This window comes from Arachis hypogaea, chromosome 17 (assembly GCF_003086295.3).
Source record: "Arachis hypogaea cultivar Tifrunner chromosome 17, arahy.Tifrunner.gnm2.J5K5, whole genome shotgun sequence".
Lineage (NCBI taxonomy): Eukaryota > Viridiplantae > Streptophyta > Magnoliopsida > Fabales > Fabaceae > Arachis > Arachis hypogaea.
Genome location: NC_092052.1, coordinates 13,706,763 through 13,778,851, shown reverse-complemented (window position 1 = coordinate 13,778,851; position 72,089 = coordinate 13,706,763). Strand labels below are relative to the sequence as shown.

Genomic DNA, 72,089 nt, shown 5'->3' with positions numbered 1-72,089 from the left:
TGTAACTTCTATATCACATTGCACATTTTCTTTGACGTTAATGTGATTCGATTTTCCAAATGTCTTATTCACATACACAGTTTAGTTCCACCAACTATATGCCCCCTTGGTACATAGAAACAGTGTGTGTGTGTGTGTGTTTTTTTTTTCTTTTTTTCTAAATGAGTATGCATGATGAGATGAGATGAGATGAGAACACAAAAAACTAACATAAAAGATGGAGGATTAAAGGCTGCACGATAATAACGTGATCCACAAGACCACAAGGTTGGATCAAGGATGTGGAGACAAATGAAGCAACATCATCGCATTTTATGAATAATAATAATAATAATAATAATAATAATAATAATAATAAATAAATAAATAAATAAAATCAAATAAATTATCTATGTATATTTATTTAATAGTTTATTTTAAAAAATTTATAATATAATAACTAATTTTTTATAACTAAGAAATTTATAATTTACTTTTTATTATTCTTATCTCACTAGCATAAAAAATTATAAGATTTTAGCACAGGTAACAAGTAATCTATGCCATTTTTTTTAAATGATATATCACACTTTCTAAGGTAAGAAATTGAGTGTATGTATGTCTTAATTAGCTGAAGCCAAACAAATTTAATTAAGCTTTTAAAATTAAATTTAATACATTTTGTTTTGTTTAAATACCTTAGTTTATAGTACTTTTTTAAAAAATAAAAAATAAAAAACTTAAAGATTAAGAACCATAAGATTTCAATTTTGAAGTTAGGATAAACTACAAATTGAATTAGTGTTACCTGCATATGATTTATTGACAAAAGATCACCGACAAAATTAGGTTAAACAAAGATATATAATAGTATATGAGTAATAAGCTAAGTACCATTTAATTCAATTAAGCTAACTTCATTATTGCGATTGTATTAAAATAGTTTATTCTTATTACCTGGCTAGGAGAAAAATTCCCCTACCCTCCCCGATCTTTTTTCTTTCTTGCTTTTCATGTTTACAAGTTGTCCATATATGAATTAAGGTTGTTTGGTTAGTGTCTTTTATATATATATATATATATATATATATATATATAAACACAAAAGTATATAAATTTTTTAATGTATTTAATGATAACATATAAAATATACATATATAAAATAAATATCAATTTTATTTTTTTAATATACTTTATCAGTATTATAATCACCATTATTTTCTACCATTTATTATTACGAAAATTTTAACATTAACCTAAATTACTACCAGAAACTCAACAAAAAATTTTTATCAATAATTAACTCAATAATTTTTATTTAAAAGAAATTAATTGAACCAAACATAAACAAAAGAGAAAAAAGAAAGGTGAAAAGAAAGGGGAGCATCCTAATGGAGGTGGAGAGGCGAAGCGGAGTTGAGGCGGCATTAATTGGGAACGTTAAGCAATGCTCAACGCCTGATATCTCAATGGCTCGTTGATGGCTCTGTGATCACCTTCGGTGCATCTCTCTCTCTCTCTCTCTCTCTCTCTGTGTGTTTTTGGATATTGGTTAATTTGATCTGCAGATGTGGGAGTGCAAATCTAGATGAAGAGAAAAGAGAATCTGGAGAGTGAAATAGGGAAGACGAAGAGAAGAGGGCGCGGGGATGGTAGCAACGGCAGTGGAGGAAGCAAGAGAGAAGATCATCGGTAGAAGAGAGAAGAGGGAAAAGGAAAAAAGGAGGAGGGAGAACAAAGAGTGAAAGAGTAAACAGGTCAAATTTTGTGTCATATCCATTGTGTCTCAGAGTCTTAGTTTTAAGGAAGAACACAAAATACATGTATTTTATGTGTATTTATGTACCACCGTGTCCATAAAAATTCGTGTCTCACCAAACAAACGGTTGACATATACCACCATGTCTATGTATTTGTGTTCATGTCTTAACAAACAAACACAACCTAAGATAAAGAGTCCAAATAGTTGTATTCATGTAAAGATATTTAAAAATCGTTGGATGATGATTTAATCAAATTATCTAACAGTTTTTAAATATAAACTTCACATAAAGACACTGCATTTGAGTTTTCACCATGAATTAAAGAATGATTACTTAAAGAAAATAATCACATACCCTATATATATTATTAATAACAGAAAGCTTAGTCAAATTGATGCATGAGCATCTTTAGTTATTTTTAGTTATTATTTCTTTGAATAAAATTAGTGATCTCTTATTTTTATTAAGATTTTCATGTTTTTAATCAATGTTTCTTGGATTTTTTTAACAAAGTTAGTGATTTTCTTATTTTAATTGAGATTTTTGTGCTTTAATCAATGTTTCTTGGGATATATTTAGAAAATTGTTCAAAGATTTTAGGCAAGAACAAAGAAAGAGATGGACAATCAAATAAGCCTTTAGGAGAAGCAAGGAAGGTGGCATGCAAGAGGAAACAACCTTCCAGGGAAGCAAGAGTTGAAAACAAGCCCAGGGAAGTTCAAAGAGAATTTGCAACCCTGACCTCATTATACTCCAACAAGAATAACTTGAACTATAGGGATCCAAATGAAGTGGTTTCAGTGGCATTAGAAAGCTAACATTCAAAGCTTTCCAATAATATATAATAATCTATAGTAGACGTTCAGTTTAAACCACAAACGATCCTCATCTTCTAGCACATAAAAACAGAGCCCAACCTTAGCGTGCCACATGCCTGCGACCCTGTTTCTTCGCCAAAGTGCACCTCCCAAGAACCATTGGTATGTCACACGCTAGCTCCACTCCCAGGTACAAAAAGTGGCATTCCACACGCCAGAAAGTGGCGCCCTAAACGCCCAGCAATAGCCAACTCCAAGGACTTCAACTTTGGCCTTTTAAGTGGCATGCAACATGATAAACTCCAATTTTGTGGTTTATCTTGTGCTTATTTTAGGGAATTTTATCACTTTTTCCCACATTTATTCAATGAAATAGCATGGTTTTGCAATTCTCCCTTGATTTGTGCTTAAGTGTAAAAACATGCTTTTTAGGCCCTAAAATTGGTGATTTTAATTCACTTTAATTCCATTCGATGCCTTGATGTGTTTGTTGAGTGATTTCAGGTTCATAAGGGAAGTATTGGATGGAAGGAATGAAGAAAAAGCATGCAAAGTGGGAGAACTCATGAAAAAATGAAGGAACCGTAAAGCTGTCAAGCCTGACCTCTTCGCACTCAATCGACCATAACTTGAGCTATAGAGGTTCAAATGAGGCGGTTCCATTTGCGTTGGAAAGCTAACATCCGGGGCTTCGAAATAATATAAAATTTGTCATATGTTGCTTCGCATATAGGGGCGCGCACGCGCCATGTACGTGTGCGCGCCGATGCTGCTCGTGGCCCACTAAAGTGGAATCGCCCCCAACGATTTCTGAAGCACTTTGGGCCCAACCCAATTCATTTCTAATGTTATTTCATGCAGAATTCAAGCTTGGGCAAAGGGGGGAGCAATTGTTTGAAGTTTTAGCATCATGTAGTTTAGTTTCTAGAGAGAGAAGCTTCATCTTCTCTCTAGAATTAGGATTAGAATTTCTTAGGTCTAGGTTTAATTCATGTTTTGATTTACTTTTCCTTTACAATTTCTTGTTCCTCTACTCTTCCTCTCTCTAATTTTGTATTTCATTCTTGTAATTGCTTACTTTGTTGTTGATGCACTCTTTCTTCTTCTATTTTCCTTTAATGCAATTTATGATTCATGTTCTTTTATTATTGATTTGCTTTATTGTTGTTTAATTCCTTGCAATTGAGTAGTGTAGATTTACATTCCTTGCAATTTACTATGCTTTCCTTTTATGCCTTCCAAGTGTTTGACAAAATGCTTGGTTGGGCTTTAGAGTAGATTTTGAGTATTCATGACTCAAGATTGCCTAATTACTCTTTCTAAGCCAAGAATGCTCAAAATCTACTCTAAAGTCTTGATATATAATTTAGGTAAATTTTTTATAATTAGTATAAAAAATTTGTATATAATTTAGGTAAATTTTTGTTGTTTAGTTTATAATTAGTCTTGATATTTTAAGAAATTTTACTGTTGGGTAAGAATATCAATTATATATATGTGTGGTTTATAAAATAAAGAAAGCAGATTGGACAGAATAATTTCTATTAAGAAAAAGTATAAATAAACAACTCCTAAACAACCAATTTTAAACAACTGCAATTAATAATCATTAATTTTATATTTTTAAAAAATAAAATTTAAATAATCACTAATTAATGACAATTAATTAATATAGAGTGCATTTCAAAAATGCTTATTGACTTATTGTTAGCTAGATCCTTATTAATAACCTAACAAAAATATATTACATAACAAAAATATTTTTAAAAAATATATTTATTGTATATTTATTAAAATAAAATTTTGACAACTTTTAACCATTAATAATGATTTAACATGTGTTCTAATAAGCTTTTTTTTTTTTTTATCTTTTTATGGTACCACTTCACAGTTTAAAAATGTTTAATAATAAAAAGTATTAATTAAATAATAAATATTTTAAGTAATAAAATAAATTTTGATTTTTTTTCACTAATATAACCGTATTCAACCATTCTTAATACTTATTTAAGCGAATTAATAAACTAATTAATACACCAACCTAATTTAATTACATGTGCTTTAAGCTAAACTCATATTATATATAATTCAAAACTTTGAACTTACTCTTTGCCGAGAGATAAAGTACTAATGTACCATGACTTATCACTTATATAGAGATCAAAAATAACATTGATGTTATGAATTTTAGTTATTAAGATGACAAAAATGATTATTTAATAAGATTACAAATATTCTCCACATACAAATTATTTTGACATATAAATTTATACAAGTTTCTCTAATCTAATTTACCTCACGCGCTTCTTCTTCTTTTTCTTTGCCACCCCTGACACTTCGTTATCGCCGTCACCAACACCATCATCTCCTCCTCCTCCTCCTCCTCCTCCTCCTCCTCCTCCTCCTCCTCCTCCTCCTCCTCCTCCTCCTCCTCGTCTTTTCATTGGAATTTTTTCTTCTCCTTCTTTTTCCTCCTTCTCCTCTATCATCTTCATTCTCATTTGTTTTCCTCCTTCTCTTCCATCATCTTCATCATTATGATCATCATCGTTATAGTCATCGTCATCTTCTACTTATACGTATTGTCGCTATCGTTGTCGTCGTTATTATTATCGTTATCGTAAAATTTTTGTCATATTGATGACGTTGATTGATCCAAAATTGATTTGGATGTGTTTTGTTGATAATTCAGTCATTTTTGTGTGTTATTTTTAAACTGAGTTTGTGTGTCGCAATCAATAAAAGAAATTCGGTGTTGGAGTTATGAATTTGAATTATTATTGTGATGAATCAGTTTCATTCTCGTTTCAGTGTATTTTAGAAAACTTTCGGTGTATTTTGGAAACCTTTCAGTGTATTGTAGAAGTTTTTTGGTGTATTTTTATTCTGATATGTTCTGCATAATTCAAAACTCTTTCTCTTCCTCCTCCTCATCTTCTACTGTTGCTTCTTCTTCTTCTTCACCACCATCATCATCATCTTTTTTTTTATTCATCTTTTTCTTCTTATTTTATATTCTCAAGTTTTTTCTTATTTTATTCTCTTAACAAAAATCAAACAAAGAAGAAGAAACACATAATGCTACAAAATTACTTAAAAGATGATGAATCCACATTCATTCAACTAAAAGAAAGAAAGAAATAAGGAAAAAAAGAAGAAAAAATGCATTAAAAGAAATATTTTTGTGCATTTGTAGCAAAATTTCGGTGTAGGAGTTCTGAATCTAAATTATTATTGTGAGGAATCTGTTCCATTTTCGTTTCGTGTATTTTTGAAAATATTTCGGTGTACTGTGAAAATTTTTCCGTGTATTTTTATTCTGATAAATTCTGCATAATTCAAAACTCTTCATCTTCCTCCTCCATCTCATCTCCTACTGCTACTTCTTTTTCATTATCATTATCATCATCATCATCATCATCTTCTTCTTCTTCTTCTTCTTCTTTATCTTTTCTTTCTTATTTTACCTTCTCAAGTTTCTTCTTATTTTACTTGAAACATATAATGCTGCAAAATTACTTGAAAAGGATGAACTTAATTACATTCATTCAACTAAAAGAAAAAAAAAAAAGAAAAAAATGCATTAAAAGAAATATTTTTGTGCATTTGTAGCAAAATTTCGATGTAAGAGTTCTGAATCTAAATTATTATTGTGATGAATCTGTTCCATTCTCCTTTCGGTGTATTTTTGAACATATTTCGGTGTATTTTGAAAATCTTTCGGTGTACTATAAAATTTTTTTGGTGCATTTCTATTCTGATAAATTCTGCATAATTCAAAACTCTTCCTCTTTCTCCTCCCCATCTTTTACTGCTGCTTCTTCTTGTTTTTCACCATCATCATCATCTTCTTTTTTTTATTCACCTTTTTCTTCTTATTTTATTTTCCCAAGTTTCTTCTTGTTTTCCTCTCTTAATAAGAATAAAAAAAAATCAAACAAAGAATATGAAGAAACACATAATGCTACAATATTACTTGGAAGAGGATGAACCTACATTCATTCAACTAAAATAAAGAAAGAAATAAGAAAAAAAAATGCAGCACTAAAGAAAATATTTATTTGTATTTGTAGCAAGATTTCGGTGTAAAAACTAAAAAATTTTTGTGTATTGTTAAAAAATTTTGGTGTATTTTTATTCTGATAAGTTCTGCATAATTCAAAACTCTTCCTCTTCCTCCTCCTTATCTTCTGCTGCTTTTTCTTCTTCATTTTCTTATTTCGTTTTCTTATAATTTTTCTTGGGAGAAAAAATTAAATAAAAAAAATACATAATGTTGCAAAATCAATAGAAAGAGGAGGAGAAAAAATGCAACAACAACAACAATAAAAAGCATGATGATGAGAAGAAGAAGAAGAAGAAACGCGAAGAAAAAGGAGGAGAAATGCAAAGAAGAAGGAGAAAACGAAGAAGTAGGAAGAACGCGGGATATAAACATTGGAAAAGATCTGTTTCTCATTTTGTGCTATTCAATATGTTAAGGAAGCGCGTGTTTACACGCTCTCTAAATTGAGGGTTATTTTTGTTGAATTTGAGCCAACTTGTATAGACTTATATGCTAGGAAGCACCGATACGACACGCGATACGGATACGACACGACACGGATACGCCGACACGTTCTTTTTATAAAAAATTGGATACGACACGTTTAGGATACGTTGTGAATTAAAATTTAAATAATATATCAAATTAATAAAATATCATATTGTAAATATAAGAGGAAATATAGTTGCATAAAAAAGACTAAAAATTATGCAATTATTAAAAAAATAAAAAATTTTAATCTACTCTTATCATCTCGCTAACAGAAAATGTATCAATTTCTTTTCCTCCAAGTCCATCATCCACAAATACCACAGCTTCTATGTTTGGTTCATCTAAAGATAAATACGAAACCTCACTCAGATTTGGACTGTTGTCATCAACTCTGCTTCTATTAATTATTTTATTTTTAAATTTAAATTTTGATTTGTTTTGATTTTAAAATATTTAAAAATTAAAAAAATCGGTTAATTGGGCCATAAAATCACAAAATTGGGTCGGACTCGTTCGGATTCGTGACAGTTTCACCAAAATTTTGCACCGTAAGAAGACACGCCACCGATACGCTCGTTTGAAGTATCCGTCGAGTGTTGGTGTCGGATTCGTGTCTGACACGATACGCTGGCACCATAGAAGAATCCGTGCTTCATAGCTTATATGCTAAAAAGACATGTATGTATACCAAATCTATAAAATTATTGTTGTAAGTTATGAATAAACCTACCATTAAAATCCAATATTAATTCATCATAATTAAAACAGTCGATTTATAACACACCTCAAATAATTTATTAAGTGGAGTTATAACTCACCTTAAGCAACACGTCACCCTAATATTACTAATTTTCTTAAAAAGATTCTTTAAATATTTTGAATGAATCCTTGTAATACAATATCATGAAGTACAAAGTATATGAGCATTGTAATACTACAGTAAGAACTAATTACTCCTATTTTGTGCTCCAAAAAATAAAAGACTAAATTTGCTTAGTGATAGTACATGTAATCAACCAAGTAACTAAAAAACGAAATAAATATTTGGAATTTGGGTACGCAGCGAGTCTCTAGACTTGAAGGTCTAAATGTGCATTCAAGCTTAAATAATAATTAGGATCATATCGACGCTAGTCGCCTCTGCTTACTTCCTTCTTCGATTGGGCACCATGCCAACATGTGTTAAACTGCGAGCTGCACCAAAACAACAATTCGAGTCTCCCATCCTCCTTAAAAAAGAAATAGTATAATAAGATGAATATTTCAACAAAAATTTTATAATTATTTTCCTATAAAAATATTTTATTTTAATTATTAGATAATAAATTATAAAATTTAATTTTAATATATTATAAAAATATTATTTTTATTTTTAATATGACTAAACAAATAATTATATTTTAAAATAAAAAATATTTATAAAAAAATATTTTTAACGTCAATAAGTGTTATATAAATAATATATTACAACAACTTCTAACTTTTGTACCAAAATTTGGCGCGTCTCCATATAATTCCCACAGGAGAAATTCAGGTAAAGCTAACTACTATCGTTATTTTTACATGAACATGTATGAAACAGTCCAAAAAAATCGATTTGTTTTAATAATTTTGAAGAGAAACTTATTGAATTCATTCAGCTCGCGTGGAATTTTCTTCAGTTGGTTCGTGGCGATTTCGGAAGATATAGAAAAGAGAGAGAAACTCAATGAATTCAACAATGCTACATGTATCCAAAGATGCACCCGGTCAATTCCACAACCGCGTTAGTGCCTTCTTCTACAATTCTATTGTATATATAAACTCATCATTTCTCATCTATCTCCCTCATCATCATCACAACAATTCAATAATCACATCTATTTCTATCTCTTAATTAATTAAGCATGGCTGATAATAAGCAACCAAACTTGAACGGAGCCTACTACGGACCAGCCATTCCACCGGCTGAGCCGCCACGGCGCTACCGCCCTGACCGAAGCAGAAGAAGCTGCTTCTGCTGCCTATTCAGCGTCTTCTGGAAGATTCTTCTTGCGCTCATCGTGCTGGTGGTGATAGCAGGAGTGATATTCTACCTGGTGGTTCAACCTCGCATATTCAAGTTCTACGTCAACGAAGCAGAGATAACGAAATTCGATTACAACAGCAACACCACCCAACTCCGCTACAACATGGTGCTCAACTTCACCGCCCACAACCCAAACAAGAAGCTCAGCATCTACTACGACAAGGTTTTAGCCGAAGCCTTCTTCATGGACACGCAATTCGCCACTTCCGACGTCATCACTTTCATGAACTCCTTTAGGCAATACAAGAAGCAAACCAACGCCATGACCGGTGTTTTCTCCGGAGAACAGAACACTTTTCTTGATTATAGCCGCTACTCACAGATCAGCGATGACAAGAACAGTAGGTCTTTTGATATCTACGTGAAGCTCTACTTCAGGATGAGGTTTAGGCTTGGTGATGTTATTACTCGCACTTACAGGCCCAAAGTGAAGTGTGATCTCAAGGTTCCATTCGTCAATGGCACCAATGCTTTCACCTTCTTTACGCCCACCAAGTGCGATATTGATTTCTGATTCTTACGTTTAGGGGTGGCAATGCGTAATTTAGACAATCCTATTCGACCAAATATTTTATTCATTCTTTATTTGACTTGGTAATTAATTGTTAGATATTTTATAAAATTAATAATTTACGTACTTTCAGCTATTGTTAATAAATTTTTTTATTTAATTTAAAATTTTCAATTCTTAAATCACATAATTGGATAAAATTAAAATGTGTTTTTTGTTGTTTTTTATCAGAATTGAGAATTCAAATTTTGTATTCTTTTCATAAAAAATAGATCAACTATTAATATAATAAGTAATGCTAGGGAAACAAAAAAAAATCAGTCAGAATTTGTCTTATTTAACATTTATTAATTGTCGCAACAATTAATGAATACTAGATAAGACAAGTTATAGCTGTTTTTAGCTAATTTTTTTTTGTTACCAAACATTTTCGTAATATAATTAATGAATAATTACAACACCATCTAAATTAATTTTTATATTAACAAATTGGACTACCATTACAATAAAAATTTTAACACAAATAATAAAGTATGCTTTCATATTGCAAAACTCCAAATCGATCGCTTAAATCTGTGTCTTCTTTTATTCTTTTCTTTGTGGGTTTGAGGGTTTATCTGTTAATTTAAATGAATATGAATTGTGTTGTATACTTGTGAAAGCTATGTGGTATTTTTCGAATGTTTATAATATGCGTAAGAAAAGTAAAGGTAAATGATTTTTGATCAATCAATTTTAAACTACTATAATTAATAATTAATAATAATTAACTAATATAAAATACAATTTAAAAATAATTGTTAATTTGTTATTAGTTAAATTTTTGTTAGTTACTAAGTAAGATTATTTTATTCATTATTATATTCTATAAAAAAAATATAGGTAGACAATATAAATTAGTTAATTTTTTAAATAATTTCAATTAATAATTATTAATTTCAAATTATTTTTTAAATTTAAAATTTGATTAATTAATATTAATAGTATTTTTGAATCAAAATTTATCCTAATTTATTTTTACTTCCATTCACCATTCACCACACAAAATCACAAATCTTAATCCCTCTCCCCAATGCCTCACACTACCGTGGTTTCGTCGTGTTGCCGCTGCACCGTCCTCGTGCGCCATCGTCGGTCGTTCTTGCATCCTTCTCCACCACCTCATTTGCTGTTTGCGCAGAAAAGACAACCACCATCATACTGTTGCTTCCCCCTCCTCGCATCCCATCATGAATCGTCCATGCAGCACTCTCACATCATCGCCACTCTTCCGTTGCACTGCCGTCTAATCTGCACCACTCGCACCCACGCTGCTCGCCCGACGCATCCTCGTCACTCGCGACTCTCATCCCATCGCTCGCATCCTCTGCTTTTTGCAGTTCTATCACGCTCGAGCTATCCATGCTCGCACCGGCCCCCTCCTTCCTTGCCGATTACAAGGGCTCCGTAGACAAGGTAATATCGCTTGTGTTACTCTTTTTTGGTACAACTTATTTCTTTTCTGCTTAGCATTCTCTATGCCTTCTTTATTAGGCTTTAATAATCAGGATTCAATTTAGGATATTCACTCTTCTAAATTTGACTAATTATTATGAATTGTGAATGAAGGTGGATGCTGGAGAGTTGAAAATCAAAGAATTTTGAAGGTGATAATTACAAATGTGTTGTCTTCTTCCATGAGTGTTTGGTTTAAGGTTATAAATCTAACGCTTTATTATTTGTTTTTCATGTAAGGCTTCTGAGATTCCTAATACAGAACATGTATCAAGGCTATGCCGAAGAAAGAAGATCTAAGCTTGGTTAATAGAAATAAAAGAATGTTGGGACAGCTTTTGGGAACTCTGAAGGTGTGTTAAGACTAGTTACTTTGTTTTGCTTTTAGAAGCAATGAAAATAGAATGTTATAATCTACAAAGACTGGATTTACTGAATACATTTAAACTTTCTATTATTGATAGTACTTACTTGATTTTTATTGCTAGTACTTACAAAGTCTGAATTTATTGAATACATTTAACCTTTAATTTCATAACTATTGCTAATGCTTATTTGGTTTCTATATTTTTTTATAATCTCTGGGATGTTTCTGCTATTAAATTCTTTTGGAAATTTTTGTCTTCAATATTAATTTATCTTATTAAACAAATAGGGCTGAATTGAATTTTTTACATAAATTTTCAAACTCATGGATGAGGTTGAGAATGAGAACCTTATATTTATTTTGGAGAGAGTTATTACCAAATTTGGATAAGAAATGGCACTATATGCATTGGGCTGCTTTTATAAACATTTACTAGATTTAGACAGCTAGATTATTATAGGTTGAGTAATAATTGTGTTTTTTATTTTTAAAAGTAGATGTTTCTTTCTATATGATTGTGGATGTTTCTTTGTTTTTATAATTATTATTAGATGTTTGTTTTTTTGTTTTTAGATAGATATTTATTTGCTTATGGTTGTGTATGTGTCTTTGCTTATAGTTGCAGATAGATTGTTGCAAAAAGTCTATTTTAAAATGATTGAAGAGGAATTTGAAACAGTTGATGAATCGGATGAAGTGAAAAAGACGTGATCCAAGTGTAGCAACTATAAAGTTCACTACAAGAAAATGAAACATTTGTAACAAAAATTAGTGATTGTTACATAATAATAATATTTTGTAACAACAATATAATTTGTTACAAAATATCTTATTATTTTGTAACGACTTGATTTTTTTGTTACAAATTATATTGGCTTTTGTAACAAACCAGTGTTTTGTTGCAAAATTTTATAATATTTTGTAATAAAAGATGAAGTTGTTACAAAAGTTCAAAATATTTTGTAACAAAATCTCTATTTGTTTCAAAAACTCTAATTATTTTGTAATAAAAATTAATTTATTACAAAATTCAATATTCCTTGTAACAAGTTATTTGTTGGTCACAAAATACAAGAATTTTTGTCACTAAAAAAATTATTTTAAAATGCTAAAATCTATAAGATAATTTTATTTTATTTTAAAAATTTAATTTTTTAAAATATTATTTGTATTATTAATTAATTAATTTTTATAAAAAATTCAAGATTAAATGATTAATTTTTAAAAATGGTATATATTATTTTATATTTTTTATAAATTAATATATAATTTTTATTAATAATCAAGTCTTAAATGTTGAATAAAAATTAATTTTTTAATTAAAAGAATTAATTGTTAAACATAAATAAAAATAGTTAAAATTTAAAAATAAAAACAAATGTAAAAAGTAAAAATCCTAATTCTAATCCTCACTTTCACTCTTTATTCTGCTATTCGCCGCTCTCGTCCACTCTCATTGTCTCCACCACTCCATCTCTTACACTCAAGATCACCGTCTCATTGCAGAAGGCAAAATCGTCGTCGCTGCTTCGCTGGTCACCCTCCTTCTTTTATTTAAAATAAATTTATAACAAATATTTTTTTGTTTCATTATCCTTCGCTGGTCACCCTCTGTTTTGCCGTGCATCCGCCTCTATTTTGCCGTGCTTCTGCCACTTCTTTAACCAAGGCCAGAAATGGTTCCTGTAATAACATCCCAAGATTTTGGATAATTAAATTTTGGATAATTGGAGTTTAAATTAATTAAAATTTTTATATAATTTTATTGGATATTTGGTATAATTAAAATTATAATTTTGATAATTGAAAGATAAAAAAAATTATATAATTTAATTTAAATAAATTCTATTACGAATAATTTATAATTTAATTTGAGTTCCTTATTTTTAGAAAATAATCTGTTAAGAATGATTAAATTAATTTTATAAATAGTGAGTTTAAGTTAATTAACATTCTTGTGTAATTTTGTTATAATTGGTTATTTTATAATTTGAAAGTAATGGAAGAATTACACAATCTAAGTAAATTCTATTATGAATGAATTATGTTATTAATTTTAACTGTTAGAAATTAATTTATTAGAAATGATTAGATTGATTTTTATAAATATTCTAAGTTTAAGTCAATTAATATTTATATATAATTTTTATTATAATTAGTTTTTTTATAAATTAAAATTAAAGTTTCGGTAATAAAAAAATAATGAAAAGTTATATCATTTAATTTGAATAATTAATATTGAGTTTAAACTATATTTTATAAAAATGTGATTAATATATTATTTTATAATTTAAATTAAAAATAATTAATTGAACTTAGCAATATGTTGATGAATAATATTCTTAAATATTTTTAATGGAGTATATTTGATTTTAAAATTACTCTACCCTTTAATTTTATCAAAATATCTATTCATATTTATCCTTATTCCTTTATAAAATCTTTAATTTCTAACCCTAAATCTCAAAATTTCCAAATGAAAGAAAAAGAAACTCTAATTTTACCCTAATTCACAATTTCTCCAATTCAAATGCAGACACACACACAGGAGAGGAGAGCGTCTGAGAGAGCTGAGAAGGAAGATAGGGAGCCGCGCCCTACTGCCGATCTGCCACCGAACTGCCGCACGCGGGGAGCCATTGCCATCGCGGAGAGAGAAGTGTCGCTGATAAGAAAATAATACACGAGGATAGATAAAGGCGGTTTTCCTACTATACCTCTAAGAAACCTGTTCTTAGCAACCTAGGTCACCGGAAAGGATTCCCTACTAGACCTTCAAAGAACTTGTCCTTGACAACCTAGATCAGAGGGATGAAAATTGAATCACTCAATTTTCTCTATGCAACAAGCGAAGCAAATCACTCACCTCACTTAATCACACTAAAAAACGTGCATAAAGCACTAAGGAATTTTTATTCATCAAAAGTTATCTAAATTGTCTTACCAGAAGGTGTTTAAATAGATACCTAACAAACTAACTAAAAGATAAGATAAGATAACTCAGATTTGATCTTATTGAATTAGATCAGATCTGATTTAAATTTTAAAATCCTAAAGATATGATAACTAATTTAAATCAGATTTGATCTTATTGGATTATATCAGATTTGATTTAAATTTTAAAATCCTAAAAATACTACTAAGCAAATTATAACTAAATAAAATCTTCTAACAAACTCTAACAGAAAAATAAATTAAAATAAAAGCCTAATAAATTCGAAATAAATAATAAATTATGCCTCCCATTGAATTTGAAAAGCATTATTGGGCTTCTTACTGTCCTGACTTAGCCTATTGGGCCTTATGAGTTGTCGCCCTTTCAGCACCACTGTTTTTGAGACGAACTCTTGGTCTTCTAGATGTCTAAGACCGGCATGGTATGATTCTTCTAGTATTCAGATCTTTGAATGTGACGAGATTACAATTCTGTCCCTTAACTCTAAGATGACAAAAATGCCCTTTTGACCACGTATCATTCTCTCCCTCTTCAAAAAGATTCGTCCTCGAATCTTGCATGAGATGCTCTTCGTCCCTCCAAGAAATCCAAACCCAATCTCCGAGTTTAAATACCATGGTTTGTTGACTCTTCTCTATCCACTGAATTTTGGTTATGTCCCTCATGTGTGCAAGTTCAATTTTACCAACCATACTTTTACCATCTTGTCCAAAGTGTGCAATTTGTCTTTCTTCCTTTTCATCCCTATTAATACCTCCATAATTGACCAACGAATCTACAAAGCCTGAAAAATTTGATATAAAAACACTAGGAATTTCATGGTTAGATGTACGAGAAACTAAGGACTCTGTGGATTTCAATAAGACTAATGCACTCTTGTCTAAGCTAGAACTTTCTAGATCTCTCTCACAAGTGTGTTTATTGAACTCAGTTTCTTTTTTGCTCATTGACTCCTCTCGCTCACTATTCTCATCTTTTCTCTCAAAACTCTCGCTTTCAATCAAACATGGATTCTTTTCACTCAAACACTCAATCTCTTTCTCAATTTCTTTTCTCTCATATTCTTCAAATTGCTCACATCCCAAGGACCCAGTTAAGAAATTCTGCACTGTTGAATCTTCCAAGGACACATCACCCTCTACAGCATACTCAACAAATTCTTTCATCTCTTGCTTTGAAGAAGAATGAAAGATAGGCGTAGAAGAATTCCTCTTATTATGGCGATCTATCGTTTGTTGCACTTGCTCCCAGTCAATGGCCAATTTGACCAAATTGTCCATGGTTGTGTAACGGTAACGTTGGACTTCATCTACAAGTTCTTCATGTAATCCAAACAAAAATAGTTCCTTAAGAACCTCAGGACTCCTTTTAATATTAGCCATGTCCATCAAATATAGAAACTCCTTGTGGTACTCCATCACTGATTGTGAGCCTTGTTGTAACATAAAAAATTTGTCAAAAAATGTATTGTGGTATGATGATGGCACAAACTGCCTCCTCATGATTTTCTTCATCTTCCAGCTGCTAATTGGGCGCTTTCCATACCGTCTTCTAGATCTTCCTAATTCAGTCCACCATATACGGGCAGCATTGAAAAAATTGGCTTGTACCAGTTGAACCTTCTTTTCTTCTGAAAGGATGCAATTTGCAAAAATCGATTCTACCTTCCTTTCCCATCTGAAATATGCTTCATGATCATTCCTCCCTTTGAATGCAGGGATTTGAAACTGAGAACTCTTTTTTCGCATATGAGCTTCCTTCATCATCACTATTGTAATACTCGATCATTTTTTTATTATTTTTTTCCAGACACTGACTTAAAGATAGAATAATTGCAAAAACAAAATTAAAAAAAGAATTCTTTTTTTTTCTTTATTTTTTTCGTTTGACTCTAACGTGAATTTACAGAAATTAAAGAGAGAGAAAAAAAAAGAGACTAAACAGGATCCATGGAACGTGTAGATAAATAAGAATTTACCTACGACCTATAACTGATACCAGATGATAAGAAAATAATACACGAGGATAGATAAAGGGGGTTTTTCCTACTAGACCTCTAAGAAACCTGTTCTTAGCAACCTAGGTCACCGAAAAGGATTCCCTACTAGACCTTCAAAGAACTTGTCCTTGACAACCTAGATCAGAGGGATGAAAATTGAATCACTCAGTTTTCTCCATGCAACAAGCGAAGCAAATCACTCACCTCACTTAATCACACTAAAAAAACGTGCATAAAGCACTAAGGAATTTTTATTCATCAAAAGTTATCTAAATTGTCTTACCAGAAGGTGTTTAAATAGGCACCTAACAAACTAACTAAAAGATAAGATAAGATAACTTAATTTAAATCATATTTGATCTTATTGGATTAGATCAGATTTGATTTAAAATTTAAAATCCTAAAGATATGATAACTAATTTAAATCAGATTTGATCTTATTGGATTAGATCAGATTTGATTTAAATTTTAAAATCCTAAAAATACTACTAAGCAAATTATAACTAAATCAAATCTTCTAACAAACTCTAACAGAAAAATAAATTAAAATAAAAGCCTAATAAATTCGAAATAAATAATAAATTATGCCTCCCACTGAATTTGAAAAGCATTTTTAGGTTTCTTGCTGTCCTGACTTAGCCTATTGGGCCTTATGAGTTGTCGCCCTTTCAGCACCACTATTTTTGAGACGAACTCTTGGTCTTCTAGATGTCCAAGACCGGCATGGTATGATTCTTCTAGTATTCAGATCTTTGAATGTGACGAGATTACAATTCTGTCCCTTAACTCTAAGATGATGAAAATGCCCTCTTGACCACGTATCAGTCGCCGTTGAGCCAGAGCCGCCGCTGGGGGTTCTTCGCCGTCACCGTCTTCGTCATCCTCACGAGCTGTAGCGCCGCACAGTCCAGCCATCATGACCTCTGTGGAACCCGCGTCATTGCCGCCGTTGAGGTCTTCATCGTCTCTGTCAATGGAGGTCCGTGAACAGAAAGAAGACACCGCAGTCGTTGCGCTATTGCCCTAGAGCTCGTCGTCGTCATTGAGCAGGACGGAGATGAGAGCGAGTGCGAGCGAGAGAACAGACAGTCTTATTGAAGACCTCCCTTTGAAGGTGTCAAGTGTACAACCTTTAGATTCTGGTATTTTACCTTAAACTTCTAATTTTCATTGCTTCTATTTGCATTTACATTGTAGTTCACAATTAACTAAACTATTATTAGTATGTTTTTTCAAAAAAGAAAAGGTAATTATTGAAACCTGAGCCAAATCAATGTTGCATGTTTATTTTTTAATAAGTATGTTCCATCGTGCATTCAATCTCTGAAAGTCATGATTTAGGTATGTATTTATTCACCAGCAGTGTTAAATGAAGTAAGCTTGATGTAGGCAATTTATGACAACTTTCTTCCTATTTTTGTTCTGCAGAGCGTGAAAGAATCGAAGTTAATAAAGGGATGCGATAAAGTTTGTGTTAGCTTTCCTTAAAGATCATATATCTGTGTAGAAAATATAAAGTATAAGGTTTCAGAAAATGCATAGTTAATTTATTGTTCTTGGTTATACTGTGACTGTCCGTGAGTGTTCTTTATTTTTTTTCTTTAAGTGATGTTCTTTTTTTGTTGAAGTGTTCTTGTTTGCCTTTAATTTATATGCTTTGTTTATTACCTCTTACATAAATAATGAACACATATGCATCATTTTAATCCTGTAAAGGATAGTTAATTAGTTAGTACACATCAGGTTATGTTTGTGGGTTGTTTTATGTCTTGGTTCTCTCTTTGACTTTGAGCATTACTTATCATTCTTGTGTCTAGCTCTCCTATATATAGTTGTCTATTAGCCTGAGAGTTAGTCATCTTGTATATTCACAACTACATTGATTATCCATAATGTTCTCCCATTTCATGTTTCTTGTGCACAAAGCTTTCTCCATATATCTCTTTTGTGGTTCTATTTTATTCTCTGCTTTTGCATCATATTGCATTACTGCATAAGCATTTTGGAAAGCTTTCTAATCCATTTAACTATTCACTAGTATAATCATAGTTCGTAAATACCTTATCTTTATTTTAACATAGATATCTTAAAATTGTTTCTAAGGTTCTTTAGGAAGATTTGACAAATGCTACTTCGTGGAATGATTCGGATAATGGGATTTTATCTGATTTTGGACTTTAATGTGTAGACTAAGCAATCAACATTTGGTGCTTATTCCTATTTGAACTACTGCTTTGGTATGAGCTTATCAAGGGCTAAAAATATGACTTTTCCCTGTTATGATTTTTTTTTAATTTTTTATTTTGTTAATTGTTACTTTCTTTTTGTGACTATACATAATCTTCTTGTCTATTACTTGTTTGGCAGAATATTTCAGCTCAGACAGATGGTGAAGAGCAAGAAATTACAAGTACTCATTCTAGCACAGGGCCATCTAGTCATGGAACTAATGGAAGAGCTGTATTAGTTTATGTTTAGTACTCTATATATACACCCATATATAGAAAAGTATTTCTAACTATTAATTTATCATGCAACTGACTTTGGAATGATTTATTAAGTGGTAATATAGAGCATGTTGTCATTCTAATGCTGGACAAAATGAGTTACTAGACACCATGGGTTGGATCCCATTGTTTTCCTAATTCACAGATAGTTTTCTTATGTTAAACAGTGACAAGTGATTCTTGCAAAAATATTCTATCATAATTATTATGATTATTTAAGTTAATAGTGTGAGATTATGCAGATTTTTTTAATAAATTACTTTGTCAAGTATAAACTCTACTCTTCAATTGTTATATCGATAGGTGGAAGCCATCAAAAGAATTGCTGAGTATGTTGCTCAACTGAAAAAGAGTTGGAAAAAGACATGGTAAGAATTTTAGAGTTCGTATTCATTGTTGAATAATACGAGTATAGTTTTTTGTTTTTCCTGTGCATTTTTAAAGATAAACAAATTTTGTTTCTTAAGCTATTGTTTTTGGGTTGGTGGTCTTTTCAGGTGTGTGGCACTTATTAGAAGCTTCTCCATGAGAAAGGAGCTGTATGAACATGATAGAATTTGTAAGGGTTAAGTACGATTTTGGTCCCTAAGGTAGAGGCTGAAAATTTATTTCGTCCCCAGCCTTTTTTTCGCTACAAAATGGTCCCAAAGGTTTTACTTTGTTTTAAAATCGTCCCTTTTACTAAAATTTTAATTTTTATTACCAAATTACCCCTAATTTAAAAAAAAAAGGGTTAAAGGCTAGGGAACAGGGGAAGGGTTAATCACTCAATCAGGTTGGGGGAGGTGGGTTTTTAATGGAAGAAGAAGGAGAAGGGAAGGTGGGGAAGGGAAGGGGAAGGGAGTCCGCCGCCGCTGCTCTCCGTCGTTCGGTCGCTGGTCCTCGCCGCTGCTCTTCGACGTTGACGCCAGCATATCCGGGAGGGTGGACGTCGTGCGCTGCTCGCCTCTCGCCGTTTCTGCTTCTCCTCCTTACTCGATCGCCGGTCGTCGCTGCTCCTCGCCGGTAGCTGCTGCTCCTCGCCGGTCGCCGCTGCTTCCGATTGGGTTTGCTGTCTTCTTGGTCTACTTGGCAATCATTTCTATCACTGGAACTGGGATTAACCCAACTAAGAGCCTTGGTGCTGCCATCATCTTCAACAGAGACCATGCATGGAATGATCATGTATGTCTTCTTCGTTTCTGGATCTTTTTCTCACTCATTTCTTTTTGAATTTCATATCTCATTTTCTTCATTGCAGTGGATTTTCTGGGTAGGGCCTTTCATTGGAGCTACTCTTGCTGCCGTGTACCACCAGACAGATAGTCATCCGATTTTGCTTCTGTTTATGCTTCTGATTACATTGATTTTTCTTCTGATTATATTGGGCCTTTCTTTGTGTTTTTGCTTCTATTTATGATTCTATTTCACTCTTATTCTGATTCTATTTATGTTTTTGATTACATTGATTTTGCTTCTGATTTTATTATTGTTACTGCTGGTGTTGTTGTTCTTCTGCTCCTGGTTATTGTTGCTTCATTATTGCTGTTGTTTCTGTTTCTGGTTGAATTTGGGGAAGAAGGGGAAGGGAAAAGGGAATGGGAAGGGTTGTTGCTTCATTATTGCTGCTATTTTTGATTTGTTTCTGGTTGAATTTGGGGAAGAAGGGGAAGGGGAAGGGTATTTTAGTCCGAAGGACGATTTTAAAACTAAGTTAAACGTTTGAGACCATTTTGTAGCGAAAAAAAGGCCAGAGACGAAATAAATTTTTATCCCCTACCTTAGAGACCAAAATCGTACTTAACCCTTGCTGTAGTTTACATTTTGGAGATTTATAATTCCTTGTTTTTCTTGTCCTATGTATCTATCTAGTTCATTAGGGTTCTTCAATGTGTCTTGTTAGTTTGTACTTTAAAGTTTATATATTGAAGATTTATAAAATAATCTTAGTTAAATGAAAGATATTTGAACTATCTATGTTATTATATATTATATAAATGTTGACTTGCTGAGTAAATTAGTTAATATATTACATAATTAAAAAATAATATAATTTGACAAATTATGTGTATAATTTGTATTAAAAAATTATTACAAAATAAATAGTGTTTTGTAACTAAAGAAAAAATGTTACAAAATCAAGTTACATTTTGTAACAAAATTTTATAATAGGAAAAAATATATTGTCACAAAAAATATTTTGAAGATCAAAATTTGTTATCACTTTTGTAACGATTTTTGGTTTTTTGTATCAGAAAAATTTGTTACAAAATATTACTTTGAATTGTAGCAGTTCTATTTTTTGTTACAAAAACTTTTTGTAACGGAACATACTGCAACAGCTCTTTTTTTCTTACAAATATTACTTTTTCTTCTAGTGGTTATTCTTTGTTTAGCTAATTATTGTATAGTAATTATATAGCAATTTTCTAAACAATGTAGCTTCACTCTTCAGGGACATCATGAAGAGCCAAAAGCAATATGCAAAAATCTACGTCAAATGTTTCTTTTGTTAAACAAATGAATGTTTCTTTTTATACCTAAATAGATGATTCTTTTTGTATTACTTTTGGTCATGATGAATTCCTGTATCTACAGTGTTGCAAATTGTATGGATAAGTTGAATGAATATTATGATTTCTTTCATTGCATCTTAGAATGGTGAAAGAAACATTTAGTATAAAAAGAATCATCCATTTAGTATAAAAAGAAACATCCATTTATTTAATAAAAGAAACATCTGACGTAAATTTTTGCATACTGCTCTCGGCTCTTTAGGATGCCTCTAGAAAGTGAAAGCAAAACAAAGCAATTATGGTCAAGGTGTATGCAATAAATAAATAGCCATCTATGTCTATTATATATTAACTATAAAAATGTTCATAAGTAACAACAATTGAATTAATAAGTACAATATGAGTTCAATTACTTCAAAGTTAATTTCCTTCTTAAATGATGATTCCTTTTAAAAGAATAATCCATTTAGTATAAAAAATATCTATTTGTTTAACAAAAAAACATGTGACGTAAATTTTTGCATGAACATTCAAGTTGCCTACAAGAAAAAAGATACTAAGTAGGACTAAAATAAAAATACATCCAATTCTAGTATTATAAAAATCCACAACTGTAACTCAAGAAAAATCTCAAAATGTATCAAAAGTGTCTCAAATGATGACGTCATCACATGTATATATTATGATGGATTCCACTCTTTGCATGATTTTTAGGTTTCAGACTTAAATCGAACTTTAAATCTGGCAAAATTAAACTAACTCTAGTCTAATTTTTATCCCAAACTCGCAAATCACATTAAAAAGTAACTAATGCAGCATGTGCACACATCATCCATCAAAACAGGAAACATTAAATCAATATTATAAATATTAGTAGCATCCACCCATTGAACGAAAAAGAATAGTTCTATAGCAAATTTAAAAAACCTGATATATCACAAACAAAATATTCACATTTTCGTTTATAAATCTCATCTTTGCCAACGTGTTCATTTTCTTCTAGCAATTTCATATGATTAAATTCACACCGAACTTTGAATAAATCAAAATTAGGTTAAATTAGAACTAATCTTTAAAAAAAAACAACAATCTTATGGTAAAAAAAGCATCCATGATCATTCAGTAAGAATCATCCATTCACAACAAAAAGCAACATCCAATAAATTATAATTGAATCATATGCATACTCAACAAAAATAGACATCAATTTGCATGATTAAAAACATCCAACAATTGAGATTAGAGACAAATCCATTTATCAATCCACCAAAAATCAGAATATCTTCACATAAGAATCAGTATACATTCTTCTAAAACCAGAAATAGAACAGAAGCATCTTCTATTACTTAAAATCCTAACAATATAATAACCAATTGGAGAACACCTTTGGTGAATTCAGCAAAATTAAACATAAATCGACAATAACCACAGTTCCTGAATCCTAGCACAGATTAGCAACATCCATTTTCTAATGAACCCTAACATGCACTAACCTGTCAGCGTCGAATGAGGTGGTTCATGTGTAGCAGCGTGCGACAGAGATGGAAGCCACGGGCGTCCTGACGACAGCGCCGGCTTTCACGATGCCGTGATGAATGCTGAAGGTGGCGAATGTTGTTGACGCATCTACCGAAGAAGACGAGTCCATGACGGTGTCTTCGACTAGCATCTGATGCAAAGGCGGTAGCAAGTGGAGTCACAGTCAACGGGGATGGCTTCCTCGCATGCGAAGGCAGCGGCTTCTTCGCTGGAGTACTGGACACGCTGATTGGGGTTAGTGGTGGGAGAGAAGACGACTAGGGGCGAGATGCAGAACACGCCGCCATGGAGAAGAAGCTCGACGATGGTATGGAGCTGGAGAGAAAAGAGCTGCGATTGAAGACGAGTCCGCGTGGTGAGTGAAATGGTGAGTTTTTGAATTCTTCACGGTAATTAGAGTAAGAGTAAATTATCGTTTTTGTCTCCCTAACGTTTAAATCGTCCTATTTGTATCTCTAACATTTGTAAAAGTGATTCAATGTTATCCTGCCATCAATTACACATCATGATCGCTTTAGTTTGAGTTTAAAAAATCTCTTCTTGAAGTTAGAATACAAATGTCTGGGATAGAATCGATGATCTACTCCGAAAAATAGCTCATCAAATGTTGAAACTAATTCCTACAATATTTACATAATTCATTTTTCTAGGAATATAATTGAATTTAAACACAAATAGTGGATATAATATTAAAATAGAACACATCCAAGTGAGACCTAATTGAGAATGAATACATTCAAGTGAGAATAATTGAAAAATATAATCTGATTTGTTAGTATAATTGATAGTAGGATAATATTGAATCACTTTTATAAATGTTAAGGATACAAATAAGACGATTTAAACGTTAGGGACACAAATAAGACTTACCCCAAACATTAGGGACAAAAATGATACTTTACTCTTAAAATAAAAGCTAAGTATTTAGGTAAATAATTTTTTGGCCATTTAAACTTTAGGGTCCAGTCTATTTAAATTGACTAATAGTTGACAGATACTGAATTGATTATCTAACGGAATTATATTCTGTAATAAGACCTACCAATAGAAATATATATTCCTTATTAAGATCTACATATAGTATTTGGTAATAGTGTAATACCTAATAAGTCTAAATTATAATATATAATATCTAAGTGAACCAGGCTATTATATTATATTTTTTAAAGGATCTGAACAAAGTGAATATTGCAAGGGCGACATTGAATTCATGAATTGCAGAGTCAAACCCAAGTTGCACAACCAAACATCTACGATCTAAAAGCATTAAGCAACAACCAAAATTGACCTCGTTCATAAATATAGTGGACCTCCTAGGAATTTTATGTCAGATAGTACCAGAAACAAAATAAGAAATTCATCTTATCCTCTTGGTTTGACTATTTTTCAGTGCGTTTGGTATGCGATCTGGAACACATGCATAAGTAGTTAGTTAGGTCCATTTATATTCTAATACTATTTATCTTCTTCCCCAGTTCTAGAATAATCTTCATCGTCGCAAAAAGTAAAGCCGAGCCCCCACATTTCTTTCTATCTGCTCATGTTATTAGATGTTAAGGTACGAATGGATTTTTTTTAATTTTTCTAATTGAGGATATAAAATGTAATTTTTAGGCTGATTTTTTTAGAAATAGAATAACAATGTGTATAATATATTGTAATGGCAAGATGTCGTTTTTTTTTTTATGGATGTTGTTTTTTTAATTTTTTTTATTTTAATTATGAAATCTGACTCTCAAATTTAAAGAGTTATAACATTATTAAAAAAAATCTTATCCTCAAATTTTATAATGGATGAGTTGTGGATTTTGTAGGATACAAATTTAAAAGTTAGTTTTGTATATTAAAAAAAATAAAAATCTAAAACAAATCTGAAAATTAAATTTGTGTATCCAAAATTTGATCATTTAAATTTTTGATATCTAACTCTATATCATAGTGAAATATACCAAATCTCAATAAAGCTAGAAAATATAATTATTGGCTCAATATTAAAATAAAAAATGTAATATTTATTTTTTTTAATATTTTTCATATTTTTTTAGTTTTATTTATAAAATATATAGTGAATAATTACATTTTACATTTTTAAGTGAAAAAGAAGTTGAGAAGATCTAGTTTTCTGTCAAGGTTGCATGCAAATTTGATCTTTTATTTTAAAAATATATTAAAGAAAAGTATAAGATATTTACATGTTTGTTTTCCACCAAAATATATGTCATATTGACTCATTTGTATTTTCCATGCATACCATTTACCATATATATAGGGCTAATTTTTTTTTGTTATGGAAATAGAAGTGGTGATATACCTTAACATTGTAATTTTTGGTGTTTTTCAAAACTGTGGAAGTACACAAATCGGAGGGTCCGATTTCTGTACCTTAAAAAAAAAATTTTTTTTTACCACAAATCGGACGGTCCGATTTGTGTACCTCCCACAAATCAGACGGTCCGATTTGTGTACCTCCCACAAATCGGACGGTCCGGTTTCTGCACCTCTACAAATCGGACGGTCCAATTTCTGCACCTCCCACAAATCGGACGGTCCAATTTCTGCACCTCTACAAATCGGACGGTCCGATTTCTGCTTCTCTAATTAAACGATCCCACATTTGAGTATAACACCCCAACAATTCACATTTTAAAAAAACATCACTACCACTCCAATATTAAAAATAAAAAATTCTATATATAGACCTCTATATTGTTCATGTTATCCTATACCATTTATGATTTTCTATAAATTTATATTTTATTTTTTGTATTAAATGTAAATCGCATGTCGGTTACATAAAGAAAGACATTAATCCTAAAAATAAGGAATGTTGATCATGAGTTCTTGTTATAATCTCTTTCAAGTTTCAACATAAGAGCAAAGTAAAAATGGCATACATTGATGGTAAACCATTTTGCTTAATTTAGTTGAAAACTTTTATCTTGGATGAGCACTAAACATTCCAACCTATTTGGAGAAAATTGGATTGGAATTGGGTCACCTTAACGCTTAATATCTCCCGAATTTTTTTTAAATATATTCATTTATGAAAAAATAAATTTAGGAAAATAACTTTTAATTAATTAATATTAGTTAAATTTTTTAAATTATTTTTTAAAAAAAATTAAGATTTAAAATTTAAATTTAGAATTTTAAATTTAATAAATTATTTAAAATTTAGATATTAAAATTTAAAATTAAAGTAATTTTAAACAATTAATTAATATTAAATAAAAAAGATTGAGTCCCTACTTAAGCTGAAGGAATATTCCAACAAAAAAGTGTTTCATGAACGTATAATAAAAATGAGAAGATAAAACAAATTTGTACTGAATTAACTATTGATACTGACTAGTGAGTAAAGGTCTGGCGACGGTGGGACCTCATAGACAGTCATGAAGAAAATATAAATATAAATATTTAGTTTAAAAATTTAATTTTCATAGTGTAAAATAATTTTATTTTTATAAGTATATTTAATTATATAATATTATATTAATAAAAATAATTAATTTTTATATTAATTACGTGAATAATTATTTAAAAAATAAATACAATTATATATTATATAAAAAAATTTATACTATAAATATATTAAAATTAAATTCTAATTTTTTTAAAAAAAATTTGTTTTTAAAACATTACATATTATTATTATTATTATTATTATTATTATTATTATTATTTCGGGATGGATAACTCGTAGCTACTTTAAGCCACTAGTTTCATCTGGCTAGTGGCTTCCAAGCCTCTTCTTCAGTCTTTCCCACATCCTATCAAAATACTTTGCATCAATATTTTTAAAGTGAAAAATTGATAAAATAAAAAATGAAAATTTAATTATTTTTAAATGATAAAATTTATATATGATAAAATTTATAAATACAATGATAATTATATACTGATAATTAGCTTCTTATTTATTACTTTGTAATTTTTTATTTTAAGTTTTTCAGGTATTTTATAAAAAATAATTATGTATTTGTATAAATTTATATTATTTTTAAGTTTTGAAAGATAATTAACTTCTTATTTTAAGTTTTGAAAAATAATTATATTAATTTTATATGATGTATTTGGACAAATTTATGAAAATATCATTATCAAAATAAGAGTGAGAATATTTATTTCTTTATTTCAAAACTTGACCTTAATCATTATAAATTTAAAATTAAAGTCAATATCTGTATTAGTTTAATTATTCTAACTAATTGTATAAACATATATAAAAAATATAAATTGGTCTCACTAGCTTAGCATGTATAGAAGTTTCTTTTATAAACTTAATAAACTATGAGACTTTAGATCTCTTTGTATTCATAGGCGAAAAAGTATTTTATTTTATTGTATAATTTGAAAATTCAATTTTTACCAACACAGTTTATTAGAAAGGTAGATATCGGGTTCTCCTTATTAAAAAATAGCTTAAGTTTCAGTTTGATGAATATAAAGAATCAATCTTAAAAAGTTATATCATCTTAATTTCAAAGTCCAATAAAATTTTCGGGGTAAATTTATATGCCATTTGATTAAAATAAAAAACAACTATACTCTGTCATTATTTATGATGAGCCAGAAAACATTTTATAATCAGATACAATTTTATAAGTATTAAATATTAGTTTAAAAATCTGCATTTATATATATATTTTTTCTTTTTTTATTTATCTTATTAATTTCTTTTTTTTTTCGAATTTTAAATTTTATAATTATAAAAGCTATAATATTATTTTACAAAATTATTTATCCTAAAAATTTAAATTAATAAAATAATATATAATAATTATATCTTTATGATAAACACATATACGAATAATTGAAAAATGCTAGAGGAATAAACTTTATCCCCTTCCATTCCCCCAAAAACCATCACCACAAATCATAAACCAAATAAAAATAAAGCTAAAAAAATAAAATAAAAAAAAATGGAGAAAAAAAGTGGACCACCTAAGAGTAAAACAAGAAGAAAAAGCAACGTTTATGGAGGACACATGTCCCTGTTCTAACATTTGTCCAACTCTCTTCTCTCTCAAAAGGTTTCTGTACTACAACAGAGTGAAGGGTCCACGTGGCAGTTCCTCCTTTATCCAAATAAGAAACACAGGTAGAGGTTGGGATTTGGGAGTGGGGGTTTTGGAGAGGTTGACCTTCTATTGCCGGTAACGTTGGATGCACTTTTACCTGCTGATCCGGTTGTGTGGCCAAAATCCAGAAAGATGATGAATTGATGACGGTATAATTAAAGGGTTTAAGGCTTAAATCTCTCTATTCACTCTCAACAAAGAAAAATTAAAAATTTCAAAACGAAAACTTGAAGGTGGGGGAGAGAGAAAAAAACAGAGCGAAAAAAAGTAGAGCTTTTTGGTGATTCTAGATTTCAAATTCCCTTTTAGATCTCTGTTTTCAATTTTTCATTTGTGGGGTAGTTCCCGGGTTTTGAATTTTCTTATTATTCATCCAAAGTTGGTGCATTTTCGCTGTAGAATTATGGTTTTCCTTGCAAATTTCGTTACTTGATTGCAAATTCGTGATTGAAGAGGTGAGTTCTGTTTCTGAATTCTGGGTACTGTTTCTTCTTCTCATCATCTTTGATCTTGGGGTTCCTGTGGAGAGCGGTTTTTTTTTTGGGCCTGATTTTTGTATAATTCTCATTGAATTTTGGAGATGCGGGGATCACGACAACTTATGACAACTTCTACGAAATTTTGTTGTTTTCATTTTTTCTTTTTAATTGTTTTGGGTTTTGAAAAATTTGGTCTTGGAATTCGGAGTGGGAGTTTGAGATCTGATTATGGAAGTTGTACTATGATGGAACTGGGATTTTTCTGAAGTTTGATTTTTGGTTTATGGGCACTTTTAATTTTGTTGAATTTTGGAGTGTCCAAGGTTGAATTTGTCTGAAAATTCTGCAGAATTGGGTTGTTTGGTATTCATCTCGCACAATTAGAGGTCTAATAAATTTCGTAGTCCTTCTTGTGTTGACTTTTAATATGGTTCTTCATCCATTTGAAACGTGTTTGATTTTTTTCCGGATGCAATTTTTTATTTATGAGATCTGATTTGTTTGAATTTGATATTGTTGTGCTTCCCTGCGATCAATTTCTGGTTTCTCCGTTTGTTGATATATATGGATCAGTTTCTCAGTCCCTTCTTGCATGTACAGTTTTGCTTGTTTGTTGTTAAGTTATGTATGTTACCAAGAAGAGTCATGATTAGTGAATCATCAAGAAGGCTCTGATTTGTTTAAAATCTTGTCTTAAATCTTAGTTGTTGTTTATGTTTTCATTTGAGGCAGAAACTGGAATTTCCTATAACAGCTGAAAGGATCTTATGACAGATTTTGTTCTCTGACATCTGGCTTATTTCTTAGTTACTTTTCACTGGTTTTCCCACCTTTCTCTATACTAATTACTAAAGCAACATAATATTAGTATTTGTGATTTTTCCTTGTGAGTTCATGTGAACTATGTAGATAGAATGTGTCTTATGTGAATTGAACCTTACATTATTGATATGCCTAGCAATATATTTGGTTAACCAATAACCTTTTGGGCATGGATTTTTCAATAAGCAACTCCTGCTACGGAATTGTTGCAAGTATCTAATTGTAGTGGTTGTCTGATATTGGTTTTGCTGAAATATTTGCCACTTGCTGATGTTATCTTCTTGATCTAGTGGAATATGATTTTTCCCCTAATATGAAAAATCTAGCAAGATTTATGAAAACATACTGATAGATGTCTCTTTGTTCAATTTTATCGCAGAAGGTTCTGGCATATTGATGCTTATGGTTATTTGATGAGCTATATGTGTTCCTGCTATGGTGTTGAAGAGGAAGGTAGATTATGGATTCAGGGGCTTTCAGGTCCCATTTGTACCTAGATTTCCTAGATCTGTAAGAGTAAGTAATTGCTACAGTATAGCAACTTATTTTCTTCCTTACTTTTGAGATTGTTTTGACCTCGAATATAATCCCTTCGTTTGAAATTGTTCAGAGGAGGAGTGCCTCTAAGAAACCTGCTAAGGATGGCCGAGCTTATGCATTTGAAATACTGGCATCTGTGGCGGGCAAGTTGTTGCTTGAGGGTGAAAGTTCTGCGTCAAGCAATGCTTCTGAAGGAAATCATCAACCTGCCATTAGCCAAGGTGTTGTCGAGAAGGGAAGTCAGGACAAAGTTAGACCATTAAAAGCAGAGGAGATTCATCGTGGAAGTAGTGTGGAGAGTATTTTTATATCTGAGGCTGGAACACCAAAGAGCGGTCAGAAGCGCCTTGAGCATGCTGAGACTGATTGTGTGCTAGAGTGCATTTCAAATAATAATAATAATAATTTCGACTGTTGGGGGAAAGATGAAACTGATGTGAAGTCCGAGATTTTCAAGTTGGAGAGTAAGTTTGGACATCATTCTCATAGGTTATCGGAAGTACCTGAAGAGTCATCTGATGGTAATGTAAAAAATGGATTTAGGGTGGAACATGGGGCGAATGGTTCAGGCTTGAAGAAATCATATTTGGATAATAAGTTTAGTGTGAAGGATCAATTAGAACTGTGTGTTAACTCTCCTGCACTAATTGACACAAAAAATAATGTTAATAGTCCATATTGTAGGAAATTGTTTCCCAACATTTCCTTTCCAAGGAATGGGAATGATATTAAGTTAGGTTTTAGAGATGATGACGAAAAACTGTTAAGATGCAAAAAAGTTTGCACCAAGCCAAAGGCTTTTAGGTCTCCTCAACTCATTGCACGCCGAAAATTGAGGAAGATGCTAGCTTATAAATACTGGAAGGCTGCACCAAAGTTGAAGGATTATGAGTATTCTAGATCTGGTAAAGTTTTAACAAATTATCGGCTATCAAATATGTCATTACCTGATGTATATTATGTCAATGAGTCTGGGTTGATTCAGTTTCACTAAAAGTAACATTATTTGCAGAAGAGGGAGTTAAACCACTGTATGATACGAGGAAGATTGGTTGCAGATTTGAAAGATCACAGCATAACACACTATTCAAGAGGAGGAAATTCTTTGATCGGGGTTCAGTGCTAACATCTGATGGAGGATTCAGCAGTGATAGTGTATCTAATTTGCCTAAGAAAGGAATGGATCGAGACAGCCATAGATCATCTTCAAAACTGCATGTGTCTAAGGATTCTCATGGTATTTATTGCCTGATGTTCATATCAATTTTGGTTTGCTTGGTTGATCTTTGCACCCTATAGGAATTGATTGTGTATACCATGTAATTATGCAGTGAAGTTCAGCATTAAGTCATTCAAGATACCAGAGCTTTATATTGATGTTCCTGAAACTGCAACTGTTGGTTCATTAAAGGTATGATTATCAATTCTATTTTTTATTAGAAAAAAAAAATTCTATTATTGTTGTCATCGAGTTTCATCAACACAATGAAGTGGCCAAAGGACATTGTTTTTGTTAATGTATTTTTTATTTCTTGCAAATATTTGTAGAGGACAGTAATGGAGGCAGTGATGACTTTACTTGGAAGCGGAATGCATGTTGGTGTTCTTGTTCAGGGTAAAAAAGTTAGAGATGACAACAGAACTCTACTGCAGACAGGTATATGCCGTAAAGAAAAGTTGAATAAACTTGGTTTCACACTGGAGCCCAATTCTATTCAAGATTCTCCAGCTGATTGTCTCGGCGATCCTTCCCAATGTGAAACATCTCAGCCTATCAGGTGAACCCAAGTGGATAAGATGGTTTCTTTTGCCATAGCGGTTATGATGACTTAATAATGGAAAGCACCAAAAATTCCTAAGATATATATATATATATATATATATCTTTTTCATCACTGATTTATGCTTTAGCCTTACCCCTAGTCAATTTATCCTTTTCTAAATAACTAATATTATAATTTGATTTTTCTAGATCCCCTGAAACTCCTGTCCAAGATTCAGGGACAACTCATGGCTTACAGGATTTGTCTTTGCCAATAAGTACAGAGAACTTTGTTGAAAGTAACCACGAGCGAACAACTTCTCCGACTGACACTATAGCTGACATAACAACACCAGATTCCAGAGTGCTAGTTGCTGTTCCACCTAGGAGCCCAGAAGCATTAGCTACGGTTCCTGTGAGTCAGAAAACTAAGCGCCTCGAACTTGTACAGCGTCGAACAAGGAGACCCTTCTCTGTTTCTGAAGTAGAAGCACTTGTGGAGGCAGTTGAGGAACTTGGAACTGGAAGGTTTGATGTTTATCAGCTTCAACTGCATATATAGACAGGAATTCTGGGATGCTGACTATGTTTTTTCATGATGCAGGTGGCGTGATGTAAAGTTGCGAGCTTTTGAGAATGCAGACCATAGAACTTATGTAGACCTTAAGGTATATCAGACAGTTTCCTTAACTATAAGAGCTACTTACTTTACTCAGTTTATTTCTTGAAAGATGTTAAAAATTGGGATTCAATATGGTTATGGTTATGTTAATTCGTAATTGTTTCATTTTTTGTATTATGACTATTTTTGAGTTCATGTTTAATCTGTGTATACTGACTTCCTCCACTGTAACATTGTATAACATGGATTAACATCTTAAAGTTTGCCTCATTTTCTTTGGATGCTGAAGTCCATCTAGGTTGCATTATTGTGAAAATGACTAGTAGATTTGCATTGAATTCGGTTCTCTTTTGCACAGAAAAAAAAATGAGGTTACAGTTAGGTTTTTGTTTAATTTTATGAGCACAACATGTAGCCAACACTCATAAAAGGTTGCAAAGTATAAAGACTCATGTCTGCATGTTCTCTGTCAATTTGTGAATGAGGGTGCAAAGTATATTGAATTCATGTCTGCAAAAGCTAACAGAATATTAAAAGTTGAGTGTTTTGGTCAACTATTGGTCAAAAGTTATTGGCTCTATTTTACTCCAATACACAAACTGATCTTTATTATAGATAATCTTATTCTTGTTATTTTGGTTATTGTTTGATTGCCAAGTGATTTGACCTATTCATGTATTCAGGATAAATGGAAAACATTAGTGCACACTGCAAAAATTTCGCCTCAACAAAGGAGAGGAGAGCCAGTTCCCCAGGATCTGTTGAATAGGGTTTTGACTGCACATGCTTACTGGTGTCACCACCAAGCCAAGCAGCATGGGCATGGCAAGAACCGGGCTCTTACCATGAAGACTCCAGAAGCTTCTGCTGAAGAACTCAGTGTTGGTGCCGTCCAACCACTTGTGATTATATAGAAAGAAAGAAAATGGTTGATGTTGTTGACTTATGCAACGAACTTGTACATTTTGATTCAATTCCCTTGTAATATTCTCTCACCAAATTCATTGCCAGCCTTTTAGTTGCATTGAGGTGTTGGCATTTGTAAATGATTTGAAGGAATAAGATTGTTATGGTAGGAATTTAACTATGTTCTTTCAATTTCTTGAATGTAAGTAGAACTGTCCAATGAACATGACAGCATAGCAAAGAAATAGGAAAGTGCTGTTGATTCCTTTTATTGTTGATTTTTTTCTCTATCTTGTCATATTCTTGCACTTGTTCTTGTAGGTTTATTTTCTTAAGAAGAGTAAAAACTAAAGAGAGGTTCAGGACCTAATTAGAAGATAAGAGTTTAATTTTAATATACTAATGGATATAATAAATTCGTGTTTTTAGATGATAATATAAAATAATTATTTTTATTAATGTGATTAAGTAATTAGATGCATGTGTAAATTAATTCTTTTATTAAATTTTTTAAAACATTAGTCTGAAAAGGAAATGTGCAAGTTTCATTGAACCTTAAACCTTGAAAAGGGATCGGGATGGGGGGAGGGGCGGCGGGGGCACCCGATTTCTTCTACAAGGAAGCTCAGCGCCTTGGCTATGTTGCTCGCTCTGCCTTCAAGGTTCTCGAAACTTCTGTTCCTTCTTCTTCTAACTAACTAACTAACTAACTTTGAGTTAACAGTTGGTACAGATACAGAAGCAGCACAAGCTCATCAAGGCTGGCTCATCCGTACTGGACCTCGGCTGTGCTCCGGGTGCTTGGCTTCAAGTCGCTTGCCAGAGCCTCGGTCCTCCCAATCATGGCGGTTCCGTTCTCGGCATCGATCTCAAGGTAACCCAAACCTCCATCTCTCTCTTCCACAGAAACACAACATGTCAATTGAATAGTGCTCGTGGTGCAGAACAGAAGGTGAAGGTTCCTCCTCTTCATTGTGATTCAAGGGTGAAAACCATCTCTGCTGACGTCATGACCCTACCCTCTCACCAACTTAGAGCTCTCTCTCCACAGGTACCCTCTCTTACTTGAAACTTACCAAATAAAAGAAAATGGACCGACTTTGTTGTGGCAAAATGCTGAACAAACATTTTATGGAATTAGGGTTCCGAATTTTTGGTGGTGGTTTTGCTCAACAATCACCATTCCTAAATGTAATACTGTTGACTTTTCAGCAAAAAGGGTTTTCTGTGATACTTTCGGACATGTGCCCTTTGGTTTCTGGAATCACAACTAAAGATGCAGCTCTGTCAGTGGAGCTAGGGATGCGAGCATTGGATTTGGCTGTTGGCAGAAGAGCTGCATTGTCAGTTTATGCTGACGGTGATGATAATCGGGAAGGTGAGCAAAGCCATGATGATCCATCCACTTTGGCGGAAACTGGAGTGTTGCAAGTTGGTGGGAACCTTCTTATAAAGCTTTTGGAGAGCGAAGATGCAAAAGGTGGTGTGGTTCATTTATTGTTCCAAATTGCTGATTTTTGGTTGCATAATTTTTGTCTAACTTCTCAAATGTTTACATTGCAGAAATAAGCCAGATTTCTAAGCCATTGTTTAGAAAATCTTCATGGTTGAGACCTAAAGCCACAAGGCCTTCATCAAGAGAGATTTATTTGATCTGTCTAGGTTTAAAGCCAGAAGCAGAGAAATAGATTTTGTTTTAAAGTTCTGATTCAATTATTATTTTCTAGCTCAGTACTTTCTGAAATGCGATGGTTTTGATTATTTGATTTGATGACTTTGTAGTTTATAAAAACATTGTTCCTCACAAAGATATAGATAATCACAAGCATCAAAACACATAATTCGTGTAAGTATCATCAATAAAAATATACAGTGATAATTGGTAGTATTAGTAGTTCCTCTTCCTCAACGAATCTGTGTACGTCCCAGTGACCAAAGCCCTGAATCTTTGACAGGGGCGGGCGCTTTTACTGATGGGAAAACATTCCAAAATCGTAGTGTTTCATCCCCTGCACCCGTCACTATTGTCTGCAACACAATCCATAAAAAAAAAACTTAGAAACCATGGAAATTAGAGAAGCAATTACAGACAATGCAGTTGCACCAGGTTAACATTGTTACATTATAGTGCATGAAGCACAAAGTTCAACCCTGTGCATCTAGCAATGGTTAGCATGTTATATACTTATAGATGAGAAATGATGGACAAGAAACTTGTGTGGGAAAAGAAAACAGATTCAGTTTTTCAGTTGTTACATGACTTTTGATAAATAGACAGATGCAGTACCTGTCCATCAGGTGACATTGCTAGGTATAGAACTCTCATGCTGTGGCCAGTTAGAGTTGCAACCTTTGCCAATGAAGGGTATTTCCATACCATTATCTGATTCTGGGAGTACCCATGAGTACTCACTAGCTCATTCACATTTTTACTCCAAGCAAGGTTGCACACCTACATATTATTAAGCTTGTGAGATGAGATCCACTTGGAGATATGGATCCTCATAATAGAGCTAAGGATGAGAAGTAAACCTGACTTCCAGAGTCAATACAGTTCAATTGGTGTCCATTTGACGTATTCCAGAAGCGAATACACCTGTCGGCAGTTCCACCACCGGAAGCAAGGAGGTTGCTCTGGTGAGGTGACCAAGCAATGGCCTTAACTGCAGCCGTGTGCTCAGTTAATCGCAAAATGGGTTGCTGAGAGTGGTGATTCCATACCAGTAGCTGCACATATAAACAAGACATGAATTTGTTAGCACTGAAATCATTGCTATTTGGTAGAAACACCGGTGAAGATATAAGAAAAATATAAATAAATGTCTTCTTAAACAACTCTATTTTTGTAAAATGTTAAGTATATTTTAGGATATCATAAAAGTAAGTGTTGATAGATTTTATATTGATTTAGTTTGATATTATATTGATTTTGTCATTATAATATCTGAATATACAATTTATCATAAATTCTATCAGTAAAGACAAATGAGAGATAGGGATACCTGATTATCATTTCCACCAGATGCAAGTTCCCTGTCATCACTTGACCATTTCAACCCGCATACCTATCACAGAAGAACAAAAAAGACATTTAACAAACTTTCTACACCATAAGTAAGCCAATGTTGCAGGTTCAGATGATATTTTCCAAAACTCTTCCACCTCAGATTTGTGGCCAACAAGCTGGCTTATATAATCATTTGAAACCCTCATGTCATGTTGAAGTATGTTTCTATCCCTGCTTCCTGAAGCCAGAATACGCGAATTCCACGCCAGGACGCCAGTTCTTGTCTGATGACCACCCATAGTTCTGATCCTCTTACAGCGAGTTCCGTCCCAAATCTATATCAATGTTGTTAAAAATGCCCTCTTACAAATTCAATTTGAAAACCTTCAAATACATAACTAATATATGGTTTGATTTAACAAGGTACCTGAACTTGACCAAGACATGTACCAATGGATATATAGGAACCTTCCTTAGTCCATTGAAGAGAACAGACGCCATCCTGAGGTCCCAAGTCACATAACTTGGTTACCTGGAAATAACAACGAAATGTTTATTTTACTATATTCCTTCTTTTTTTTTTGCCCTTTGCCCAAGAAATTGACAAGTTTGTAGCGCCTAATTTGACACACCTTGCTGTTTGAAGCGCTCCAAAGATAAACACAAGTTCCGAGGCCAACCGCAAGAACATTCTGCGAGGACCAATCGACAAGATTCAAGTAGAAATCATCTTGGAGTGAAGGAGCATCAAGAACCTGCAAGGTAATCAACACTAATCCTTAAAACATCTTGTTTTGTTGTCACTGTCAACGGCTAAAAAATCTGCTCAATCATCAAGTTCTTATTCACATAAGATCAATTGATAATCCTATTTATTTGTCACTGTCACCCTGAAATATTGATTCTCAAATTCCCATAATGTGCACAATGAAGACAATTCTACCTCTTAGCGAATCCAAACAATGATCATAACACCCCCCAAAAATGCATAAAAGAAAATAAAAAATTGCAATCTAATAATAAATTAACCATTTTAGCTTGTTGGACATCCATAAAAAACCAAACAACTATCATAACATAATCCCAAAACAACTCTTTTTTTTTTTTTTTTCTTTTTCCTCTTTTAGAAAACGAACAAACTTTAGCATTCAACATGTGAAAAAGTGAAGATTTTTACTTTGTGGGGTGTCTTGGGAACTTTCCGGGGAGGCTTAGGAGGAGTTGATGCCTCATTCGAGAGTCCATGATCGTGTCCCAAAATGGAAGGCGAGTAAGGGGAAGAGGGCCCTCCAGAATGGTCGGTCCTAAAGCGGAGAATGTTCTTGGTAGGTGAACTTTGACCTGCAGGAGAAGAAGAAGAAGGAGAAGAAGAAACAAAGTCAGAACCAAATAGCTCAGATTTCAACAACCTGGAATAAGCATCGTTCCCTCCTTCTTTGGAAGGGGAAGGCTTATCGATGAGGCCAAATGCATGGAGCCTCGAGGTAGATCTGCAGGGTATGAATCTGTCGCTGCAGGTGGAGGACTTGGAGCTTGATGGCGAGGAAGATGAGAGGTTGGAAATGGAGCGAGCTGAGAGCGAGAGCGAGAACGTATCGAGGCGCAGCGAGGCTCCGGACATTGCTGCCGGGAGATTCAGCCCCTGTTTCTTGATCTCAGGTGACTCCATTCTTGATTGGAATTAAGTTAGTTGCTTTTTTCTTGAATGAGGCTTGGTTCTTTTTCTTCGCTCTCTGTTGAAGCAGAGAGGGTTTTAGGTTAATCAAGATTCAAGAGTGAAGAGGAAGATTACAACGGTCGAATTTTGGTGAGGTTTACACATTTCATATTAAGAGTCGAGAGAGAGAGGAAACAGGAAAGTGGTCATTCTAACGGTCAATTCCCAAAACGGGTCCGCATGAGCGTATCTGCATTTGCATAATATTCTCATCCTTGGTTAATGATTTGTTTTGAATAAACTTTTAAAAAATCTTATTTTTAAGTAATATCTTTTTTAATGATCTTTTGAAAATGTAAATAATTTGATACTTTATATAAAATATTAATTTTTGTGTATTCGTTATTTTAAAAATTTAATTTTAATATATCGTCAATATAAAACAATTTTAAACGTGCATCCATTACAAAATTGTTATATTTACAAAAATAATTATGTTTTTTGTTAATAACGTAAATAGTCATCTTAAAAATAAGACTTAACTAATAATTTTATTAGCATTTATGTTATTTACCTCATTAATTATTTATATCAAATTTAATAGTGGAACAGCATAAAATCTTATTGAAACTTTCTAAAATTAAAATAAAATATTTAAAAATTAAAAATTAAATTAAAATTTGGTCTAAATTTTGAGACTAAAATAATATTTTATTCTAAAATATATTTTTTATTGTTTTAGTACATTTATTTTTATTATAAAACATTTCCTAAATATAGAAAAAAATTGAAAATAATTTTTTTCTTTAATTAAAACATCTAGGCTTCACAAATGCAACAAGAGTTTGCATGAAATCTGAGACCATTTGTGAGAAATTGAGAATGCAATGTTGAAGCTGCTCCTGAGGGGTGGCGTCATTGCATAGTCCTCCTGCAGTCTAGTATTTTTTTTATTATTATTCTTAAAGTAAATTATACTTTTTATCTTTGTGGTAATTTTTTTAAATATTTTTAACGATTGATTTTATTTAATTTTAGTTTTAATATATTTTTATTTATATCAAGAGTCAAAACTATCATAAAAATTTTTGATTCTGTATTTAATATTTTACAAAAAATTAATATTAAAAACAAAATTAAATATAATTAAATGTTAGATAATTTTTTTTAACAATTATAAACATAAGAACAAAAATATTATTATTATTATTATTATTATTATTATTATTATTATTATTATTATTATTATTATTTGACATGTGAATTTTGAAATTTGGAACGTGAATGCATAAATTTTGTAAATATGATTCTTAAAAAAATAATCTCTTCAATTAGGAGATTTGTAAAGTAATAAAATAAAAAATGAATTATTATTTTATTTGTAAATTTTATTATGCGTGAGTCTCACAATTTTAATTTAAAGGTAATTAAAATTTTATTTTTTAATTTTTTAAAATTTATTCAATTATTAGACATGGCTCCTCTAAATTTAAAAATATAATTTCCAAGAATAAAGTGGGCTAATCATCGTGCAGTTTGAAAAAAAGACTAAGACTAAGAGATAAAGATTGAAAGGCAGAGACTGAAAGATAAAAATTGACTTAAGTTTCTGTGTGTTTAATATAAAATGTTCTAGATTAAGTTATGTTTTAATATCATATTTAATTTAAGATAAATATGAAGATTTAGGAATAAATTTAAAATTTGAAAAGTTAAATAAGAGCATTTTTAATAAAAAAAAAAGCTATAAAAGTTTCGGTCTTTGTATCTAAAAATTTTAGTCTCATATATTCTAACTTTCTAAAAATATTGAACAAACTGAAATTTTAGTTTGAATCTCTGATCACTAAAGTACTCACTATCAGTTCTCTAATCTCATTCCTAATCCCAAAAAATAAATGCAATCTAATAGTATAAATGATGTATATTTTTAAATAAAAAAGAATAAATTAAAAAAATAAAATCTCTAAACCGTAATTAGTACTTGAAGAGGAAAAAAAAAAGATAAACCCATTGTAGGTGTTCGCGATGGCAGAAATTATTTTTGTTATGAAAATTTTTATGGTGTATTGGCTGAATATTGGTGAAGTAGGTGTTTTGCCGAAGTATAATGTCTGATTCGACACGCCGGGAGTGTGGTGCCTGAGCTCGTCAGTGGCGTGTCAGCACTCCGTCAACACGCGGGGAGCGTAGTGATGTGGTCAGCAGGGACAGGTGGCAGTCCGCTGCCAACACGCCAGGGGCGTGGTGCTGTGAAACCTGTGAAGCGCTGCAGGTTTTTGCTGAGTTCCAAAGTTGCAGCAGTAGCACGCGCGCGGGTGGGGGGCGGGAGGGGGCGTGTTGCCTGCCGGCGCCGGGGGGGTGCGTGGGGTGTATTGCCTGCCTGCATACAGGAAACAGCCCCCACTTCGATAACCAGCGAAAAGCCCTCAACCCCCTTTATAAATTCAATCTTCTCCCTTCCATTGAAGTACACAGGAGTGCTGAAGCAAGGAACCTAGAGAAAAAAAAGTGTGTATGAGGAGGAGCTTGTATAGCTTGAAAGAATAACAAAAAATTAAGTGAAGAGAGTATTAGTAGTAATAATGATAGTAGTGTGCAGTGTGAGTAGTGGTTTAGAAGAAAAAAAATTTGAAAAAAATAATTATTAGTTTGTAGTGATTAAAAAATGGTACGTAATTATACGATGCTTAAAGAACATATTATCAATTATTTGGATCATCCAATTTATGTAAGTTGACAAGTTATATTTTTTTATGTATTTAAATTTTTTTAATTTTGTTTTTTTTATGCATTTAAATTTTTTTATGTATAAATAGATAGTAGAAATATTATATTTTGTATTTTATGAATATTTTAGAACAAAATTTTTATTTGTAAAATATAATTATATTCTATTTTATTTTTTATATAATTTTTATTTTAAAATATAATTTTTTTGTTATAATGAGATTAATTTTTTGTTATAAAAATATTATAATGAAATAGAATATATATTTTTTAATTTTTGTTATGAATACACTAATGAATGAATAAATAAATAAATATTTTGATTTTTAAAAATAAATATACGAACGGCATGTATTTTAAAATCTTAATAAATAAATATTATAATAAATATGTAAATATGTAAAATATTAATATATTGTTATTAAATATTTTATTTAATTTTAGAAAAAAATATTTATATTTATTTATTTAAAAATAGGATAAGTATAAATAATTATTTATAATCTTTAAAGAAATAGATAAATAAATAAATGTTAATTAATATATAATTTTTTTAATTTTTTTGTTAGAATGAACGTGTTTCTGTGTATGTTTAACAAACAATTTGAAAATTAATTAATTAATAAATAAATCATTTTTTTCGTTTAACATAAATAAATATGCTAATATTTGTTAAATATTGTAATAAATAAAATATTAAAATAAATATGTAAATATTTATTAAAATATTTATTTTTTGTTGATGCAGCCTAACAGGAATTTGTTGGTGCGTAAACTGGATCTGCCATAGACGTGGAATCTGATAGTCAAAAACTACTTACGCGCCATGAGATTCTACCACGTCTCTAGGATTGGGGTGATAAGAGGATTTCACCCCTTATTAGCTGCTCTGGTTGAAAGGTGGAGGCCAGAAACTCACACCTTTGTGTTGCTGGGGGGTGAAGTTACAGTGACACTGGAAGATGTCGTTAATATATTTGGCCTACCCATTGATGGAGAGCCTGTGAGTGGATGGATAGATAGTAGTGCCGACTTCCTGCAGAGCCAGAGCATCGCGATATTCGGTCGTGAACCAGAAGTCAATCGTTCTTCGAAATCCTATATAAAGCTGGCTTGGGTTCAATGTATCAGAGACGCAGAGCCGTTGGACACTGAGGAGTCTATTAGGAGATACGTTAGATGTCAGATCTTCTGTTTGTTGGGTTCGACCCTATTCGCAGATAAGTCGACCGCATACGCCCACGCGAAGTATCTACCGTTGCTTCGCGATTTCGAGCGGATCTATACTTATAGTTGGGGGTCAGTATGTCTCGCACATCTTTATAGAGCACTATGTCGTGCATCATGATATGATACAAAGGAGATGGATGACCCTCTTAATTTGTTATTTGTTTGGGCATGGGAGTGAATGCCATGTATTGTGCCTGTACCGAGGCAGACCCTTCCACCGGTTGAGATACCAGTTGCTATGAGGTAATAATTATTATTTTAGTCATGCGTTATATTCACAATGTATGTTTGATGTATGGTGACTTATTTAAATCTTTTCAATGAATCATGTTTCAGGTGGAGTCATTCGGAACAGACCACAGCGTGGTTATTGAAGACCGTAGCGAGATTTAGGCATGATATAGACTACATGGATGAAGTAAACATTTATGGTTCTTGTGATTCCTATTTCCAAACGTTAATGTTAGGGTTCTAATATACCAATAATATGAGACAGTTATAATATACCAATATTATGTGGCAGTCAGCATAGTGGACACAGTCAGCACAATGGGCACAGTCGGTAGGGTCAGCATAGCCAACACTCTCAGCACAGCCGACAAGGTCAGTCCGGCCAGCTTCATCAGCCTATACTTACCATTCCTGCCGATCATGAATGGTTTGACTTTTCGTCGCAGATTTCCATCGACAGTCACGGAGATCAGCAACTATAGGATTGGGCCAACACTGGTTTGGGTGGTTGGTCAGATTTTAGTGCTATATCTTCACCGTCAGGGTCGGCTGATCCACATAGGGCATCAGTAGATATGGATCATGGTATGCGGGGTCCTGCTTCCGACCACACATCAGGGGGTGCGTCGTGTGATAGTGGTTTCATCTCGCTGCAACGGGCATTCGTGGTTGTTGACAAGTACAACCCAGGTGCATTTGCTCCGGCAGAGGCAGATGGGCTGGCCGCTTCGACAGAGGCGGGTGGGTCGACAGCTCCAGGTGGGGATGACTTAGTTCGCGATCACCGTTTGACAAAATGTTTACCTCCGTCGCGGTTCGGTCAGGGCATGATGGGTAAGGGACTAAACTGGTTGGTGGGAAAGAAGTGAGCTTGGGTTTAGGATTATCAGATTTAATCTTACGAATTAAGTTAATGTAATTCGTAGTTAATGTTTTTGTATGTTGAGGTATGTAATTCATAGTTAATATTTTTGTATGATGACCTATGTAATTAGCAGTTAATCTTTGGTATATTTAATTCATAGTTAATTTTTTGTATAATATTAAGCTGACATTAACTGACAAAATGCAAATTCAAAAATACAAGCATCGACGAAAATAAACATCATTCACTTGCAAACTTAAAAACCAACAAAGACCTAGGTACCAGCATCGTCAGCAGCACTACTCGGTCCAGCACGCTGAGGACATCGACTCTGGCTATGACTCTGAGCACCACAAAGACGGCATATCCGAGGACCACGCATGTCGCGTGAGTCCATTTCATTCAAGTATCGGGTCAATTTGGGGCGACCTTTCGACGTTCACCTGTGGGTCTCTCATAAGCAGGCCATGTCTCGGGATCACCTAGTGGTGTAAACTCAAATTTATATACCTTACGAACCTCTGTCCTCTTGTACACATCATGCACATATAACTGCCAATCGAGACGCTGGTTAGTACATCAAGCAATAACATGGCGACATGGTAGCGTTCCACCTGAAAGTGCCCACAGTCACACGTCTGTCGTGTAAGATCAACAACTAACACCTTTTCGCTAGTCATTTTGTGCACCTCAAACACCTCATTTCGTCTATCAAACCGGTGCACATATTCCCAACCTGTTGCATATTTGCTTCGATCCGCTGCTATACAAATACGAAGTAAGTGAATCTAGCTCGCTTGCGTTCGTGAGTCTCAGAACTTTTCCGTGTAAAAAGTTCATTTAACCTATAATATGTTGCTCGAACCAGTGGCAACACAGGTAGATTACGGGAATCCTTCAACACTGAGTTAATGCACTCGACAAGGTTCGTCGTCATATGGCCCCATCGATGTCCCTCGTCGAATGCCAATACCCAATGTCTGAGTCCAATGGCATCGCACCACCTGGCATATGCCTCGCCTCGCTCTTCCAACCTCTTATAGTTAATGTTGTACTCCTCCACCGTTCTTGAATACCCTATATTGACAACAAGTTTTTGCAAGTGAGGGACTTTGAATGGCCTTAGGAAGTTGTTGCCGATGTGCCTTATACAAAATATCCACCATGCTCTTGGAGGTTGCTAGTCACCTCCGGAACGATTTACTGCTGCCCGGATTGACTCATGTCGGTCTGAGATCATACCCACACCATTCTTTCTAACAACATGCATTCGCAGATTCCTGAGAAAGAAGTGTCACGCATCAGTTGTCTCCCTTTCCACCAAGGCAAAAGCGGTAGGCACAATGTTCTGGTTTCCATCTTGTGCAACAGCAACCAGAAGTGTACCTTTGTATTTTTTATATAGGTGTGTGCCATAAACCTGAACTAGGGGCTTGCAATGCCTGAACGCCCTAATGCATGGATTGAAACTCCAAAATACACGATGAAGTATTTTTACACTGTGCGCCTCCTCATTCCCGTTGTACAACGGTTGTGTTTCTATTTGGACAATTGAACCAGGCATCTTCTGAACTATGACTGTGAGCCACCATGGCAAAACTTGGTAAGAATCCTCCCAACCACCGAAAACTTTGGCTATGGACTTCTGCTTTGCCAACCAAGCCTTTCGGTCACTGATGGTATAGTTGAACCTTGACTGGACTTCCGCTATTATAGATTTCACCTTGATGGACGGGTCAGTCTTGACTAATGACCTTATAGCCTCAGCAACTGTATCCGAGTCCAACTTGAAATGATCATGTGAAATCATTCCCATTGTGCACGTGTGCCTACCGTTGTATCTGTATATCTCCCAACAACTTTTTTTCCGTATCAAGCTAGCTTGGATAAGCCAGTCGCACCCACTCCCAAACATCTTGCATTTTGCATAGAACGTATGTGACTCAGACTCATACACATTGTAGTCAACTTCTCTAGAGATAGTGTAACTTCTAATTATTGCGACGACCGACTTTCTAGAACTGTATTCCATTCCAATCCGGAACTCTCCGTCCTCAAGATCAGCAACGCCTACAAAAAGCAAAAATCATCGTTCATTAATCAATCCAAAGTATAAATTAACAAAAATGTATTATTCAGTCATGACATACCTATGTTTGCATATTCGGGAAATTCCGGTGAATGTATGGTGTCGAGATCTAAATCACGCATGAACGGTGGAACGTTCATCGGTTGACTGCTCGAGGGATGAACCACTACATTCTCCGCTGCTGCCTCAACTCCTACATCACCATCCTTGTCTTCGTCGCTGGCTTCATAAGTGGCTTCGAAGTCCTCTTCGCTGTCACTATTCATTCCTTCGTACACTACAGCTCTATCATCCACTATATCTAAATCATTTTGAATCCCTTCCACCTCTACGTTTTCAAACTCAATATACAGTTCAATCTGTGGATGTCACATCTGAGTCTGCCGTTGAATTTGGAACATATTCTTCACACTCGCTTCGTCAGTGATTGGCATGATATCAAACTGTATTAGACCACCAAAAAACTAGAACAGGATTCCGGTACAAAATTCTGCTCACTCTCGTTAACATACCGTTCTCCATGCTTTGACAGAGACCATTCTGAAACTCCATTAACGCCATGGTGCATAGAACCACAAACAAAAATGGATTCTGGCATGCAAACCTCACTCCCTCATGAGTATTTCATATTATCTCACCATTGTGATACACAACCAAATTTGCGGTACCCTCCATGACACTACCAACACTCAAAGACAACTCTTCTTCGGAATGAAAATGGTACCGAGCTTTGCCTTATATAGAGGTGCGCATTCAACACGCCCCCCGCGTGCTGCCAGGTTCAGTGATGCGTGAGCATCTTTCCTATCTTTTCCTAGTGAATTTGCATTTAAATTATTGAGTTTAATCAAGAATTAATTATCTTTTAGCCACTATGGATGCTACTTTGAGTCTTGTGCAATTCTGTTTATTTTAGGTAGCATTTGGCTGGATTTGATGGAGTTTCCACAGAAAAAGAGAAGAAGGCGAATGATGCTGTCAACCCTGACCTCTCTGCACTCAAATCTGAATAACTCGAGTTACAGAGGTCCAATGGACGTGATTTTAGTGGCGTTGGAAAGTTAACTTCCAGAGCTTTTCAACAATATATAATAATCCATACTTCTCTTCCATCAACTTTGCTAAGGCTGCGCCTAACTTGAGAAATCTCAAGTTAGGCGCAAGACACAACAACAACACGCAAGTTATGGCGACTCATGGCGAGTTAGGCTCAAAGGAAACCAAGTTAGGCGCCATGGAAGCTTGCACTCTCGGGAGGGTACAAGTAAGGCCCAGTAAAGAAGGCCCCTTGTACCAAGTAAGGCGCCAATGCCCTCCTCTTAGCCAAGTAAGGTGCTAGGCCTTGTTACTTAATCCAAGTAAGGCACAGCATTAAAGGGCTAGATCAAGTTAGGCGTGGCCCCCCATGAACCATTCAAGTAAGACGTGGTCTACCCATGAATCAAGCAAGTAAGGCGTGCTATTCAGTCAAGTTAGGCGCCTTGTGTGGTGAACAGCATGAAGTTAGGCGTGGATCTAGTGAAGCCAAGTGGTCCCCACGTTACAAGGCGCGGGTTATTTAATTAATTCTGATTTAAATTTAAATTTTATTTTAAAATAGGAAAAGATATTATTTTAATTTTAGAAAATAGATTTTAAATTAATTAGGATTAGATATAAAAAGAAGAAACTTTTCTTCTGGGGATGATTCCACCTCAGCCCAATTTACAGTTTACCAGAATCCTAGTTTTCACTCTTTTCCATGAGCAACTAAACTTCTACTGTTAAGGTTAGGAGCTCTGTCTATTGTATGGATTGATTCTATTGTTTTTTTATTTTAATTCATGTACTGATTTATATTTCAAGAATTTTTTCGTTCTTTATTTTATGAAATTGGGTGGAACAGAAGTACGACCCTCTTTCTATTTGAGTTCTTGTATAACTTGGAAAAGCTCTTTGCTTGAATAACATCTTGAAAACATATTCTCCTAAATTTATGATTATCTGGATTTAACGGGATACGTGACATATAATCCTCTTATTTTTGGGTAATTAGGTTTTCTGTGGCATATAACTAGAATTTAACTTCACCCTCTAGTTGGAATTAATTGACTAAGGAATTGGCGGTTGATGAGAGTTAGAGGAGACTAAAATGGTCTAAGGAATTAGGGTTTAGTCATATATAGTTGCCATGACTTAAATCTTGCATGATTAAAATAGTTAGTAAGAAAAGTCAATCAGGAAAATAGATAACTCTTAAGCCTTAACTGTCTCTCCATATATTATTTCCAACTTATTTACTGCTTGTCTTCTGATATTCTAAATTTACTATTAATGCTTTGAACTCTCAAAACCATTTTCTGCTTGTCTTACTAAGTAAATTAATCAACCATTGTTGCTTGATCCATTAATCCTCGTGGGATCGACCGTCACTCACCTGAGGTATTACTTGGTACGACCCGGTGCACTTGCCGGTTAGTTTGTGGTTGTAAACTCCGCACCAAATTTTTGACGCCATTGACGGGGATTGATTGTGATTGACAACTATTCGTTGTTTGATTTCTTAGATTAGATAATTTTTTGTTTAATTATTTTTATTTTAGTATTATTAATCTTTGTTTTTCATTTTTTTTCTTTATTTTCTCTTCCTCTTCGTTCATCAAGCCCCTGTCTTCATTTCATTTTTTCTTATATATTACTTTAACGTCAATTGTGATTATTTCCACCTTCTTTCGTTTCCTTTTTTTTTTATTTTAGCCATTTTCGTTTTTTCCCTTCTTTATTTCCTTTTATTATTTTTATTTCTCTTATTTTATTAGTCTCATTTAAATTTTAAGCTTTAAATTTTTGAAATTTTGCTCAACTATTTCTTTTTAATTTCTGAAATTAAGTTTGGTGTTCCTTGGTTAGTCTTATCTTAATTTCTCTTATTTAATTTGCTTAATAATTTCAAAAAATTTTAGTCTTAATTTTATTAGTAATTTTCGAATTTTAGTGTTTATTTTATTCGATATTTTTATCTCTGTACACATGTTACCTCACTGGGAATTCTCTGCAATCTGACGTAGAGAGTTCCATCCCTTCTTGTCTTCTATCTGTTTATGCACAGGAACAGAGACAAGGAACCTCTCTTAGACTTTGAATCCTGAACTTGAAAGGACTTTCAGGTGACATTTGTAACAAATAAGACTTTACAAGGCTGTAGAATCCACTATGGATCCTAACAATGCTGCTAATGCCAATGTGGCAAATTCGAATGAGAATGAGCAACAAAGGAGAATACTTGGGTCTTACTCTGCTTCTACTGCAGATCTTTATGGAAAAAGCATTATGGTGCCTCCTATAGCTGCGAACAACTTTGAGTTGAAGCCACAATTGGTCACCTTGGTGCAACAAAACTGCCAGTATCATGGTCTTCCCCACGAAGATCCAAATCAATTTATTTCTAATTTTCTGCAGATTTGTGATACTGTGAAGACAAATGGAGTGAACCCTGAGGTGTACAAACTCATGCTCTTCCCGTTTGCTCTGAGGGATGGAGCAAAGCTATGGCTAGATTCCCAACCCAAGGAGAGTTTAGATACTTGGGACAAGGTTGTTACTGAGTTTTTTTTACTAAATTTTTCCCACCAAAGAAGCTGACCAAGCTTAGGGTGGAGGTTCAGACCTTCAGGCAGATGGATGGTGAAACTCTTTATGAAGCTTGGGAGAGATACAAGCTACTGACTAGGCAATTTCCTCCGGACATGTTCTCCAAATGGACCCAACTAGATATCTTTTATGAAGGTTTAGGTGAAATGTCCAAGATGTGCTTAGATAATTCTACAGGTGATTCACTGCACAAGAAGAAGACACCGGAGGAGACTATTGAGCTTATTGAATTGGTTGCTAGCAATCAATATTTATACTCATCTAACAAGAATCCTGTGAACTCTGAGGCTCCTCAGAAGAAGGGTGTTATGGAAGTAGAAGCTCTTAATGCTATTCTTGCCCAGAACAAGCTTATGTCTCAGCAAATAAATCTACTTACTCAACAGATAGGTGGCATGCAAGTCTCAGCTATCAATACCCAAAATCTTCCTCAAGAGGTCTCTTATGACATGACAGGTAATTTTGTGCAAAATAATAATTATGATTATGCTCAATCCTCATCTGAACAGGTCAATTACATAGGGAGTGGTCCTAGAAATCCCAATAATGATCCATACTCTAAGACATACAATCAGGGGTGGAGAAATCACCCAAATTTTGGGTGGAGAGACCAACCTCAGAGACCTCAGAATTTCAACAATAATTCTCAGGGTGGCTTCCAACAGAACAATTACAATAACCGCCAATTTCAGTCTTAGCAACAACAACCACCTCAGTAGGCAAACTCTAAATCCCAAAAAGATTATAATTGGGAGATGATGAGGAGTTTTTTGCAGGAAACCAAAGCCTCCATTAGAAACTTGGAGGTGCAAATAGGCCAACTGAGCAAGCAAATACCTGAGAGGTCTGCAAGTACATTCCCAAGTGATACAGTGGTAAATCCAAGAGAAGATTGCAAGGTTATTCAATTGAGAAGTGGTAAAGTAACTGACTCTGAGACCAAGGTCAATGAGGAGTTAATTGAAAAAGAAGCTCCAGAGGAGAAGAAGGAAGAAGTAGAGCGCGCCCCTCCTAAGCATGCAGACAACCTATTCCCTAATTCTCTTGACACTTATCCCACCTTGCCAAAGGCTCCTGAGTACAAGCAAAAAATGCCATATTCTCAGAGGCTTCAGAAGGCTTCCAAAGAAAAGCAATTTTCTAAAATTTTAGATGTCTTCAAGAAGCTACAGATCAACATTCCTTTTGCAGAGACTCTTGAGCAAATGCCTCTCTGTGCTAAATTTATGAAAGAGTTGTTGACCCACAAGAGGAACTGGAAGGAACAAGAAACAGTAGTGTTAACCAAGGAATGTAGTGCAATTATTCATCACAACCTTCCTGAGAAGATGCCAGACCCAGGGAGCTTTGTCATTCCTTGCACCATTGGAGATGTCACCATTCAGAGAGCTTTATGTGATCTCAGAGCTAGCATCAATCTAATGCCACTTTCAGTGATGAAAAACCTTTAAATTGAGGAGGTAAAATTTACTTGTATTTCTCTTCAACTTGCTGATCTTTCTATTAAATTACCTGTGGCTGTTGTTGAGGATTTACTTGTTAAAGTGGGACCATTTATTTTTCCTATTGATTTTGTTATATTAGACATGGAAGAGGAGGTAAAATCCTCTATTATACTTGGTAGACCCTTTTTAGCTACAGGTAGAGCTCTGATTGATGTGCAAAAGGGTGAATTAACCCTGAGGGTCAATGAAGAACAGGTGGTCCTTAATGTGTTTGAAGCCCTCAAGCACCCTAATGATTCTAAAGGGTGTATAAAAATAGATGTTATTGAACCACTTGTTCAAGAGGTACTGAAAGTTGAGGTACTTGATGACATTCTGGATCCTATTTCTGAGTATGAATTAGTAGAAGTTGATGATTCACCACCCCAGAAGGCTGTGGTTCACATGCCTAAAATAGAGGAGGAAGCCCCCAAACTTGAGCTAAAACCTTTACCTCCTTCTCTGAAATATGTGTTCTTGGGTGAAAATGATTCATATCCAGTGATTATTAGCTCTTCCCTGAAGCCTGGAGAGGAAGAGGCGCTTATTTCAGTGCTCAGGAGCCATAAAACAGCTCTTAGATGGACCATTAGTGACTTGAAGGGGATTAGCCCAACCAAGTGTATGCACAAGATCCTCCTTGAATATGATGCTAAACCAGTTGTGTAACCACAAAGAAGACTCAATCCAACCATGAAAGAGGTAGTCCAAAAAGAGGTAATAAAATTATGGGAAGCAGATATTATTTAACCTATTTCTGATAGTCCTTGGGTAAGTTCTGTGCAGGTAGTTCCCAAGAAAGGAGGGATGACAGTGATCAAGAATGAAAAGAATGAGCTTATTCCTACAAGGACAGTCACAGGATGGAGAATGTGTATAGACTACAGGAGGCTCAACACTACTACAAGGAAGGATCACTTCTCCCTGCCTTTCATTGATCAGATGCTTGAGAGGTTAGCTGGTCATGCTTTTTTATTGTTTTTTAGATGGATATTCTGGATATAATCAAATTGCAGTGGACCCTCAAGATCAAGAAAAGACAGCATTCACATGCCCCTTTGGAGTATTTGCCTACAGAAGAATGCCGTTTGGACTCTGTAATGCTCCAGCAACTTTTTAGAGGTGTATGTTTTCAATTTTTTCTGATATGGTTGAAAAATTCATTGAGTTATTTATGGATGATTTTTTTCTTTTTGGTAATTCTTTTGAATCCTACCTTAAGCATCTATCCCTTGTCTTGAAACGGTATCAAGAATCAAACCTTATTTTAAATTGGGAAAAATGCCATTTTATGGTTATAGAAGGCATTGTTCTTAAACACAGGATTTTAAGTAAGGGGATTGAGGTTGACAGAGCAAAGGTGGAGGTGATTGAAAAATTACCACCACTAGCTAATGTTAAGGCAGTCCGGAGTTTCTTGGGTCATGTAGGATTTTATAGGAGATTTATAAAGGACTTTTCTAAAATTGCTAAACCATTGAGCAACCTGTTGGTTATTGATGTTCCTTTTGTGTTTGATGCTGAATGTCTGCATGCTTTTGAAATTCTGAAAGCAAACCTTATCTCTGCTCCCATTATAGCTCCCCCTGATTGGGATTTACCATTTGAATTGATGAGTGATGCCAGTGACTTTGCTATAGGAGCTGTTTTAGGACAGAGGCATGGTAAGCTTATGCATGTCATTTACTATGCCAGTTGTGTGTTAAACGATGCCCAAAAGAATTACACAACTACAGAAAAGGAATTATTAGCTATTGTGTATGTTGTTGATAAGTTTAGGTCCTATTTAATTGGTTCTAAGGTTATTGTTTATACTGACCATGCTGCTTTGAAGTACCTTCTAACCAAGCAGGACTCTAAACCAAGATTAATCAGATGGGTGTTACTCCTTCAGGAGTTTGATATTGAGATAAAAGACAGGAAAGGGTCAGAAAATCAAGTAGCTGACTATCTCTCCAGAATTGAGCCTGATGCAGGAGTACAATCACCCACAGTTGTGAATAAAACATTTCCTGATGAGCAATTGTTCCTCATTCAACAGGCTCCATGGTTTGCAGACATTACAAATTACAAGGCCATGAATTTTATTCCAAAGGAGTACAGTAGGCAACAAGTAAAGAAGCTATTGACTGATGCAAAGTACTATATTTGGGAGGAATCGTACCTTTTTAAAAGGTATTCAGATTGTATAATCCAGAGATGTGTTCCGGATGAGGAAAAGCAGCAGATTCTTTGGCATTGTCATGGTTCTGATTATGGAGGCCACTTTGGTGGTGAAAGGACATCTACAAAGGTCATTCAGAGCGGGTTCTACTGGCCAACTCTCTTCAGGGACTCAAGAGAATTTATGAAGCACTGTGACAGATGTGAAAAAGCCATGAATCTCCCTGCCAACCATGAAATGCCACAGCAGGGGATTCTTGAGGTTGAGTTGTTTGATGTGTGGGGTATTGATTTCATGGGACCTTTTCCACCCTCACATTCAAACAACTATATTCTAGTGGCGGTTGACTATGTGTCCAAGTGGGTGGAAGATGTAGCTCTACCCACCAATGATGCCAAGGTGCTAATGAACTTTCTTCAGAGATATATCTTTAGCCGGTTTGGTGTCCCGAGGACACTCATTAGTGATGGAGGAAGTCACTTATGTAACAGACAGCTGGACTCTCTTCTGCAGAGATATGGAGTCCGTCATAAAGTGGCAACCCCCTATCACCCTCAGACAAGTGGACAGGTTGAAGTTTTCAACAGGGAATGTAAGAGGATTCTAGAGAAGACCGTCAGTGTTTCAAGAAAGGACTGGTCTAGGAAGCTTGATGATGCTCTCTGGGCATACCGGACAGCTTACAAGACTCCTATTGGCATGTCCCTTTATCAGTTGGTCTATGGCAAAGCCTGTCACTTGCCAGTTGAGCTGAAGCATAAAGCTTACTGGGTGATCCGGTATCTGAATCTTGATTCAGAAGCTGCAGGAATCAAGCGAATGCTTCAGTTGAATGAGCTTGATGAATTTAGATTTTCAGCCTATGAGAATGCCAAGCTCTATAAGGAGAGAACCAAGTTATTGCATGACCAGAAGATTGCCATCAGAGTCTTTGAGCCAGGACAGAGAGTGCTTCTGTATAATTCAAGGCTCAAACTCTTTCCCGGGAAGCTAAAATTCTGGTGGTCAGGACCGTTTGTAGTTACCAGAGCTTCACCATATGGTCATGTGAAAATACAGGAAGAGAATTCAGACAGAAAATTTACAGTAAATGGCCAGAGGTTGAAGCACTATCTTAGAGGCGAGATTGATCGTCAGAGGTCCGCTCACCTGCTGAATTAGCAGAACTGACCGTCAAGCTAGTGACGTTAAAGAAGCGCTTGTCGGGAGGCAACCCGATGTTTTCGTATCCTTTGTTTTAATTATTAGTGGTTTGATTTTGTTATTCATTTAGTTTTGGTCGAAATTTTTACTGTTTTTTCCTTTGTTTTACGTATGTTTGGATCATGCAGAATTTCTTTGAAACAAAACAGGTTCTTACAAAACAAGAAAAAATACAGAATTACAGGATGCGCAGAGGCGAATTACTCTCAGGAGGGCCTGCGCCTAACTTGCGAATTTCCAAGTTAGGCGCCGTGATACACATCAAGAACCACTACTCTCGGGAGGGTCTGCACCTAACTTGAGAATTTCCAAGTTAGGCACAGCTAGGTGAGCTCAATTCGGGACAGTCCACGCCTTACTTCCAAGCATTCAAGTTAGACACACTCCTGCCTCAAGTAAGGCGCCAGTCCACGCCTCCAACTATCAAGTAAGGCGCAGGCCTTACTCCCTTGCCTCAAGCAAAGCGCCAGCCAAAATCAAGTAAAGCGCAAGGCCTTATTCATTGGCCCAAGTAAGGCGCAAGGTGCTGAGGCCTAGTCCAAGTAAGGCGCAAGGTGGAAGGCTTCATCCAAGTTAGGCGCAGCCATGAGAGACAATGCCTCAAGTAAGGCGCCAGGCCCTTCTTTGGCACCCATGTAAGGTGCAAGGCCTTGTCCCAAACCACAAGTAAGGCGCGCCATGCTTCATGTAAGGCGCAGCCCAACGTCTCAAGTCCTCCTCTCACCAAATCCAAGATCCTTCTCTATCTTCCCTATCTTGCCTATCTTTTCCTATCTTTACACCCCAACACCACCCGTGACACCCCTCTCCCTATTCCCATATATTCCCTTTCCCAAACTCCAACCACACCCCTGCCTTGAAACCTCCCCAAACTCCTGTGATCACCCACACCTACCCCCTCCTTCATGAACCATCAACCCCACCCTTCTATATAAGCCCGACTCCTTCCACTCCTTCTCACAACAATCATCTACCCCTCTTTCCATATCTCGTCCCCCAACTTCCTCTGCCTCCCTACTTCAACCCCCCTAAGCTCCTCACTAAGAAGGCCCTTGCCCGTGCATCTTTCCCCCTCCCGACACCCTAACCCCCTCTATTTAGGCCTCCAATCCTTCACGCCTTCCACACCACAAACTCTATCATACACCACCTTCCCAGCATTCTCTCTTCATTCCCTCTGCCTCCTTGTCCCCCTTTTCTTTTTCTGTTTTACTTTTTTCTGATATAAAAAAAACTTTTAGCATTGGCTCTTTTTATCTTCTATTCTTTTACTTTTTGGTTCACCTTCTGTATTTCTTTCTTCTCCCCCTCTGTATTTCTTTAGTTTGCTCGGGGACGAGCAAAGAGTTTAAGTTTGGTATTGTCGCTCTGATTTCCATTTTTTTTGTTGTAATGGCACCCAAGACTACACCTTCAAAGAAAAGAAAAGGGAAAGAACCGGCCACTAGTTCTTATGACAAAAACAGATTCAGGTCCAAGCTCCATGAAGAACATTTTTATGAGTATACTATAAAGAGGCCTGTAATTCCGGAGGTAAGATTTGCTCTGAAGTCGGATGACTATTCGGAAATCCAGTCTCAAATTGACAGCAGAGGGTGGAATTTTATGTGCAACCCGCACACGGAGGTTGGGCAATTAATGGTCCAAGAGTTCTATGGAAACCTATGGATCACATACAAGGACGTCAAGGGAGTGAATGAGAAGACTTATGAGAGTTATGTAAGAGGCAAGACCATTAGATTCACCCCAACACATGTCAAACAAGCCCTCCACCTGCTATATCGACCTCAGCTAGTCCCTAGTTACAACAGACGAATGAACAATAATCAGGAGCTGAATCTGGTTATTGAAAAATTATGCATTCCGGGTTCTCAGTGGAGGCTAGGTGCTGAGGGAAAGCCGAATCACTTGAAGAGCGCTGATCTAAACCCTTTAGCTAAAGGATGGCTGGATTTCATCCGAAGGTCCATCATAGCTACTAGCAACCGGTTCGAATGCACTGTGGACCGGGCTGTCATGATTTACAGCATCATACAGGGAGAAGTGGTGGAGGTGGAGGATATTATTCCAGAACAGATATACAAGATTTCCTCCAGCCCCTATAAGAGAGCCAGTATCAAATTCCCACATTTGATTTACCGCCTGTGTGAAGCAGCAGGGGTAAAGATGGAGAATGACGTCCCTATCTCTGTTGAGAAACCAATCACAAAGAAGAGAATGGAGGCCCACAGAGAACAGCGTAGAGTCCGCATGGAAGAGCAGGATGAGGAGGAAGCTCAGCAGGATCAGCCACCGCGCAGGGACAACATGACCCTCCTCAAGAATATTGGCAGCTTCTCACCACCTCCATCGAGCAGATGAGAGTCGCGAACGACAGCCACTGGTAGCAGCACACCGCGTATGTGGAGGATATGAGAGCGGTACAGGATAGCCGTTGGGCACACCTCTGCACCACCCTTGATGAGATGCGGGCTGCTCAGGAATTTCAGCGGCAAGAGATTCATCAGCTGCGACAGGACTACAGCCGCCTGAGAGGATCTCACGGAGTACAGCCTGAGGAGAGAGATCCCCACGAGGGAGATTGAGGTGGTCTAGTTCTTTTCACCTTCTATAATAGTTTGCCATTACTTTAATATATTCTTGTTTTCTGTTATTTTACTTTATTTATTGCATGATCCTTCATTAGATAAATTCCTAGGCTCTAGTTTAGTTATACTATTTTGAAATTTTCTGTTATTTGCTTTAATGTTGAAAGGTGCCTCATGTATTACCCACTGAGCTTGAAATCAAAAAGAAAGAAGAAAAGATGTGGTGCATGAGAAAGTGAGTTTAATTTTAAGAGGAGTCTCATTTATCCAAATGTGGTGGTATTTTCTGTGACTCTGAATGCATGACATGAACAGTGCATATTTAAATTTGAATCAAAGAATGTTGATGTACAAGGAATAGGAATTTAGAGAACTATTATGAATTCTCTGCAATAAGTAAAAGTTTAATCCTTGAAGCAAAAGAAACAACAAAAGAAAACAAAAAAAAAATAATAATAAAAGCAAGATCCAAGGCTTTGAGCATCAATGACTAGGGAGGTCAGACATGATTAAAAGCTCAAAGAGTTGTTTTCCTGGTCATATGCTTGTGGTGCGATTATGTCAAGTAATCCTTGAGACAGAACACTAATAGTCAAGATCAATTGCATTTAACAGAGTATGCCAAAGGCTTTGAGCACCACTGTCTGGGAGTAACTGAAAGGAAAATCAGAACTTAAAAAGAGTTCCCCAGTTAAGTGCTTATGGTGTTTTTGTGACAAGTGAAGCTTGAGATAAAACATTTAAAGTCACAGCTAGGCTCAAGGTTCAAAGCACCAAAAAGAAATTTGATGTGTTCAAGGATTAAACTGAAATATAAAAGACTAGAGAATTCATAATATTATCCGGATTCTAATTCCGAATGACAGTGGCATTCCTCTGATTCAAAGGATAATGAGATGCCAAACCTATTCAGGATTGCAATTGTAAACCCCACTTCAAGAAGAGACATGAGTTTAATTGAACTCTCACTCTCATGCATATTCACATCCTAAGCTTATATTAGTTTTGGTTGCTTGAGGACAAGCAACAATTCAAGTTTGGTGTTGTGATGCGTGAGCATCTTTCCTATCTTTTCCTAGTGAATTTGCATTTAAATTATTGAGTTTAATCAAGAATTAATTATCTTTTAGCCACTATGGATGCTACTTTGAGTCTTGTGTAATTCTGTTTATTTTAGGTATCATTTCGCTGGATTTGATGGAGTTTTCGCAGAAAAAGAGAAGAAGGCGAATGATGCTATCAACCCTGACCTCTTTGCACTCAAACCTGAATAACTCAAGTTATAGAGGTCCAATGGATGTGATTTTAGTAACATTGGAAAGCTAACTTCCAGATCTTTCCAACGATATATAATAATCCATAATTCTCTTCTATCAACTCTGCCAAGGCTGCGCCTAACTTGAGAAATCTCAAGTTAGGCGCAAGACACAACAACAACACGCAAGTTATAGCGACTCATGGCGAGTTAGGCGCAAAGGAAACCAAGTTAGGCGCCATGGAAGCTTGCACTCTCGGGAGGGTACAAGTAAGGCACAACAAAGAAGGCCCCTTGTACAAAGTAAGGCGCCAATGCCCTCCTCTCAGCCAAGTAAGGCGCAACATTGAAGGGCTAGATCAAGTTAGGCGTGGCCCCATGAACCATTCAAGTAAGGCGTGGTCCACCCATGAATCAAGCAAGTAAGGCGTGCTATTCAGTCAAGTTAGGCGCCTTGTGTGGTGAACATCATGAAGTTAGGCGTGGATCTAGTGAAGCCAAGTGGTCCCCACGTTACAAGGCGCGGGTTATTTAATTAATTCTGATTTAAATTTAAATTTTATTTTAAAATAGGAAAAGATATTATTTTAATTTTAGAAAATAGATTTTAAATTACTTAGGATTAGATATAAAAAGAAGAAACTTTTCTTCTGGGGATGATTCCACCTCATCCCAATTTACAGTTTACCAGAATCCTAGTTTTCACTCTTTTCCATAAGCAACTAAACCTCCACTGTTAAGGTTAGGAGCTCTGTCTATTGTATGGATTGATTCTATTATTTTTCTATTTTAATTCATGTACTTATTTATATTTCAAGAATTATTTTCGTTCTTTATTTTATGAAATTGGGTGGAACGGAAGTATGACCCTCTTTTTAATTGAGTTCTTGTATAACTTGGAAAAGCTCTTTACTTGAATAACAGCTTGAAAACATATTCTCCTAAATTTCTGATTATCTAGATTTAACGGGATACGTGACATATAATCCTCTTATTTTTGGGTAATTAGGATTTCTGTGACATATAACTAGAATTGAATTTCACCCTCTAATTGGAATTAATTGACTAAGGAATTGGCAGTTGATGAGAGTTAGAGGAGACTAAAAAGGTCTAAGGAATTAGGGTTTAGTCATATATAGTTGCCATGACTTAAATCTTGCATGATTAAAATAGTTAGTAAGAAAAGTCAATCAGGAAAATAGATAACTCTTAAGCCTTAACTATCTCTCCATATATTATTTTCAACTTATTTACTGCCTGTCTTCTGATATTCTGAATTTACTGTTAATGCTTTGAACTCTCAAAACCATTTTCTGCTTGTCTAACTAAGTAAATTAATCAACCATTGTTGCTTGATCCATTAATCCTCATGGGATCGACCCTCACTCACCTGAGGTATTACTTGGTACGATCCGATGCACTTGCCGGTTAGTTTGTGATTGTAAATTCTGCACCATTCAGCCAACCAGACGTCACCACATATCAGCATGCCCCCCACGTGCTGCCTGGTTCACCCAACCAGGCCTTGCCACGTGTCATCACGCCCCCTGCGTGCTGACTCAGCACGCCCCACGTGCTGCCAGCTCCAGCCAGCCATTTCTCGCCACGTGTCATCCACGCCCCCTACGTGATGTCGGTAACACGCCCCCTACGTGTTGAACCTCTCATTTGACACGTCCACCATGGTGTAAATACACTCCCTACACCCATTTCTAACCAAAACACCACCCTTTATTCCATAACAAAATTCTTGAGCCTCGCGATGGCGCTAGAAAAAAAAACGATTAAAATGTTATACGGTGACAAAATAATAAAGATTATTATTATGACATGGCTTAAGCAGGAGGAGCTTTAATTGCCTCTCATTATTTGGGATTTTGGACACATCTAATTTAAAATATATATTTTTATTTCAATAAATTCATTATTTTTTTTGTCATTGGAGTTACTTTCTTTCTACATATTTTCTTTTTTTTTTCAAATATATTTAGAAATAAGGATGACAAAAATATCCGCAGAAATGAGTATACGCGACGAAATTTTAGTGTGAACTTATATAAAATTTTTATGGTGACAAAAATTCGCTCCTACAAATAAACAAAAATGGGGATGGACATAGAGGTATTTACTTATAAAAGTTATGTTATATTATTTTGTTAGAAATGATTTTTATTTCATTTTCTTTTAATATGTATATTGAAAATTTTATGTGTATGTAGATTATATTAAATTTGTTTTTGGATTGAGTTCTAATATGATAAATTTGGTTAAATTGTATTTGATTATATTATGATTGTGTTAATTTTTTAATAAAAAATTAAAGATTAATATCTATGGATATCTGCAAATATCCGTCTGTTCGCAAAAAGAATTAAACAAGAATCTATAACGATGATAGAGTATGAATGAGGACGGAAAAGAGGTACCCACCCATGGATAATAGATACCCATTTTTATCCCTATTTAAAATATTAACTATTAATATATTATAAATTATATTTCATTAATTTTATTTCTTTAGTTTGATATTAGGTTAATTTTATCATTAGAATTAGATTGTATCATTTACTAATGAGAAGCTGTCGGTATTTTAGAATCTTTATCGCCACATTCATGCTATTTTTGCTCTCTACTAACGCTACTATCTAAGCTCAAAATCAATTAGTCATTGTATATTCTTATGCCCTAAGGCAGCTATATAGCCTGGACAAGAAGCTCGATACTTGGTATGCTTGCTAGAAATAAGTATTACTCCTGTTGGCATGTCTGGTCAAATTGCATGGCAGAGCTTAAACGGTAGCATAGTAGTTCCCGGAAAACACATGAACTGGCAGTCCTAAGCTAGTAGATATGGAAGGCCAGAAATAGATTTACCTTTGAGAATGAAATTGTCTCGGGGGAAGTCCTGGAGTCCGCTCACGAGCTTCTATAAGAAATTCAGACCAACATCTATTGAGAAACTTTGTCCTTAATTTTTACATTTTGTTTTAATTTTATCCTTAATATTGAATTTAAATTTTATCCATAATATTTCGATATACTTAAATCATGTATCAGAGTTGAACAATCTATAATATGACAATCCTACATAATATTGACACATCAGTTGAAAATTATAACATGTTAGTGACACATTAGCATACAATTATTACATGAGTATTTTTGTTAACACTGATAACTCTCAAAGATATAATTAAAACGAAAAAGTATGAGGAGCCAATGTATGTTTATATATGTGTACAATGGGGTTAAATTGAAATTAGAATTAAATTAGAGATAATTAATTAATTTTGAGTAGTTTTCAATTTAAAATTTGAATCAAATCATGATCCCGTTAGTTATGGCAATTAATTAATTTTGAGTAGTTTTTCATTTAAAATTTGAATCAAATCATGATTCAAATCAAAATCAAATTAGTATTATCTCATTCTTTCAATACGGTGTAAACTCTTCTCTCACTCTCTCCTCAAAGCAAAAGCTGGTACAGTGTTGCCACGGTTACCAGTCGCCATCGGACATCGTGCCGACACTCTTCCGATTGGCGCCGTCGTCCGCACAGGCCACCGTACGTAGGGAGGACGCGCATATTGTGTGAGTCGAGTTCGCAGCACCGCAGCAACCCAGACGTCCAGCGCCTCCATCACAGTCGGTTTGTGCCTTCTTCCTGTCGCCGGATGTTCACTTTCTCTGTGAACGTGGATGGTTATTCTTAGGTGCTTAGTTGTGTAGATGATGATTGCTGATTATGATTTGTACACGTTCACATTGGAGGTTTATTTTTGTATGATTTTGGATGTTCACTTTCTCAGTTTTCGTGGATGTTTATTCTTCAAGTAATTTAACAAGACCCAAGCAGCAGCGTTGGGATGATGCGAGCGCAGGGGCGGGGCTGGAGTTAAACCCCAAAGTGGTCCCTGAGATTCACGGTTTGCACCAATTTAGTCCCTGACTTACCAATTGCACCATTTATGTCCCCGACTTTGTAAAAATTGCACCAAGGTCGTCCCTAGCCACATCTCCGGGCAAATTAATGAACGCCGGCAGTGACCTGGCGCCCGCCCAACCTTCTTTCTTTCTTCTCTTCTTCTCTGAAACCCAGCCCAGCCCGCAGACCTCGACACCAACCTTCCGTCCGTCCGTCCGCCCTACCGCCGGCGACCACCGTCGCTAACCCTCCCTCCTCCCTTCTTCCTTTTCTTTCTTCCTTTTATTTCGCTAACACCAAACAAGGAATGAATTCTAAAATTCCAGTTCAATTTGGTGTTAAGTAAGAACATTCACCAAGTGCATAACCAAAATTCAATCTCAATAATCATAAAAACTTATAGAAAACTGCACAATATGAGTTACAATGCCTAATAAAAACAAAATTTGAAGCCTATGATGATCAGACATAAGATTTAACTTTCAGGCAATTTATCGAACAGGTTGTATGCAGGATTCATAAACAGCAATTTCAGTTTAATGTAAGCATCAATCAACCCAAAAATTTCAACCAGCCAATACACATTCAGTCCAGAAACATAAATAATCAACTATCCTAAGTCTAACAAGATCAGTAAAAGCAGAATCAAAAGGCACTGAAATAAAAAAATAATTAGAAAAAAAAGAAACAGACACAGAGGATGGAATGGAACCTGCGTTGAGGAGTGAAAAAAGAAGATAGCGTAAGGAGTGGAGGTAGTGTCGTAGCGGCACAGAGTTTCGCCGCCGCTGGTGGTTTTCACCAAAACTGGAAGGTGCAGACAGAGGTGGCGCCACGAACAGGGGTATTGCGTACAGGAGGAAAGAAATGGAGAAATAGGGAAGAAAGAAAAGGAAGAAGGGAGGAGGGAGGGTTAGCGACGGTGGTCGCCGGCGGTAGGGACGGACGGACGGACGGAAGGTTGGTGTGGAGGTCTGCGGGCATGGCTTCTCACCTGGCCGGCGTTCATTAATTTGCCCGGAGATGTGGCTAGGGACGACCTTGGTGCAATTTTTACAAAGTCGGGGATATAAATGGTGCAATTGGTAAGTCAGGGACTAAATTGGTGCAAACCGTGAATCTCAGGGACCACTTTGGGGTTTAACTCGCGGGGCTGCAACTCACGTCGGCGACGCTGACAGTTGCAGGTCACGGATGTTCGGCCACGTAAGGAGTGACGGAAGTTCTTCCGGCGAGAGCGTTGGCGCGAGGAGGTAGAGCGCGACAGTTCCGGTCAGCAGGAACGGAAGCCACACGTCGCGCAGAAATAAAGCGGTAGGACGCAGGTTGCTGCGCACACGGCGGGACGGCGGAGAAAGGGGATTTTTCTGCGGAACAAACAATGGGGGGTTTTTGGAGGGTAGGTAATGGTGGGTGATGAAGGGTTAATGTGAAAGAATTTATGGTAAATTGGGAGTAAATATCACAAAAAACAACTAGAAATTAGGGATAATAATGTTTATAATGGGCCAAATAAACAGTCCATTGTATATATTGTATAGATACTTCATTGTCTCCCTAACAGGACTCAATTAAAACATATTTAAAACATTATGTACAAAACTAAAAAAAATAAAACATTAAGAATATTTTTAAAAATTTTAGAAACAAAATATATACTTTACACTAATTATATTTTGGAGACCTTAAATAATATTAATTAATTATCACTTCACTCATCATTCTAATGTAAAAATATTCTTCAGAAGTATAAAGGTTGCTCAAAAGCAGCGTTGACAATGTTACATTCATGGCCAGATCGTTAATTTGGAGGTAGTCATTTTCCACGTGCACCATTCTTTCTCCACATTTCTTACCCACACCTAACACCAACCTAACCCAAAACTATTATTTTTTATCAAAACCTTACATGTGGCTTAAATTTGAAACCTCCAAATAGCTCATTCCCTTTTGAAATTTGCCAAGAGGAGGAGGAAACCATGGAAAACGCCTTACTACTATGCCCATGAACAAGAGCCATTTAGTTTGATTTTCAAATACAATGCTCAACAACAAAGAGTTTAATAACATCCTTTGGAGCTTGGTCAAGGAAGACTATTCTAATTTCTAAGAATAAGGAGTGAAGGAAAGGAATTACAAGAGAAACTTATATGTAGCATAATATTTCTATGTTGGAAAATATAAAAGTTAAAAGTAGGAATCAACATATGTTTCAGAAACAAACAATCAATCCAATAAATACTATACAATCAGTTGAAATATTAGAATCAGAGTTCCTAAAACCAAATAAAACCAAGGAGACAACAAAGGTAACAGCAACACAAGACAAGAGAGAAAGAGTTAGCTGGAGACCACCTCTTAAAGAATGGTTGAAAGTAAACACAAATGCAGCTTGAAGGTATCAGCAACTAAGGCTGTAGGAAACAGAAGCAGCTTAGCTGAAGAGTAGAATGAGAGACATGAAGAATGGTGAAGAGTGAGAGATAGAGAGAAGAAGGTTCTGTTATTGAACAGAGTGATCAATCAAATCAATAGTTGAGATACAAGGGAAGTGCAGCAGCTATTTGTAGCTGGGGGTGGTTCTTCTAGAAGCTTCAGTAACAGCTAGTTAGCTAGGAGTAACTGACTAACTGAAACACTAACTACACTAACTAATTGCAACTGACACTAACTACACAATATACACGTGCTCCTATCATCATCTCTAGTTTTCTTTTCTCTTGTTTTCTGGAACATATACTTCTTGCTCCCTGGACATTTGTGTGACTTCAGTTACTCTCAATCTGTCTCTGAAGTGTAGGAACGCCTCAGAAGGGATTGGCTTTGTGAGGATATTAGCTACTTGGACTGTTCCAGGGATATGGTGTACTGTTATATCCTTGCTGTTGACATGATCTCTCACAAAGTGGAGATCAATTTCGAAATGTTTTGACTTGGAGTGCAGGATGGGGTTTGCAGCTAGTAGCACTGTGCTTTGGTTGTCACAGTACAGCAAGGGAGCCTCCTCTGGTGGGAATTGTAGTTCACACAGCAAGTTCTTCACCCAAATCAGTTCGGCTGTCAAGTCTGCCATGCTTCTGTATTCTACCTCAGTGCTGGATCTTGCCACTGCCGTTTGCTTCTTTGAGGCCCAGGACACTAAGTTTGATCCTAGAAAGACACAGTATCCACTGGTAGATTTCCTATCGTCAGGATCTCCAGCCCAATCCGAATCACAATAGGCAGTGATTCTCATTGAGCTCTGACTTCCATGTTCCTTCTTTAGTTGCAGTCCAAAGTTTGCTGTTCCATTTAAGTATCGAAGCACTCTCTTCACCATTTTCCAGTGACTTTCCAAAGGGGATTGGACAAACTGAGCTAGTTTGTGCACACTATAGGATATCTCAGGCCTTGTTACAGTCAAGTATTGTAGGCTGCCTACTATAGACCTGTAGAGTGCAGGATCATCGAACTTGGCACCTCCACAAGCTGATAATTTGACAGTGGATGGCAGAGGAGTGTGGCAGGGGCTGCAGCCTACCATGTTGGCCTTTCCCATTAGCTCTTTTATATACTTCTGTTGGGTGAGTATTAGATCACCATTGGTTGTTTTTGATACTTGAATTCCAAGAAAATAGTGCAGGCTTCCCATGTCTTTTAGAGAGAACTTGGCATTCAGCTGCTTTATAACATGTTTGATTGTATCTTCAGATTCTCCTGTGACTATTATGTCATCTACATAAACCAGCACAAACGTTTTTGCTCCATTGAGATTGCTCACGAATACAGACACATCAGACTTGATGGATTTGAAACCAATATCTCTCAGCCTAGTGGCCAGTTTGCAATACCATTCCCTTGGTGCTTGCTTTAGGCCATAAAGGGCTTTTGTCAGTTTGCACACTAGAGAGTCACCCTTTTCATATCCTTGAGGCTGTTTCATGTACACCTCTTCCATCAAATCACCATGTAGGAAGGCATTGTTAACATCAAGTTGCCTTATTGGCCAAGAGTTTGCCAAGGCAATGGACAGAATTATTCTTATTGAGGTAGCTTTCACTACAGGGCTATAGGTTTCTGTGAAGTCAAAGCCTGGCCTTTGAGAATAGCCCTGAGCAACTAACCTTGCTTTGTATCTTTGGAGGGATCCATCGGAGTTATATTTTGCTCTGAAGACCCACTTACTTCCTATGGCTTTTCTGTTTGGTGGTAGCTGAACTAACTTCCATGTGTTGTTCTTCATCAAGGCCTCATATTCTAGATCCATTGCTGCTTTCCATTCTGGTCTGCTGAGAGCTTGTTTCACACTCCTTGGTTCCACACTTGCTTGAAAGACTCTTGGCTTAACTATGCCTGCCTTGCTTCTGGTTGTCATGGGATGAGTATTTGTTGTTGCTAGTATTGGAGGAGGTGGTTCAGAACTTGTGAGTACAGTTTCTATGTCATTGATTGGAATTAGAGTTCGGGTTGAGGACACTGCTACTGGCATTTGAGGACTGCTTACTGGTTGTGGTTGAGGAATTGTTGGCTGCTGTGTAGTAGCTGCCACTGTTGATTGCTGAACACTTAAGGGCAATGATCTTGATGAGTTGGTTGGACTTAATTGAGGTGTTGAGATTGGTGACACAGTTGTTGGTGTGGATACTGGTGTTGGCTGAATTATTGAGGCTGAGGCTGGGAGTTTTGGAATGATTGGTAGCTGTGATGTTGTTTGATTAGCTGACTCTACTGATGACTGTCTTTGTTGATTGAGCTCTTTGAAAGGGAATCTGTTTTCAATGAATACCACATCTCTAGTGATTATTATCTTTCCAGCCTGAGTTAGGCATTTGTAGCCCTTGTGAGTAGTGCTGTAGCCAATGAAAGTGCAAGGTGAGGATCTGAACTCCAATTTGTGTTTGTTATAAGGCCTTTGATGAGGAAAACAAAGGCATCCAAAGACTTTGAGGTCTGTATAAGGTGGCTTTTTGCCAAACAGCTTTTCTGTTGGGGACATTCCATCAAGCACTGGTGTTGGCAACACATTGATTAATTTTGCAGCTGTACTGAATGCTTCTCCCCAGAATTTGGTTGGCATGGAGGCACCAGCCAAGAGTGTGAGGCCCATTTCAACTATATGTCTGTGCTTTCTTTCTGCAGATCCATTTTGTTGATGTACATGGGGACAGGAGAATCTGTGTTGAACCCCTCTTTCTCTTAGGACCTTTGCTAAGCTAACATATTCAGCAGCATTGTCAGATTGTAATATCTTTAGTTTTGTGTTTAATTGCAATTCAATCATTTGTTGGAAGTGATCAAAAACTGATTTTAGTTGAGCTCGAGATTTAATGAGATATAGCCAGGTAAACCTTGAAAATGCATCAATGAAAATTATAAAATACCAATTTCCAGAGCTATCTGCCTGGGGTGCAGGTCCCCAAATATCAGAGTAGACAAGTTCTAAGGGTGAGTTGTATATTGTATATGAAGGGGAGAAGGGTAATTGGTGTGACTTTCCAATACAACAAGCTTCACATGTTTCTTTATTAGATGGAAAAGAGAGATTACAGGACTTTAATACTTTTGACACTACATTTTGATTTGCATGTCCTAATCTTGCATGCCAAATCAGAAAATTATTAGACTGCATTAAGGAAGAAGTATAAGCAGAAGGAGGTGTGTTTGCAGCTGTGATGTTTCCAAATTTATAGAGGCCTCTATCAACATTCCCTTGAAGCAACAATTCTCTAGTTCCCTGTGATTTGATGCAGCATTTGTCAGCATAGAATTCAAAAAAGACTCTATTGTCACAACAGAATTGATTAACACTCATCAAATTCTTTGTGATTTCTGGAACATGAAGCAGTTTAGTTAATGTAAGTAACCTGGAGCTCAAATCAGTTTTAAAGCACATTTTACCAACATTATGAATATGCAAACCTGATCCATCTCCAATGACAACTTGCTCATTCCCAGTGTATGCTTCTTTTTCCATGAGATTTTGTGCATCGTGAGTAATGTGATGTGTGGCTCCAGAGTCAGGATACCAATTTGGATCTTGTACAGTGGAGGCTGTTGCCAGAACGTTAGTGTAGTTAGCCTTTGGTTGAGTAATCTGACTGCTGCTTCCCTGCACATCATCCTTGTCATACCTATACCAGCAAAATCTTGCTGTGTGGCCAATTCTATCGCATACTTGGCATTGTGGTCTTCCACTTCCCTGCATCATTCTTCCTCGATTGTACTGTCCTCTATTGTAGTCACCATGATTATTGTATTCTTGTGTGAACCTTCCTGCATCTTGAGTCATTCTTTCTGAGTCATATGTGCCTCTGCCGTTTCCTCTGAATGTTCTTCCTGATCTGCCTCGAAAATTGCCTCTAAAGTTTCCTCTTGCAGTTGAATTTTGGGGATAGAGTTGGTTCTGGTTGAATTGTGAGTGCTGAGCTATATTGGCTTGTACAAAGGGTTCTGACTTTCTGAATTTTGCTAACATGCTTTCATGAGCTAGCAATAGAGCTTCTAATTCTCCTACTGTTATGCTGGTTGATCTTGCTAGAACTGAGGTCATCACGTTTCCATATTCTTCAGTTAGACCGTGTAGAATTGCATTGACATGATCGCTCTCTTTCATTGACTCTCCTACAGAAGCCAATGCATCCATAGTGCTCTTTATTGCTAAAACATACTCAGTGACAGAGCTACCTATCTGAATCGTGCTTAACTGGTTCTTCAATTGCATTACTTTGGCCTTGATTTGGGATGAGAAATGATCTTCTAACCTTCTCCAGATCTGATGTGTGAGTGTACACCCAACCATTCTTGTGGTGAATGGTGTTGACATGGAAGCCAGCAGCCATGATTTCAGAAGCGCATCCTGCCGCTTCCACTTCTGAAATTCTGGATTTATAGCACCATTGGGAAGATGAATTTGGGGAATGTCTTCTCCAGTGAGATGGCTCAGCATGTTGTTTCCTTCAATTGTTGACTCTGCTTGATCCTTCCATTGCAAGTAGTTGTTTTCATCCAGCTTCATGGATATAGGAGTCGCTACAAAGTTTTGAGCCATGATTCTTGCCTGATCTATGATTCTTGACTGATCTTGATTCTGATTTGGTTGTTCACGGAAGCTATGGAGCCAAGAGCTCTGATACCATGAAGGTATCAGCAACTAAGGCTGTAGGAAACAGAAGCAGCTTAGCTGAAGAGTAGAATGAGAGACATGAAGAATGGTGAAGAGTGAGAGATAGAGAGAAGAAGGTTCTGTTATTGAACAGAGTGATCAATCAAATCAATAGTTGAGATACAAGGGAAGTGCAACAGCTATTTGTAGCTGGGGGTGGTTCTTCTAGAAGCTTCAGTAACAGCTAGTTAGCTAGGAGTAACTGACTAACTGAAACACTAACTACACTAACTAATTGCAACTGACACTAACTAATTGCAGCTGATCATAACTACACAATATACACGTGCTCCTATCACAGCTTTTAGAAGCTCAAATAGAGATGAAGCAATAGCTTATGTTGTTAGAGACTCGAAAGGATCAATATTAAAAGGACATACGCAAAAGAATCTTAAGGGTCCAGCTTCAATAAAGAACTGGCTACTGCTTGTGCAACTTCTATATTCCCTTACATCTTGCAATTGCTAAGTAAAGTTCTCCAAATTACATCATCAGTTTCAAAAGGCATGCTTTGAATAAGCTTCAATGCTTCTTTTACTTGTTCGGACCTCCCCAAAAAGTTTACCATACATGAATAATCTACACATATAGATCTAAACCATAGTGGTTTTGCATTTTTCAGAAGTAATGGAGTCTTTTGTCCACATAACCCATATGCGCACAAGCTTTGAAGACTAAAATAAAAATTGTATGATTCGGTTTCATATTTAAAAGTTGTATATCCTCAAATAATTTAATTACATCCCCTTCAAGACCATGTTATGTATATGCATAAACCATAGCACTCCAAGTCGCATACTCTTTCTTAGGTGTCTTCTCAAACATTGTTAATGACCATATTTATTATTCAATACTAAATATTTTTTTTCTATAATATTTGTATAATAATTAATAGATAAAAAAAATATGATACATATCAAATTTTGTTAATGTTTAAATTAAATAAATTATATTTTTAACTGCGAAACAATTTTTTATTTTATTTAGAATATCATTCTTTTATAATAGATAATTATATAATTATTTCTTTAATTACATCTAAGTGAATGACTTTTAATTATTCTTAAAGTTAATAATAAATTATCTAATATAATTTAAATACATTAATTTATAATTTAAAATTATACGCTATTTTATTTAAAATAATAGATTCTAAATATCAATATTAAAATTTAAAAATTATTAGTTCAAACTACGTCCAACTATTACATTTAAAATAAATTTAAATAGATCCAAAAATAATAATCAATCGTCGTTGTATTTTCAGATTGAGATTTTTTATTTATTAGAATTAAATTATAAATTTTTCTTTAAACAGATCATTTTTTTTTGTACAAAAAATAGCTGATTTTAGTAAATAAAAAAGATTTTTCTTAAACAGATCATTTTTTTTGCACAAAAGATAGCTGATTTTAGTAAATGAAAAAGATAAATACATAACTATTTATATTGGACCAGGAAAAAAAATAGAAACCATAATAATTTATTGAAGTTTGTCCACTTACTTGCAAGGCCCAAACATAAAAAATATCTTTTGGGCAACGTAATTACAAGTCTATCCTGTATTAAACTTATGCAAATTATTGCGCTCCACACCAGTCTAATGAACGTCAGAACCGAACTGGTGTAAGGTTATTGGATCACTGGATCATTGGTTCAATCAGTGAGTTACTAGTCGAACTGGTTAACCTGGTATAATTAAATAATTATATAAAATTTAATTATCTTTATTATAAGTACTTTTATTTTATTTTTATAAAAATAATTATCATTTTTAAATTTTAATACTTTATTAATTAGTTCATATTTATTGTATTATTATATTATTATAGGTGAAAACTCACATACAGTTGTTTTTATGTGAAGTTGATATTTAAGAACTGTTAGATGATTTGATAAGTTTGACTAAATATCATCTAAAATTTTTTAACTATTAACTTCATATGAAAACAACTGCATGTGAGTCTTACCTATTATTATATACTACAAGTATTTATTGAAAAAATAATATTAATAGATATCATATAATCATAAAAAAAATTGTGATTAATAAAATTTTTTTGTTTATCTTTTTAATTTGTATATATTTAATGAAATTTATAGTTAAATAAAATATAATTAATTTTAAAATAAGTGACTTTAGAATTAAAATAAATTGAATATAAGTAAAATAAACTATTATTATATATACTATAATTTGTCTATTTAATAATAAAAAACATCCCAACATAATAGTATGATCATCTTCCTTTTTTCATGCTACCATAAAACTTTCTATATATATAGTGTTGAATCCCTTGTCTGCATCTGCAATATATTCTCAAGGCTTGTGACATGTTTTAACGTTTCTACGTTTTTTAGTATTTACTTATTTACTATCAGATTTCCTTTTTATATTATTGTTATGATTTCTTTTTTATTCCGAATATGTAGTATAAGACTTTAGTTGCGCTGTCAAATAGCAATAGTAGCAGATATTCTTTAAAAAAATTGTCGTAGCTAAAAAATTAAACTTAACATTGATAAAATGACAATGTAATATAATCAAATTCATCTTTTTTAATAATTGTTTAATTAAGTAGTAGTAGGTGCAAGATTTTTTTTTTCTTTGATTAAACTGCAAATATATAACAAGTAACAATAATAATACCACCTACAAATATAATTGCGCGTGTGTATTTTAGGTTCATAATATTCTTTGTATTTGAAACTACAATAATTTGTTGTTTTCTAATTAAATAACGTGGCATATATATAATCAAAACAGGCAAATTTAAGTTGTCTCTCTCACATATATAAACAGGCAAATATCTTAGACAAGTTAACAATAATGTGATGATTATTTATCGTTCATATATATAATTGCCATTTAAAATACGGCCAAAAAAGCTTACACAGTTACACATGTTTAATTTCTTTTTTTCACTTCTCTCTCTTTCCGTATATCATTTTTAAAAGTCGGATTGGTTCAGATTTTGAAAAAAAAAACAGAAACGATTAAATTTTAATTGATTCGGATTGGTTTGGATTTGTGATTTTTAGTGAGTAAATTCAAACCGATTAAAACCAGATAGATTAGTTCAAGTAATTGAGTAGGGGTGGTAATGGATAGGGTAGAGTTTGGATCTAATCCTAACTCTACCCGCAGGTTGAGAATATCTCAATCCTAACCTTACCTACTTTTAATCCACGAATACCCGACTCTACTCGCGGATTATAGAAAAGATACACTATTATTATATAACTTGATAATAATTTAAAATAGAACTGACTTTTATGTAAAAAAAAATATTAAATTAACAATTAATGATTTTTTTTAGTGGCTAAGGATCTTTTACATTTAATGAGAGGTCTTTGATTCAACATCCACTTAAAACATATTTTTATATAAGTATATAATATATACATATATAGAGTGCGGGTTGGTCGGGTAGGGTTGAGGCTCAACCCGCACTCTACCCTACCTGCATGAGAACCCTACCCACTACAGATCGGATTGGCAACCCTACGCGACCGAATGGGATTGGATTGGGTACCCGCAGATAGGATACATATTGCCACCCCTATAATTGAGTATCCGACTAAATTTTTTTTTAGAAAAACTTAAAAAAATCATCTAAATATTATAAATATATAATAATAGT

General features: G+C 34.6%; 4 protein-coding genes across 6 annotated transcripts; 3 read left to right on the top strand and 1 right to left on the bottom strand.

The window, feature by feature from the left end:
* Positions 1-8,795: 8,795 nt before the first annotated feature.
* Positions 8,796-9,802, top strand: LOC112767237 (NDR1/HIN1-like protein 10). The gene has a single exon (XM_025813121.3). It carries the CDS (start codon positions 8,984-8,986, stop codon positions 9,677-9,679), a length of 696 nt encoding a protein of 231 aa, XP_025668906.1. The 5' UTR covers positions 8,796-8,983; the 3' UTR covers positions 9,680-9,802.
* An 18,442-nt stretch (positions 9,803-28,244) lies between these two features.
* Positions 28,245-33,517, top strand: LOC112767371 (telomere repeat-binding protein 3). Of its 2 annotated transcripts, none has more exons than XM_025813234.3 (9): positions 28,245-28,570; positions 29,799-29,932; positions 30,027-30,861; positions 30,969-31,193; positions 31,288-31,367; positions 31,505-31,734; positions 31,929-32,246; positions 32,323-32,386; positions 33,024-33,517. In XM_025813234.3, the coding sequence occupies exons 2-9, from the start codon at positions 29,852-29,854 to the stop codon at positions 33,252-33,254; spliced, it is 2,064 nt and encodes a 687-aa protein (XP_025669019.1). In that variant the 5' UTR covers positions 28,245-28,570; positions 29,799-29,851; the 3' UTR covers positions 33,255-33,517. The 2 variants fall into 2 exon arrangements, with proteins under 2 accessions (XP_025669019.1, XP_025669018.1); XM_025813233.3 differs by having other exon boundaries at positions 28,272-28,570; positions 29,796-29,932.
* Positions 33,518-33,525: 8 nt separating this feature from the next.
* On the top strand, positions 33,526-35,134 carry LOC112767373 (uncharacterized). 2 transcript variants are annotated; one of them, XM_025813236.3, is made up of 5 exons: positions 33,526-33,908; positions 33,971-34,120; positions 34,196-34,297; positions 34,459-34,726; positions 34,810-35,134. In XM_025813236.3, exons 1-5 carry the CDS (start codon positions 33,825-33,827, stop codon positions 34,932-34,934), a joined length of 729 nt encoding a protein of 242 aa, XP_025669021.1. In that variant the 5' UTR covers positions 33,526-33,824; the 3' UTR covers positions 34,935-35,134. The 2 variants fall into 2 exon arrangements, with proteins under 2 accessions (XP_025669021.1, XP_025669022.1); XM_025813237.2 differs by having other exon boundaries at positions 33,766-33,908; positions 33,980-34,120.
* LOC112767372 (B-type cell cycle switch protein ccs52B) lies at positions 34,982-38,172 on the bottom strand. The gene is made up of 8 exons (XM_025813235.3): positions 37,431-38,172; positions 36,886-37,008; positions 36,681-36,785; positions 36,409-36,588; positions 36,249-36,311; positions 35,779-35,973; positions 35,534-35,698; positions 34,982-35,274 (listed from the first exon to the last, which is right to left on the bottom strand). The coding sequence occupies exons 1-8, from the start codon at positions 37,920-37,922 to the stop codon at positions 35,152-35,154; spliced, it is 1,446 nt and encodes a 481-aa protein (XP_025669020.1). The 5' UTR covers positions 37,923-38,172; the 3' UTR covers positions 34,982-35,151.
* Between the last annotated feature and the right edge of the window lie 33,917 nt (positions 38,173-72,089).

Bases quoted from the DNA above. Each gene is read 5' to 3' on its own strand.
- LOC112767237 (XM_025813121.3), top strand. From the start codon at position 8,984: ATGGCTGATAATAAGCAACCAAACTTGAACGGAGCCTACTACGGACCA.
- LOC112767371 (XM_025813234.3), top strand. From the start codon at position 29,852: ATGGTGTTGAAGAGGAAGGTAGATTATGGATTCAGGGGCTTTCAGGTC. The intron at 29,933-30,026 runs GTAAGTAATTGC...GAAATTGTTCAG, and splicing joins GATTTCCTAGATCTGTAAGA to AGGAGGAGTGCCTCTAAGAA. The intron at 31,368-31,504 runs GTATGATTATCA...AAATATTTGTAG, and splicing joins CAACTGTTGGTTCATTAAAG to AGGACAGTAATGGAGGCAGT.
- LOC112767373 (XM_025813236.3), top strand. From the start codon at position 33,825: ATGGGGGGAGGGGCGGCGGGGGCACCCGATTTCTTCTACAAGGAAGCT. The intron at 34,121-34,195 runs GTAACCCAAACC...GGTGCAGAACAG, and splicing joins TTCTCGGCATCGATCTCAAG to AAGGTGAAGGTTCCTCCTCT. The intron at 34,727-34,809 runs GTGGTGTGGTTC...TTTACATTGCAG, and splicing joins GGAGAGCGAAGATGCAAAAG to AAATAAGCCAGATTTCTAAG.
- LOC112767372 (XM_025813235.3), bottom strand. From the start codon at position 37,922: ATGGAGTCACCTGAGATCAAGAAACAGGGGCTGAATCTCCCGGCAGCA. The intron at 37,009-37,430 runs GTAAAAATCTTC...ATTACCTTGCAG, and splicing joins TTCCCAAGACACCCCACAAA to GTTCTTGATGCTCCTTCACT. The intron at 36,312-36,408 runs GTGGAAGAGTTT...CTTCTGTGATAG, and splicing joins TTGTTGGCCACAAATCTGAG to GTATGCGGGTTGAAATGGTC.